We start from the raw sequence: 60,948 nt of genomic DNA, 5'->3' as shown, positions 1-60,948 counted from the left end.
TCCTCTGCTCTAACATATTCTCACTCCCTCTCTTTGGCTGCAATTGGTGTTGCAGTTTTTTTCCCCTTCTCAATAGTGTTGACATGGAGGCACTTGGACCTGTTGCTTCTACTGGACACAGGGGAAGCTTCCAGCAGCCTCTCACAGAAGCCACCCCTGCAGTCCCCTCCTGCCACCAAAGCCTTGCCATGCATACCCAATACTTACTTATTCTTCTGTTTCTCTTCTTTAGTTGTACTCTTCTGCTTAGCCATGTGTTTCAGCCCTTTTCGTAATATTTGTAAAAACAAATAGGGCATTGCATCACCTCAGTGAAACCCAGCAGCAGCTTTGCTGCTGTTGCTGCTCAGAAGGGGTGAGAGTAACTTTCCTTAGGCTGGGAGGAGGCAGGTTGCAAAGAACACAATGACTTTTAGACCCAAGTGAGTTATTCAGAACAGTGCTGAAGTGAACAAGGGGAAATGGGAGTGAAAATGAGAACTCCCTAAATATAAACTCCACTTCCTACAAAAACAGTGACCAGACAACTTTTTCCTTTATACAGGGGAAAGCATTATAAAGCTTTAAAACATTTAAACAATTTATAAAGCTTCTTATCCATAACTTTGTGAGACTTGAACTCAAAACATAGGGTTGACTGCACTAATTATGGCACTTAGTCCTCTTCCTTAAAAAAGGATGGACACAGGGACAGGAAGTTTGCAGAAGTTGAAACACAAGATATAATTAGTGGAACTAGCTGTGCCTGGTCTGGCATGCAGAACAGCTTTGTTCTGGATGTGTATTTTGTCTTCATGTGGCTCAAAATGCAGCTTCCCTTAGTTTCTGTAAAGGTCAGTTAGACCAACTGGTAGAGTGGGGCTTCTGCTCAGCAGGGGCAGTTCCAGTGTTTCCATTCACCCTCTAAGTGATTTTGTAATGTGTCTTATGGTAATAAAAGGAGCCAAAGATTGGAATGAATCCTGCTTCCAAGTTCAAGAAGAGACTTGGATTCTGCCTCCTTTCCTCCTGATAGCCCAGCAGGAGCTCCATAGTATTTTAGGTTTCTTTATGTGAGATTTTGTATAAACAGAGAAAGCCATAAATCCGAAATATTTAAATCCTCACAATACCAAGTAAATACAGCTTTGCAAATGAGGGAGTCACTTTGTAAAAGAGCTGGCCACAGAAACTGCAGGAACTTCACTGCTGGTGGCCATGTCTAGATAAGGGATTACAGAAAATCTGAATCACTGAACAGGCTGACAGGTAGATCAATACAAATATACATACATTGGTCCTGGTTCTTTTAATGTAGACTGAAATCTTCCAGGAGCCAGCTGTGGAATAAAAACATATTTTATATATTTAATAACAATATTATTATTAATAATAATATATTAATAATTGTTTATATATATATATATATATAGGGACTCAGACACACTCAGTCTGACAATATTGTGTCACTTTTGTTCCATCTGGAACTAGGAAGGAGGTATGAGGAAACAGGATGCTCCTCCCAGCAGGCCTCTAAGTTTTTGAAATGAATTGTGAAAGACCAAATAAAAGGAAGAGGAGAGAATCAACCACTTTTTCCTCCTGTTAACCCCTTTAGGCTGCCCTGAAAATAATCTGGTTGGTACTGATTAATTCTCACATCAGGAACCATTCCACTTCAGAAAGAGAGTATGAAGGAGTCTCCATTAAGCCTGCAAGCAGTTCCATTTAACTGACTGGGAGCACTCACACCCGCTGTGTTTCTATGCTATAAATCCTTGAAACCTATTCCACTGGTGACAGATGGCCTGGTTCAGGATTAATGAAACAAAATATCTGTGCCACTGCATCAAACAGCTGAAGAAGCTGGCATCAGATCCCCAGAGAAAATGTGCAGACTACTCTTTTCATTCTGAAAATCTTTCCTGGGGCGAGGGGCAAGAGAGATCTGGCCATTAGTCTGGGAATTCCTGGCAGTGAATAGTCTTCCTGTAGCAGTCTTGTGCAGCAAGCTCCCTTCTCCCTGGACGTGTGGACAAATGGCCATTGTCTCTGGGACTGGCTGGAGCAACAAGGGGCAAGCTTGCTCCAAAGACTGGCATCCCAGGGCACCCAGGATCTGGTGTAACACCAGCCAGGTGCCTGGCTGGTTTGTGTAGGATGTGCTCTGTAGGGTGCATGTGGGTGTTTTTCAGGGTTCCCCAGGCAGGAATGCTGTGACAGTGGGGTGCTGAGCAGGTCCAGAAGAAATTATGCTGGAAGGTGTAACAGTTGCAGAAAGCTCCTCACCACAGAGGGGCCTCATATTTTGTGCTGGAACAGTGACAGAAACAGAAAATCGGCAAGGAGACATTGTATCTGCACAGTAAAAATACCCAGTAAATTAATATTTTTAATTGCTGTTACACACAAGAAAGAAATGAGAAAAAAATTACATTCCAAACAAAGAATTAAAATAGTAAAATCAGCATAAAAATGTGTTAAGAAAAGATCCCGGATCAAGTGGCTGTACTGTATGTGGTGACCTTTACAATCACAGTAAAGAAAGTAAGTGCTAGAGACTTTTAGACATGGCAAAGTGCTTGACTCCCCAGAGGAGAGCAGCTGCTTCAGTCACATCTTTCAGTGCACTCTGCCTGGAATGTGTGGGAGAGAGGCTGGAGCAAGAGACTCACACGGGTCCAAGACATAGAGATTAGTGTTCAGGACAGACCAGCCACTCTGCATTCTCAGGCAGGCAGAACTGCCACTTGCCCAGTGGCATTTGCTTTTTCCTTCCTTGTTTTTTTTTTTGTGGGGTTTTTTTGTTGGGTTTTTTTTTGTGGTTTTGGGGTTTTGTTCTTGTTTTTGTTGTTGCTTTCTGGTTTTTGAGTTTTACTTAACAAAGCTTCAGGTTCTGCTGGCCTGACCCTGCCAGCACCATAGGCTTGGAGCAAGCCTCCCCAGCTGCATTAGGAGCAAAGCTTGGTCCAGCAGGGTCTAGATAAATGTGTTTGTAGTGATTCAGCACCATCGCCCAACAGGCTGGTTTTGGTTTCTTGCTTTTCTTCTGTCAGGAAAAGGTGTCTTTGACTTCGTTATGCCCTGTCTTCAGACCAATTCAAATTGGCCCAATCATGTTCCCACTGAAGTCTTGGTGGCTCAAGCCCTGCATCCTGTGCTTCAGCCTCACTTTTGAGCCATCACACTTCTTCAGTAGCCCACCCGACAGCAGCACAGTGTCACCACCAAAACAATACAAGCCACAGAAGTTTTGGCATTCCTGCCAACTGGCCACCTTTTTTTTCATTTGTAGTCTGTCTAGAGTTGTATATTTTTATTCTTTACAGTAAGAGCAAAAATAAAATAACGTTAAGAAAATTTTCTCCAAACTAAGAAAATTAAAACCTATCACATATTTTAAAGAAACCATAAAAATTTGCATTGTGTTTGCTTCTGAGTTCATATTAAGATTTTACTGCAGCTGCTTCAAAATTATGGTCCATTTCACATGTCCACAGCTCACATTCCTTGGTCTGTAATTCCTTGCCTTCATTAGTGTTTGTACAGCAGCTAGTGCTACAAAAACTAGGTAATTTCTAGCTGTGGTCCAGATTTAGATCAGTGAACAGTGGCATTTTTATCCTAGTTGAGAACATGGTGATGGCTGAGAGCTGTATTTCTAGATCAACTTTTGTTCTGGGCCATAGGACTGGTGGTACAAGCACTTCCTTTGCTACAAAACCCACTGTTTCCTTGATTCAGTGAAAAGAAAGGAATTCAAGAAGGATGTGCCAACCTTATTGATTCCATCAAGGCTTTCTCTCTCTGCTGATTTTAAAGTCAGTAAAACTTACAATCAGAGAAATTAAATATCCCTTTGAAAGCTGTCTCATGAAACCCAGCTGACCTTCTGCAGACTGAAGGTTGAACAGAATTACTTCATTTTCTGCTCCAGCTTTTTCAAAAGCCACAGCAGACAGTGTGAGGTACTCTGTTTTGGCTGGATTATTTGTACTCCAGCTAACAGTGAGGGACAAGACCATGCTACAAAAGTGGATGCAAGGTTCACATCTAAGAATTTGGTCAAGGCTTTTAAAAGAATTAAAAATCATTTTCAAAACTGAAATTAGAGAGTTCAGATTCTTAAGCTAAACCTCTCTCAGAGTTCAAGTGGAGCTGAGCCCATCCTGTTAACCAGCATGAATAAATATTTTGCATTTTTTTCTATATGATGCAAACTGAAAAGGCAGTCACACATTCTGTCCTTTAAAAGAAGTTCTGCAGATACCTAATAGTAATTTTAACATTAAAGTTGAGTAATAGTTGTGACTTACATAGCATTTGACATCTTCAAAGTGCTGTATGAGCATCAATCCTCACGATATCCTTGTGAGGTATGTAAGGGCTAATATCTCCATTTTAGAATGGGTTGAGGGCCTGGTCCCCTGCTGGGATAATTTGGCATTGCACTGGCCCTCATACACCAGATGTGGACCTGGCCCCTGAAAATTTAAGTGACTCACCCAAGGCCACAAAAGGAGAGAGCATGGATAAAAAGCAGGAGAATTATCCAGGAGGATTTCTGTCATGAGAAGTCAGCAACTCCCCATCCTCTTCCAAGAACACAGTTATGATGACTCTGCTTAAAAGACCCCCATCTGTATTCAGAAACCAAGCAAAGAGGCACCTACAGTTGCTGTTTGCTTAGATCTGCTTCTTCCAGAACAGCTCCCAAAAATACCACGATTGCAAGATGAAAATGCAGGTATTAGTGTCAAACTACAGGGCTGAAAAACTTTGAAGAGCCACTAAAAACTGCTAAGTTCCTCCAGAATTTTATAAACTTGTGTAAAAATATATAAATTACCTCCACTAATGATAACATGAAACCTTCAGCAATCTACTCAAAAGCCATGTTAGAGTAATTCTTAAACCAGTCGTCTTAAAGAGGCCTCAATTGGGAGGAGCAGGAAGCCAGGTATTCAGCACAGAGTAAGAGTAAAGCTTAAAAGTTAAAATCCTCTGGCTTTGTTCTCCTTGACATGCCTTTTCTACATGAGCATCACACTGTGACACAGCCCAGAAGCATTTACTAGCGCTTAAAAATGAGTTGCAATTAGCACTGCTTCTTTGACTGACCCTGGGAATTCTGTGCAAGGAGGATCTGCCTACAGAAAGAGGCTGAAGTAAACGTGCTGTATCTTTTATATATCTAATTAAAGAGCCAAAGGACCTCCAAGAGGGTGGTAACTGCAGAAAGTAACCAAACCACACATGTAAGCTCAAGTGCCCATAGACACAGATTGCAGAAGGATGTTTGGATACAGCAGTGTGAAAAGAAAGCCTCTGTACTTAGCAACAAAAAGGAGCTGCTGCCGCTGCTGCTGCTGGGGCTAGGAACACTATACCACCTGGAAGGCTTCATGCCCTCTGTCATGTTCCTGGGCCAAAGTTTGGGTGCTTCTCAAGGACTGTACTCCTGAAAAGGAGAAGAATGGATTGAACCTCAGTTTTACTGAGTGCAAAGAGGCAAGAGGAGGGTCCACAAAGGCAGCCCCACAGACAGTACCACCATTTGTCACATATGAACTCCACTCCTTTTTTTTTTTCTCTATTTCAAAGTGAAGATTTCCCTCACTGGGATTGAGGGAACAGTTTTAATCCCAAGAAAAGTTATTTAACAGTCTGCCAGCAACTGCTTAGGGCTTCTTAGGATTTAGGCATCTCAAAATTGTGTCAGATCACAATCCACAGCAGCTGGTCTCTTCCCAGGAGGAAAGAGCCTCCAGGAAAATTCAAGTCATTCAAGTAACATGGATTAGAAAAAGGAATGCAGAACCAGAGAGAGATTTTGAAGATTAAGAGCCTTTGCCAGCAAACCTCCAAGCCAACCAGGACTCTCCTTTGTATGCTGAGGGCTCTGCCTCATGTTCCCAGGAAGGCTGAAGCTGTCGCAGCCCTGGGATGGAGCCAGTGTGACTGGCCAATGTGTCCCAGCCAGGTCACTCCAGGTGACCTGTTCCAGGACATCAAAGGAAAAACAGCCCACTTGGGCTGCACAAGTTTCTGCTGTCCCACCCAGGGACCTCTGCCACCAGAAACTGCACCTCTGATGGCCAGTGGAGAGGCCTCCTAATAACACATAAGGACTTTTTTCTGCAAGTATCCAGTGGCTGATGGAAGAGCAGGACAGCAAGGCAAGCCAAGAAGAAAAAGCACACAGAAAAGCAACTCATGTATTTCCAGGCAGTTCAAGACTACTCATTTCTAGAGAAGAAAAAAAGAGAATCAAAACTCAAGAATAAAGCTAATAAAGCTTACTTTATCACACAAGCATTTCCCTCAAAGCAAAGGGAAGCTCAGGATGTGGGGGAGCTCCTCTGAAGAACTGCCAGCTAAGAACTGAGTGTGCTGGACTGACCCATGCCAAAGAGCTGGGACTCAAAGACTGCAGTGTGCTGTTCGCTCACATGCTGGGAGGATGGTGGGGTCCACCTCAAATGCTAAGACTTCCTCTTAGCTGGGTCACTGTTGCAGGAGGAGATTTGCAAACAGCCAAGCTGAGTAACAGCAGGTGACATCTGCAGAGTGCTACACTGCAGGGTTCACTCTGTGGCCAGGAGATAAGCAATGCTGATGAATGAAAATGGTTTATGGCTCCAAATTCCCTTAGCTGTTTACTCCAGGCAGGCCCCGATGTGCCAGTGAATGAATACTGACAGTATTACATAACAGCATTAAAGGGAAGGGATTACACAGGGCTGTGCTACCTACAGTGCTTTCCCTCTCCATAATGCAGCTGACCTTTCTGATCCCTGTCTGAAACACAGCAGATGCCCCCACGGGGTCAGGATGGTTAACCCAGATTCCTGTAATACTGGCTGCATTTGCACTGATGCAAAAGTCATGGGGAGGCAATGCCTATTCTCTGCCAGGCACACCAGGTGAGGCTGGAGAGGAGCAGGAGACCCACTCAGCACCTCTCAGCACAAGGGAGAAGTTAGCAGGGTTCTATGGGAGTCCATGTGAGTTTGAGAAGGAAGTGGCAGGGGCGTTGAACATGAAGGACAGTGCTTTTCAGGAAGCTCTGCTCAAAAGGGGCTTTCTGAAAAAAAAAAAAAAAAAAAAAAGTGGTGCAAAGAGGATCATTTTCCACCAGCTGGCAAAACATGGCAATCTGCATCCAAAATGAGGGCCTTGATCACAGGAAATGCTCATACAAAGATTCAAGATACTGCAGGCAGCAGTACTAAAAGTACTACTGAAATGCTACTAAAACTCAATGGGTACATGGAATATTACTCGTTAGGACATCGGAGAAAAAAGGCATAAAGATTAGATGCCTGTCTGCCATACTAAGGGTAATCAGGGCATACACTAAGTAAGACAATGAGTAAGTTCTGCTTTAAAAATCAAAGCTCCTCGTGTGCCCATTACAATTCATTGGTGGCTGCAGGCACCACGTAACTGCACGCACATGGCAAGGGAGAACACGCTGGCCTGGCTACTGAGATGTCCCTGAAATCCAGTAAACTCCTGCTCTCTACAGTTCTGCCACATGCAGCAATGCTGACTCGTACCTAGAGACCTGCCCTGGAGCAGTGATCACTGCAATCAAAGCACACAGCACTGCCAGCACACCTCTTGCTCTGTATCCTCAGCCTGGGGTTCTGCTCTCATGCTGGTTCTGCTGGGTACTGCCCCACATGCTGCCATTGACTCCAGAGCTCAGCTCCCAGCTGGATATGCTGTTTTTACTCTCCCTCCAAGCTTCCTTTCAGCAGAGGAATAGCTCCAGTTTGCATACTGAGTTTGTAATGCACAAAAAGAGACAAACGTCAGTTAAATTAATTTTTACCTAGGACTTTAGCAGAGATCTGTGCCTGTCTGCCTACAGTCGAGGACAGGCCTTTTAGCACAGTGCATGGCCAAACCTCCTTTCCACCAGCCCTCCTCTTCCCAGACATTCAGCATCCATTTCAAGACTAATAAGTAAAATGCAGTAGTACAGCACTTCCAGGGAAGAAAAGTTGAATGAGTAACTACTGCAGGGACAGTCTAAGCTTTCTGATGTGGACTCCACACTGAAGTAAGCTGTATTCAGAGAAAGCCAATGAAAAAAAAATGTAATTCCCAAAGGTAATGCTTCAAAGAAGCAAAATCAACATCACCAGTGTGCCTAGAGAAATGGAGATCTCTCTCAGGGGTGAATGCAGCTACAGCACCTGAGATATAACCCATGTGTTCACAGACTATGGCACTCCACCTAGCTCCTCTTCCTGAAGTCCTCTTCATCTCTGGTCTCTACGGCCGACAGCGCAATCAGCATTTGGGCCGCGTAGTAGGTGGCCATGATGATGAAGCGCGAGTAGGGCACGGGGAAGCAGAACTTGTTGAGCGCGATGGTGAGGTCCGACACCATGAAGAGCATGGCGCCCACGCAGGCCGACAGCTTGGTCCATGTCCACAGGTCATTGCACAGCTGCACGCCCGCCACCGCCCGCCAGCCCATGAAGCCGATCAGGGCGATGTAGACGGCCACCAGGTAGGTGAACGGACCCGAGAGGTAGGAGTAGAGGAAGGCATAGCAGGAACTGGAAACAACGCCCATCAGCAAGCCGGCTTTGAGGTCCAAAGGCTTCATCCCAAAGGCTGAGGAGTACAGGATGTGTGTGATGGCGAACATCAGCAGACCTGGAGAGAGGAATTGACACAGAAAGTGGGACCTTTCATCAGTGACTGGCAGTCAGTAGCAGAAGAAAACATTCCTTGCAGGGCTACCTACCGGTAACACTACCAGTGATAACCATACTGACCGCTTGGGTCCATTTTATTACAAAAATCTCTACATGGGAGATAGCACCAAGCCCCCAACCTAAAAAAAAAACCCAGCACAATTAGAGCTGCAGCCAAGTACAGCTCTGCTGTGACAAAAGCCTTTCTGCTGAGTAACCAGGTGGAACTAAGCTGCTGGAGGAACTGATCTTGTTTTTCAGGTAGGTCCTCTTCCCCTGCTTTGGGCAGAAGGTTGGGAGCAAGGCAGACCAAAGACCTCTAAATATCCATAGTATTTTGTTCATAGGTCATGTGTGGAACAGGAAGACTGGAACCACAGCAATGTAGGAACAAAACATGACAAAAGACACTAATCCCTCTGAACCCACGAAGCTTGCCCATATTTAGTCACAAACCCAAAGACACTTGAGGACTAAATCTGGCTGCTTCTCCATCTCTGCCCATAGCTGGGAGGAACCTAAGCTGGAAAGAAGCAGCTGGCATATTTCAGGGACTGCACCAATGTGATCTGCCAACAATTTTATGGCTATCTACAAGATTCAGATGAACCTTACCAGGCATCAGTCAGGGAAAATAAAATGCTGGCTTCCCTTTGAAGTGCAACACCCCTGAGAAATGCCAGATGTGGGTGTTAGAAGGTGCTGCCCATATGTTATTCCCTTGCCACTAATCCATTTGACAAAAATATGTCCCAATGTGTTGGTACAGCTGCTGTCTCCAAGCTGTCATGACAACTGTAGACAATGGCCCAAAACCAGAGCCCAGCTCCTTGGGTCTTCTGGGTTCCCAGACCCACACATGGTGCAGCTGCAGGCTCTCCAGCTTTATCCTGGCAGGGTTATTAGAGGAGCTGGAAGTTTTCATGTAACTCTAAAGCATGAAATGAAGAACGGAGTGTTCCAGCAGGACATTTGTTCACATGTAACACGTGATGCGCTGGTGTAAAGGACAGTCACAAAAACCTACAGCTGGCAGACGTTGCTTCATCCTACTACTCTTGTGTTGAGCCAGCTCAAAGAAGTAGAAGTGTCTCCCTGCCTTTGGGGAGGACCAGATCAGACACCCACTGGAGCTCAGCCATGGTGGCATGAGCAAGAAATTCACAGAAGGGAGGGGGGCTGGTGGAATCTGTTTTGCAGGGTGACACTAGAGAAAATGGACATCATGAAGGGGAAAGAAGAGAAGCACAAAAGAGAACAACAAGAACCTGTTGTTTCACAGAGCTATTGCACCTCATGCACAGAACAATGAAGAAACTGAGAAGGGATTTAGGACAAGAGCTTTTTATAGGGTTATAGTGAAGGAAAGGTTAGCGCCCAGGGAGGCAAGGAGAAAGAGGGTATGTTGCCCAAGCAGTGAGGAATGTTTTTTCCTTCAGTGGCATTATAAGGAGCATTCTACAACAGGGAACTGAAGAATGTCCTTCATGCAGGCATCTGGCAGTGAGGAGGAGGAGGAGAGAACAGGATGGAGCAGGCAAAGAGCCTGGAAATGCAGGAGGAGTTTCGTGATATGTGGTGAAGCTGGTGACAAACAAGAGAGTCAGCTCCCAGGTTTACTCATTCAACACCCACAAATCAAAGCCAGGAACTGGGGAAATCTGTGATGGCTGCACAGGGAACAGGATGCACTTCTCTTGCATTTCTCAGCCTTCAGCTTGGTCCTCTCAACCACATCAGGGAGATCAGCCCTTTTCTCCCACTTTCTTCCTCTGGGTTTCCTCAGGCTGGCAATAAGGCCTTTTTTTGCTAGTCCCCGTCTTCTTCACCAAATGCATAAATTATTTATAAGTGCCTGCTATCAAAGCAGGTGAGTATTTAATAATATTTAATAATAATTTAATAATTTTATTCATTATTATTAATTATATTTGTGGTGGTATATTATATCATTATATTAATTAATCATTTAATAATATTCTTTATTAACACTGTAAAGTATCTTCTACATGCAGTAAGCCAGTAGTCAGAAAATAATGTGTTATTAGTGGACTGAAACAGCAAAAATGAAAAAAAGTCAAGTGTACCAGGAGTAGGTTCCCAGGCTCTCACTTCCCTATAAAGTAACGAACAAACGTCCTTTTATAAACTCATTGTCTCAAAAGCTTTTCAAATGAGCCCAGTTTCCAACACTTTTCAGTCCAAAAACTGCAGAAATTGAACAGAATGTACATTCTTATCCAGTATTTCCTCTTCTCTCCTGAAATTTCAAATTCCCACAACTGATGACATCAGAAATACTGTCAGTTGTAAGCAACAGCAACCTATTATATATTATATATTATATTTTCTCCTATTTAAAACAGAGTTTTAAATAGGAGAAAATATATTTTGCAGGCAAAGTGAAGAAAGAAGTGCAGCACTGCACTTTATCTACTTATATCTGAAATGCAAATATTAACACTACCCTACAGAAGGTAGTAGCTCAGTGGGCTGAGATTTTCAAAATGCTCCCACAGAGCCTTTCTTCTCCTTAGGAAGAAAAAATGTGCCTAAACCCAAAAAGCAAAACTTCTCAGTTTTGAGACTAGGTTTGAAAACCTGACTTATTTGTATATTAAAGCACATCAACCAGATGCTGAATTGCTGTGAATGGTTAACCTTCCTCTAGCACTAACTTGGAGAGGAAACTCGGAGATGTACCAGCTACACGGGAATGGAGAAGCACGGAACAGTCCGTACATGGAAATGGTCATGGGGAGAACTGGGCCTTGAATGTTTTCCAAGCCATAGCTCAAGGAGCAACTCCAGGAGGCAAAACCAGTTGGGCTGAGGCAACTGAGCCAGGTACTCCTGTTGGGAGGAGGCCATTGCTGGGAATGTCAGCACTCAACACAGAAAGGATGGCACCTCAAGAAAGCTGGAGCTCCTCAGCAACATGCCCAAGGTTCAGCCAGATAGATCAAATCCTCAGGGCCTAATCCAAACCCCACCAAAAGCAGTACACATTTTTACATGAACTTTTAATGGGATGGGGATAAGCCCATGGGAAGCAGGATTAAAACCAGATTCAGAGCATTTGGCCTTTCATATCTGGCACTGCACACACTTCCTTCTTGTAAAGAAATAGTTTGTGGGAATCCCAGAATAAAATTAAATGCTAACCTCATGAGAGAGGGGAAAAAATAAACCTTTGACTTTCAGAGCTGACTACAGCACAAGTCATGAAAGTTCCCTCATCACATTTTCTAGTGGGACAGTCACAGCAGCCAGTTAATGGTGGGTGTTATGTGAGATCCCTGTGCTGGTTAAATTAACTTCAGAAACCCCACCAGTCAGTTCAGTGAAGGACTCAACTGCTGCTGATTTCTTGTGACAGTCCAAGGCCAGGGAGGGAGTTGCTGCAGGCAGGTTCAACGTGGCTTTAAATGACAATTCTGAATCATTATGTTCCAGTCTGCAAACTAGCAAAATAAACCAAGCTCATTTTGCTCTGAGAGATGTGGATATTTCTGTAGAGAATGTCTTCTCTAACATGACCACTGCAGAAAGGTTTGTCCTTGATTTACCATCATTAAAATGTTTCGCAAAACAGATTATTATGTCTTGTACAACAGGCTGCATGATTCACACTGATAAACCTGCAAGTAGGACAAGATTGCTGCTGCTTTGGTTTCTGTCATCCACTTCATGCCTCCCCCAGGCTATGGGCTTGTCTATCAAAACATAAATGTCCTCTCCACCTGTTCTCCACTGAGGACCTTTGCATAGTATGTTCCATCCCCAGTCCTCACAGCAAAGGGCTGACAGATCTCCCTGCAGAGAATCAGGAGGTAAATACTTCCCATAGCTTCATGGGAACTGACAAGTGCCACAAGCATTTCCTTCTCTTCCCGAGGGATGCTGGCATGCCACCTTCCCAACTCCATCCAGCCCAGATGCTGTGACACATGCCAGGAAACCCAACCTGACCCAATTACCTCCCTAACCTCAAGAGAAGCTCAAGACTCATCCATTATGTGATTCCTCAAACCATGATGGATTTTAGTCAAGGGATGAGTGCTTCCCAGCGCCTGGGGCTTAAGCTGTACATGAATAAACAAAACATGTGTCCCAGCAACTCATTACTAAATAAAGAGGGTAACAGCTGGGCACTGTAGCCTCCATTTAGGACTGACACTGTACTTACCATGAATGAAGTAGCCCTGCTCCTGCCAGATGAGAAAGGCGTCTCCCACTGCCGAGAATATGAGTCCCGCTAGGATGCGGCTGGCACTCCGGTGTGACACTAAGAAGTTTATCCCATGAGCCAGAAGGAAAACCCACAGGCAAAAGATGGGCAGGCATTTAATGAGGGCACTGAACCAAGAGGGGCTAGAAGTTGGCAGCCAGAGGACAAAATAGACACAAGTGGCTTTAAAGAAGGGGACCAGTTTGGGGCCTTCACTCTTCACCTAAAGAAAACAAACATTAAAAAACGAGAAATTAATAGGATCATCAGAAGCATCAGTGGAATAAACTTCATAACAGAACTGGCCCCTTCCCTTTGAAAGTTGTTTTTCCATATACTGTCAGCTGCCTGGGCCAGTATTCCTGCCCCAAGAAATGCTGGTTGAACTTGACCATGATGCTCTGCCTGGACCTTTGTGACCCTCTCTGCTGAAAACACTTCTCAGTTGGCAGGATGAGCTCTGGGTGGTGGATTTGGAGGAAGTTTTTAGAACCTTTTCTCTTTATTTGTTCCACTGAAAATATTTAAGCCATTAGTCAAACTCCTCTGGTGCTCATTGTCACCTATCTTGTGTTTAGGCTAACCCCTTTTATATACACATTTCCAGGAGTTGTGAAAATAGAGCATCACCAGATATATCCCAGCAGCAAACAAACCAGTAAAGGCACAAATCTCTCCCATTTTCACAAATCCTCCTGCTTAGCCAGTTGCAGATCACCCTGAGGATACAACCTCTCTCCTAAGCTATTCTTTCCCCTGCCCTGTAGCCTCATGCCTGGAGCTTGCTGTTGGCATCACGAGCATCAAAGCCCAACACATCAACCTCCCAGGTGAGGATGTCACTTCCTCGGCTGACTAATACCAACATCAACCTTGTGTGGCTTTGTTCTAGCATTACACTAATAATACAGTACCCACATTGCAGGAAATGTTTTGACTCAGAGCTCTGCTGCGTAAATAGAGACACAAAAATGCAGCACGAGCACTTGGCTACTTCTAACAAAACCACAGCAGGGGCAGGGCACAGAGCTACGGGCTCCACAAGCTGGGTCTGCTCTTGACAAACAGCTGAGACCCCTCTGCACAGTGATATATATTGTGTTCACCTGCCCTCCTTTCTGCATTTCAGTGCAGGTGGGGAAAACTCCACGTGGGAAACAAAGCTATGATTTTATTTTCTCCTGGAGAAGTGCTGAGGGAGAAAACAAGGAGCAAAGGAAAAGACTGTAACTGCTTCCATGCCTGCCTGAGCTGTGTCCTAGAGTCTTAGAGGAGGCCTGTTTCCTCTTGCACCTAAGGCAGTGCAACCCCCAGAGCTCTCCTGAAAGCAAGGGTTCACCCTCATTTTTCTCATTTCTTTGGTCAAGCAAGATCCATTTGCTATGTATCATAAAAACTTCCCACTACTCGTGGCCAAAGCACACAGAGGCCTCCTGCACCGGAGGAAATTAGAAGGCATCCAAAAAATCCAGAAAATTTAGAGGCATCCAAACTGATTTCACACTGTTAAGTCCAACTTGTCTGTTTTGGTTTTTTGTCCCAAATAACTTGACCCTTTTTCTGCTTCCTGCATCATGGGACATTGTAATGACCAGTGTGCATCTTCCTTTGATGCAGGGTGTCTTGGTGCAGATACCTAGAACACGTGAAGATTGCACAGGAAATATTCCATGCTTACAGTGCTTAGGTGATAAAGCCTAATCTCATAAAAATTCCAGAGCTTTTACAAGCAAATGGAGTCAGGTGGAGTTGGAATACAGAGGCAGATGCAGTGGAGAGCATCTTCACATGCAGTATCTAAAAAGGGAATGCAATCTCTGAAGCAGTGAGGCTATAAATAAAGGGCATCCCAAGAAGACAGTGCCTTGAAAATTTTTCTCACATCTGATGGAAATTTCCCCAGCATATCAGCAGTTTCTTGGCAGTAAGGTATTTCATCATACATTATTCATAGGCTATTGCCAACACAATTTTTAAACACTCCATTAAACAACCAGGCTACACAATTCCCTAACAAAAGGACATCAGCAAGCCGTTAACTTTCTTGTATTACATGGGGAGCCGTCGTGAGTCCTCTACTTAGGCTGTCTAAATTAATCACCATTTACCACTCCTTGTCTGCATTCCCTGGGAAAATTTTGGCAGCAAATAGCAAATGAACTTGAAATAAAAGTCATAAAAACCCATGTAGTCTCCTCACAATACAGGGGTTGCCTGGGAACTATCAAGTATTGTAGGGGAAAGTGTGCATAGAAGCATACAGGAGAGTATTTGGGTTGGTAAACATGGTTATTTAATACCTCATATTAACAGAAAAACACCTGCTAGGAGCAGTTACAATTACCATCACAGCTTGCCCACCTCTCCTGTGTGCACACATGATGAGACAGGTTTTAATTACACTTGTCATTTCCCCAGGAACTTTCCCTTACTGAAGCTAGGCTACAAACTTGTGCAGAATGATTATGTTTGCTTGGTAAGCTTAAAATTACCTTTTCTCACTATCTGAATGAGAATTTTGCAAGCCCAGACAGCTTTATTTTTTTATTCTATTATTTTAGAATAACGATTTGTATTATTTCCATCTTAATAATAATTGAGGATTTTTTCATACATAAAAGTTACAACACTCTCATGTAAGAGTGATCTCATACTTCTAGAAGACCTACAGGCTTCTCATCATTGACACTTTATTTCTTAACCCTTTTTCTCCACATATACTTCAGATGAGTTATTTCCAACCATGCCCACCACTGAATGCTGCAGATCAGTGAAGCCCCTTTTATTACTCTAACCAAAATTGGAAACACTTTTGAAAAGTCCTCCAAGAAAAACTGAGGCAACCAGAGAGTGAGGGTGGGGATTATCCTCTGTTTGGTCATGTGGCTGAGGCTTGGAAAGAAGTGATGGGGCAATTTGCCACCTGAAGGACAAGTCAAGACTGGTATTGGAAAACCATGTACAAACATGACTGGAAGCTGTGGATTGAGGAAAGCCAAGCATACAATCCATGATGGAACTTTCTGTACCACAGAGAAGGGGAACATTATTTCTTGTCTGCGTGGATAAATTGGATTAAACCACCCATTTGTCCCTGTGTCTCAGAGGCAGAATGTGAGATGGGGCTGCACCATGGGGCTGGAAGAAGAAGCACTTGGTGGAGGTGACAAGATCCTTTTTTCTAGTGTGTGTGATTATCACAGCTTTAAGCTGGGATTTGGCATTTCATTACAAATTCTACTGCATTTTTCTTTCCAAATCTTTCTCACGCCACTGCTAATTTACTCTGTGCTGAAATGCAGTACAGAAAATATCTTGAATGTAAAAACAAGGCAGTATTTCCAAGATTTGGATTTCTAAACTGAGAATAATTTAGAGCTTTTTCTCAATGGTTATGGCTATTAAGTTACTTAGAGTCTCTAAAAATTAAAGTGCTGTAAAGCCACTATCTCTGTATTTGCAGAATTACAGTAGAAGTATTACTTATTAAATTATCTGTATCCAATCAAATCCAATGAAACCCTCCAAGACTCTGGCAGATTAGGAGGAAGTTGTGTCTTGGCTCTCACCAAGAGACTTTGTACCAGATAATCTCCAGAGGTCTCTTCCAATCTCAACCATTATGTGATTCTGCAGTCTTCAAACAGAACATGGTACTGGCACATGCAGCTCTCTGGAGGCTTGGGGCTTGGATATCCACCTCCCTAGCTGTTCACAGGTTTACAGGATCCCTTCTTGTTTTCTCTGTACTCATTCTGCTCCAGATTGAAATACTGCTGTATACAGCCTGTTCTGACTGCTGCAGGTGCATAACCAAGCCAAAAGATTTACACCTGGCTCCTCTTCTCCAGAATAAGCCCCATCCACAGAGGAACAGCTGCATTCATAAGACAGTGCCCTGATTCTCTTTAACATTTAGGAGCCAATTGTCTGTGTCTATATCACAAGTGGGAAAGCAAATCCAGCTGCCACAGGGAGGGAGACATCTTCCTCCTGAGGTAGAGAAGAACATCAGAAGCTTGTTGCATTGAACTGCTAAAGTTGGACAGATTTTACTGTTCCTAAGCTTTGCACTGGTCCTAGGTAACCATGTGGAGTATCAACTAATTCTCTTCTCTCTGCAAAGCCCCCTTCATCAGTCTGCAATGAAAGTGAGTATACAGACACCAGCTGAGTGCCAACCTGCTGTGGGGATATGGTTCACACCCACTGGATGTGAAAGTGCTGCTTTCCAGAAAAAATGCTGTAAAAAAATACCCCAGCTATTCCACTGAGCAGCATTTGAGCACAACTGTGTGCAGTGGCCAAAAAAAGCTGGGCTGTTGTCCTCCACCCAGCCCTCCCATTGGCCTTGTACCATTTTGTGTCTGAGCTGCTCCTCCTGGCTTTTGGCATCCAGCATTGTGGATCCTGCCTTGGTTCTTCCCTACTGTGACAATAGCTCTCAGCCCCCGTTGTGTGCCAGTAAATATTGATTTGGCTTTGTTGCCATTTTTGCTGCAACTGCAAGCCCATGGCCCTTGCTTCTCATTGCCTAGAACATGTGGTTCTCTGTAAGGCTATCCAGCTCTGCTCTCCTGCAGGAACAAACATACTCCTGGGGGACAACCGAATGTCTATTGGCATTTGTCAGGGAAGGAACTGGCTTGTACATGTCCCAGCTTACTCCTAATAAATAAAATTTTGAAAATAAGTGCTTGTTATGGAGGGTGGTAAAGAGTCACTGAACCAGCCAGTCAACCTGCCTGAAATACTGTGTTGGTGCAACATATCTTTGCAATTAATAGAAGGGTTTATGTTTGTGTTGGAGATGCCAAGGGCCAAGCATCTAAGGCAGATGGCACCTGAACAGGCTCCATGTGCTGCAGGAAATTCAGGATGATAAATAAACCCTCCTCCCCACAAGTGGAGACAAGACTGTAGAGGCTACATCTAAAACGGATTTGTAAAATAGCAAATAAATCACCCAGAAGATGTACATGTTTTGCATGTGGGAGAATTTGATTATCCTGCCGTCATGCTTATGCCATGCAATGAGTTTTGCCAGGTCTTTACTGCAGCTTCTGGCACTCCCCAGCATAACCCAGGGCCTCAGTTTCTCCCACAAGGGTAATGCAGTGAAACTCAGCTCATGCTCAGCTGTCCAGTCAGACCTGTTTGCAAGGGTCAAAAAATCATGGATTTGTCTGACAGGAGCCTCTGTTGTTCAGCACAAGCCAAAAGTAACAGGGCTCTTCCTGAACACTTCCAGCCGCAAAAAGGACCATCCTCACAGCTCAGACGTGAATGTCCAAAGCAGCTCTTCCACACCCAGGGTCTCTTAAACTCCTGCAAAACAGCACTGATCTGTTGGCTTCCATCACTCCTCCCTCTACCCCAGCAGTCTGGGTACTCTCTTCCCCACCTCAGTTAAGCAAAGTAAGGTCCAGCTGTACTTCCAAGCTTTGCTCCACAACAGACTAACAGAGGCTTGAGAGCTAGAAGTATTTGACTTCTTTTTCTTAAGACCAAGCTGAGGCTATCTGCCAGAAAAATACAATTAAAAAATTGGCACGGGCCCTCACAGTTCTTGGGTGGTGAACTCAGCTATATTGCTGTACAAATTCTTGGCACCAGAAAAGTCACCCTTTGGTGGAGGCACAGAGGAGCAGGCAGTGGGTGAGGATCAATCGAACTTGCATCTAACAAGGGCCCCTGTGCATGGCTGGGCTGCTCCAGACAGTTGCATGCAGGAAAAGGAACCACAACAAAACTTATTTTCACCACCAAGTCAAAATGATACGCAATATTAACACTCAACCGAACCTACAGATTAGTCACAGAGGGGATGAAAACCTGCCAGCACCGAGGGTGCTTCCAGATGAGTGACTCTCGGATGCAGAGAGAAGGGAGGAAATTTGCAGCACAAGGTTCCCTGCAGATGCCTGGCAGCAGGGCAATGTTTGCCAGCCTCTCGCAGGTGGGATGGCAGCTCGAGCCCCTGCAGGGAGGCAGCACGCCCGGGCACCACGGGGCACAGCACAGCCACCCAGCTGAGCAACAGCAGCTGAGCGTCAAAAATGGGCTGGTTTGTGTCAGGAGAGCTGGGAAGCACTCCTTCAGAGGTTCCTCATGCTGTGGCAGTGGCAGGGACTCGAGACTGCAGACACCACTTTTGCAGTGTAAGTAAAACAGCAGCCCCATCTTGTCGTCAGGTGCTTAAGGAAGAAGAATGTAAAACACGCTGGGTGCTGAGCAGTCACACTGATCACGCTCCCAGGGCTGCTGACGAGGCCAGGCTGGCTCAGCAGCCACTGTGACCTGGGAGCTCTTGGACATCGCAGCTCTCTGCTGCTACACCTGTGAGATAAAAACCATGCATCTGCAGACACACGGTATGTAAAAGAGTCACAAATGGGAAACTGGAGTCTTGCCTTCAAAAGACTCCTTGTCGGAGGCTCTAGAAATGTCAGGAAACAGTCCCTTAGCAGCCTAAAGTAGATGGAGGAGGTTCTGGAGCCAAGGAAATAAACCCACTGCATCAGGGCACTGCTTGTGCTACATATTGCAAGAGGAGCCCACTCCTTTTACTTCCTACTTCTACCTTTTAAACCGTGTCATTGCCCAAAGCTGTCTTGAGAATCTGGACCAGGGTGTTGCCAGCAGTTAAGGAAGTTACAGTATCGATAAAAGTTATCTCCTGTACTGAATAGAAGATGAAATCTTGTTAGATTGGCTGATGAGCTATGCAATGGTGTCTCTGGAACCTTCCTGCACCACCCAGAACCTACTGCAATTAGGCCAGGCAAAGGCAGGTATGCAACACCCACCAATACCTTACAGAGTCACTGAGGTACCTGCCCTTGGCTTTCTGGGACTGCAGGGAAGTCTTCAAAGTGGTGAAGCCTTTCTTTAGCAGATGTTAACTCATAAAGAATTACAGACTAATACATTTCATCTGAGTCATGAAGACTCAGCCTGGAAGTACATTTTTGAAGAGTTTGTTTCTGGCAGGTGATTTTGCTTTTTTCCATTACCAATCATCTCTCCTGCCTACCAGACTGGCACAGGACCACAAGCAGGGCTGTTTTAAAAACCTCTTCTTAACCTGCAGCAGTAATGATTGACTCCACATCTCTAGCAATGCTATAACTGTCAGCAGCTTTGGAGAGTATGGTCAATAATGTGCCACTGCCAAGCACTAACAATATTAAACTAGTCAAGAATTCAAGAGTCTCTTCAGGCCTGCAGGGGCTGTCATAGACTAGGGTTTTCAGGGTAGTTCAATGGTTCTCAGAAATGAAAGCAAAAATATAGTATTTGCCTGAAAGCATCTTATCTCAGAGAAAAGATTGCTTTTCCCTCCTGGGATTCCGGATCTTCCTTTTTTGTGTAGCAGAAAGCAAGCCTCTCCAAACATTTCCTTTGCTGTAACACTCACAAAAGAATCGCTTGCAGATGCTTAAAAACCTGAAGTACAATGGGCCTGTCTTTTTATTTTGCTCATCAGAGCTACAGCACTGCCCCAGCAAGGGCACGCACCATTCTCCTGAGTGAGGTCAGGTGGGGCCATATCCCTACTGCTACCCTGGACATCAGGAGGAGGCTGTGAAACCACAGGGAATTTCAGGATCCAGGTAGCCAGCACCCTGAAATGCACAGTTGGTACCTATCCCAGGCAATTCCCCTCAGGATGGGAAGGGGCAATTATTTGGCCTGTCACACTAGAATCCAGACAAAAAATTTCTACTGCCTATAGAAAAGTCTCCACAGCTTATCCAGGGGAAGGCTTCCAGACTACAAGCACTTGCTCTCAGGAGACTCACTGTTATTTATATCACACTTTTCTGTGCAAGGCAGTGCAGACTTCTGTTACCCAGGAAGAAGCAGTTTTAGGTAAACCCAGTGTGCAAGCTGCAAGGCACAAAGCCACAGCAAAAAGCAGCACCCCCTTGCAAGGTCTATTGCTACAGACAAGAGCCACCCACTGACATCTGCCCCCAGATCTGTGTGGCAAAACTGGGCCTCTCTCCAATCCCTGGTCCAGACCCAAAATAAAATACCCCAGGGAGAGCTGTCAGTTCTTTCCTTGTCAGCACCAAGAGCAGGCTGAATCTCCAGGTAATAACAGAGAGGGATCTGCATAGGGACTGCTTTGTTCCCAGGGCTGAAATCCATCTTCTGCCTGCACTCTCCCATCTCCAGCACTATTTGCACCCCACAACCCACTGCAACATTTCTGTGCTTGCTGGAGCGCCCCAGCCACTCTGCCATTTCACTGTGGCAGCAGGGACACACGGAAGAATGTGTACTCGGGGAAAATGGGCACTTGGCAAGCTCTACCCTGCCCCACGCTGCTTTGCCACCAGGGGCTGGTATTTGTGAGGGAAGGAAGGCCCTTCCATTCAGAAGCAACCTCTTCAGCAGAGAAATGTCGTTTTACCTACAATCTGTGGGGAATAATGTGGGTCTAAATGAAGGGTGTTGCAGGCACTGGTGCTGTCACAGCCCATTGCAGGAACAGCTAAAGAGCCACTAGTGCAGCCCAGAAGGCAGGTGGCACACGACAGGCTGTACCAGCCCTACCAGCCATTGCCAAAGTCATGCCAAGGGTGAAACCACCTCAGGCATTCAAAAGGCACTTTTGCAGCTCACCTTTCTAGCACACACAACAGATTGGTGCACACTTAGCAGAGGTGAGGCTTTTGCAAAAGGAACAGGAAGGAAGAACTGAAACAGGAGAGGAAGGTGGCTGCCAGTGTCTGGGAAAGCTCTCAGCTCTGCACAAGAGACTTTTGGTGTATGAATCCTCACAAGGGGCTGCAACAATACCAGCAAAGGCAAATAGGGCTGTGCTGGGAAGCCCAGGAGGGACTATTTGGAAGCTGAATGAAAAGCTTTACTCTACCTGTGTATCATGTCCTGCAGGTTGAAAGCTTGTGAAATAAAGACATTAAAGAAAATCGGAAGGGAAAAAAAGCAATGAATCCCAATAAAGATGTGTATTTAGAGAGATGCTGCTCTGATACCTTACAAAAAAGCAGCAGCCCTCCTCGTGTTATCATGGGATCAATATGCTTAAGAGACAGGAGGGTGGTAAGGTCAAAGGATGACAGCAGAGCCACAGATTTTATTTCCAATATCTATTCTTGTGTCAAGATGTTGTGACCTGGAAAAGTAAGTATCAGACACAACTTACCTGAAGACAAGTTGGATCATCCCAGACAGTCTCAACAGACATGGAGTGGGCAGGTGCAAACACTAAGCTGCACAAACACTAACACACACTTCCAGGACTCACACTGATACACCAAGGCTTTTACTAGAAAAACCCCTGCTGTACTCAGGCTGCATAAACAAATACAGACCACACACACAAATGAGTGTGCAGCTGCTTACCAGGATTATGCCTTTATATTGAGGGTGCAAATCCAGAGATGCAACCAAGAAAAGTGGAAACTTCAATTAAATTATCAGTTAAGTGATAACCTTGTCATCACACCCCTCTTATATATGAGGGTTGCAGAGAAAAGCTTACCTCCTGCAATGGAGCAAAAGTCAGCACTACCCATATGCTATCCATAGCCTAAGCAAATCAAAGACACAGGCAAATAGGGATACAGTAGCCAAGCCATGGCCTCTGCCCAGTTCTGCTGAAGCCATGGGAGACACGTAAATCTGAGCATCTGTCTGGTGTGCCTAGAATGTGCTGAAAAATGAGCAGCTGGCTTAAGGTCAACCTTCCCTCAGTCTCAAGCAATGACTCAATCAGAGGCTACTTTTGACCAGCAGAAAGGCACTCATTTTGATACATAACAGGAAATTTAATGCCTGATGCCATATCTGCCTCCAAAGCTGGTATCTGGTGAGAAGCAGAACATGAAACATTACCATTCGTTCAAATTTGACAAAAGTCTCAAGGCCAATTCGGTAACAAGGGTTGTCTCATCTTTTCTTAGCCTTGGCAAGAACATGTTTTGCAGTAATCTACAGGAATTAATTTCTGGGAGAAGACTAGCCTGCTGGTAGAAACAATGCATTTCCACAGGATTGCAGCACAGTGAATCAAAAGAACCACCATCCTCACTAACGGGCAGACTTGCAATACAAGAGACAGCCTTGCCACACTGACTTAACGCAAGAATAGACATGAGTTGCATTTATTCAGAGTGAAACTGCATCTGTGCAACTCTTGAGTCAGAGGCTGTGGTGTGAGCCCCTGGGCTGTGCTGATGTCTGAAATCCTTCCCAGCCCAGCACACCTGAAATCTTCAGGAAAGCTCTTGCCCAGCCCATCTACTGCCTTTCAGCTCTGGTGGTGTGTAAACTAGACACAGTGTTCTGTGCTATGTCACCTGGATACTTGTTCACGTCCAGCATTATATGGAGGGATGCTCTAGACTGGCACATTTGTCACACAGAAGCCTGTCATTAGCTGAAATTCTATTTAGATTATGGCAGTACAAGAAGTGACTATAGGAAGGGCACAAGTGGGCTAGAAGAAGGAATAACCATCACCCTTATTTTGTGTATGCTGCAGTAAGCAAAATCTACATCTCTACTGTAATGACAAGTCTACTGGGCATTGTGTGACATGAAGGACAGTAGAAAATTAAGTGGTGATATAATAACCACTTGGGCCTCCAGGAGGGATGGGAGTTATGTAACTAATAATCCTTTTGCTGTTCAAGAGTTTCCACATGCTAGCAGAAGATGGGTTCCTCATGCCATCTTTTTCTAAGAGTCTAATTTCACTGGAGTTATTATTTCCTCAGCACTATGAAGTTACCCACAGAGAAGATAACTTTGGCTCTTCTGCTGCACACAGTGTATTTTGGATAGAGATACTTGGGCAGGAAAAGAGAATGAAAGAAATGCATCTCTGTCCTTCCAGAGGAATTACGTGTAAGTACAGACCTCTGAACTGGACCCACAATCTTAACACTCAAAGCACACTTTGAACGACAGACACATGTGCCTTGAGTGACACACTTGGGTTAATGAAGCCTTTAATCCAGAGCACTGCCTGCAGCAGTGATCAGCACTGCCTGCTTAATGCTCCCTCCCTGGCACTGGGAAGAGCGTGAGAGAAGCCCGCACTTTGCAGGCTGCGCTAGCCCACCCTCCCCTAGCAACAGCTACAGCAAAGAATGTCAATGTCACAGCAAGAATGCGCAAGTTCAGTCTGAAAAAATAAATCGTGGCATGTAACACTATGCCTGGGCTTTAGCTGGCACAAATCAGCACAGCTTTTTGCTCACTGAGACCAAAGTTTATAGGCTTCTCCCAAAAGGTGGGACTGACATAAATGTTACTAAGATCCAGCTAAGCTTTGCTAAGGTGATGAGTCCCACCCTTTCTTCAGTGAGCTCAGATGTTTAGAAATATTTTCTATCATTCACTTACATTGGCTTGTTTTTTACAGTAGAGACGTATTTCCACAATTGTCTATGCATTATATAAATGTGCATGTCTACAAGTTTCCTGCATAATAAAATCCCAATTTATGATGCATTTAAGTAATGGGGGAAATTACAATGAAAGCAACAACGCTGTATTATAAACGGAGAACAATTAAAATTAACCAGAAGAGTTACTTCTAACTTAGACGGTTGCTAACATTTCATTCATTAATGGAGAAACAATACATCCTCTCTTTAAGAAGCAAAGGCTGAAATAGTTCCAGTGTGATCTGGCTTTCTTGTTTTCAGCAGAAGTTTGAGGATTATGGAGCACCATTTCTAATAATAAACCTTTAAAACTATGCTTAGATCTACTACTGCTACAATTTCCCATAGTGCAGTCTCTAAACAACATGATTTACATCAGGTTTCCATACCCATCTGGATCAGTGGGTTTGGACCCACAGTGTGGGTTCAGAAACATGCATGATATCCACCCAGTCCTCCAGCCCTATTCCCAACCTATCCTTTCCCAACTCAGCTATCTCTGTTTAAAGATGCAAATACACCAGAGGACGAAAGGGAAGGGATGGGGATTGTTAAGATATGGATTCTGGGCAATGATCTGGCCCAAAGAGTGTTTCACCTGTCTCTCACATGTATGGCTGTGCTAAGTTGAGTACAAGTTGGGTGTGGAGGGAATGGTTGAGGGATGAGAGCCCCTAGTTCATTTTGCTCTAAAAGACACACTGATACCTATATATACCTGATATCTATATACCTGATATCTATATACCTGATACCTATATACCTGATACCTATAATTTCCCCCCAAAGAGATCTACCCTCAGCTAATTAATATCTGTATTTCCCATGCCCCATTTTCCTTGAAGTGCTGTGAAGCCCTACACTGTTTAGTCCTAACTTTAGGGACAAAACAGGGTCCCTTTGGGCAAGGAGCGTTATGTAAATGTCAGAATGACTGCATGTCTCTGGGCTCATCTCCTGCACACTTGTGGCTCCTGCAGTCATAGTGCCTGCTGGGCAGAAAGGTCCTTAGGGCAAGAGCTATCTCCCACAAGCTCACACTAAAAACTGCTTAAACAACAGTGTTGGTGTTGGGGGAGCTGGACAAAAATCATTAACGAGTGCTCTTTTATTAAGGTGGGACCAGTGCTAACTGAACAAAAATGGAATTAAACCTCACATATCCATGAAGCAAACGTGCTATTTATCAATACTGTGCTCCAACTGCAGGCTCTCAGCCCACATGGCTTTATGCAGAAAAAATAGCTCTTAATCAGAGCAGTATGAAGAATAACAATTTTGAAGCAGGATGCTCCTGCTTGCCTAGCAGAGTACGCAGTGAAAGCTTCCCTCCAAGGTGACTTTTAACCAGAATGAGAATCACTCACCAGATGGAACAGGAAGGCAGACAAATGCATCTTCCCTGCCACAGCCCACCACCATGCAAGTCTAGACTAACATCAGCAGGACTCCAGAGCTTTATCCCAACTGAGGACCTGGCACAATATGTTAAAAGGTACTTTGGCACCAGACTTGTTTATTTGTGGGCATACTCCCCACTCAGCACATATGAATTGTGCAGCATCAGACACCACAGTTTGACAAGCTCTGCACACTGCTGTGGTCTCTCCATGTGCACCAAGGAGACATTCCAAACCCTCCAGGCAATGATGCACACCTGGCAGCCGGCACAAACAAGCAGTCCAAGCTTGATCCTCTCCATGGACCATGCCTCCTTGCGTGATTCCTTCTCACTATCGGTTGTACAGCACACTTGGAGATCATGGGTTTTAACTCTTGTTAAAAGAGTGTCCTTAAGGAAGGAAAGAGGGGGAGAAGCAGGAGAGCAGATTCTGTGTAAGCAGCCAGGGCCACCTGCTGCAGTACTGTACAAAGGCCATCACTTTGAGAGCGGCAAGAAAAATCCTGTCACTCTCATATGAGCACTCCTAGTGTTCTCCCCATTGAAGCTGGTGCTGCAGTGTGCTGGAAGAGGATATACACTACAGACAAATCAATTCCCATGGCTAATTTGATTATGCCTCAGGTGCTGCCCCTCCAGAGAATCTCCCTATCGTGCCATGGTAGCGATATCCATGCTGGGTCCAAAGACCCAGTCTATCTATGCAGCAAAGACAGTGCAGTACAGAGACCAGGGCTGAGCCCTAAGGCGCGCACCCAGCTGTGGCCAGACCGACGGCCACTGCCCTTCCCTTCAGCAGGAGACTTGCTGGAGGGAGCCCACCAGCTGTAGAGCCATCCTGCTCCTCACCCCCAGCTGTGCAAGGGCCACACCACACTTCTGGGCAGCACAGGCTGCCACACAACACCAATCCCAGCCGCCCTTCCCAGCATGGGGCAGCACGGTGCCCTCCGTCAGAGGAACAGCAACGTGACAACCAGTGACAGAGATGTGCGAAAAATTGCCCCTCACAACACTGAAGGCTTGCAGCTCTTTTTTTTGTGAGCTGCGTGGAGGATCAGTCACCCTCCTCTCCCACCTTCCACAGCAATGGCAAACAGCTAGAGCTCTGGTCACAGCTCCCAGTCTTATTGTCCCTCCAGCTCCCCATAGCTTCACACCTGCATTAGTTGCATTTGGAGAAATAAATTGTTCACATGTCAGGGATACAGCCAGAGCAGAAATGTGCTTTGCACTTGCAAAAGGGCAAATGAGAAAGTAAGGGTTTTTTCATTTTCCTCCCCAGTTTACCTTTCTAAAGCCTTCCTGTCTGAAATCCGTACACCCTTCCCAACACCTATTCATGCTTTAGTCATTTGCCTCAAAACTCAGTTGAAATAACACTCTGCAAGACCACCCTGATGCACTATCGCAATAGCCAAGTACTGCCTTCTGCAAACTGTCAGTTTCTGAGCCATTCCAGCACTGTCTCAACATGAGATTTTACTTCCAAGATACACATAGACAATTCACTATAACCAAAAGCATGACTGAAGGACAAATTTAGTTTATGGCACAGAAGCACAAAGATACCAAACTTCTATAACTATTTTGGAAAAACACCAAAAAAACACAAAAAAAAAAAAAAAAAGAGTTTGGCGCTACAAAGTTATAATTTCCAAGCTACTTCCCTCTGTCTCTACAGATAAAAGTCATTCCCAGGCTGCTGATGAACTTACCAGGTACATGTTAATAACTGGGGGGAAATTCATCTGAACTATCAGACAATACAGCCTGCTATGCAGAACAGGCAAAGCAATTTCAGTTTTGAACACCAGCTTTGTGGGTTAAGATCAGGACAACATTTCTACCTGCCAGAGAGTATGCAACAGCCTGGCTTAACCAAAGTATTTCAAAACAAGATGAGAATGGATCAGCAGGGAACCAGGATACCAGCAGTAGGTGTTCAGTGCTGCAGCAGAGCACCAGGACACTTTCCCACCAAGAGTTATCTTTACAGCATGTGTTAAGTCTGCTGGGGTACTCCAACAAAGAAATAGAAAGGGGAATATGCAAAATGTGCAAAGCCGCATGTCTAGCAGTGCAGCTCCTCTGCTGTTCTGGCAGTTTTTTCAGCACTGAAACAGCCCCTGTTCACCTGCAGGGGCAGTTCCTCGTATTGCTGCACAAGCCACAGCTCCTTCGGTTACCAGCTTGGTTCCATCAATCCAAGAGTTCTGCTGCACGCATCACCAACTGACAGGACAGCAGTGAGTTGCTACCTTTTTGCTGGTTACATTAAGCAAGCATCGTGACTCCCCATGAGACAGGCAGGTGACACCAATCCCAATCTCACGTCGTTAGGTGGTGGAAGTGCCAGACTAGCTTGCAGACGAGAGGTTTCAGCGAGAGGTCACCCAACCTATGGGAAGGTCTGCCCCACACGGGGATCAAAACACGCCTCAGCCCAAACCAGAACCTGGACAGCAAAGCCACCTCCGGATGGCAAGGCAGAGGTGCCTGCGAGGGCAAGGAAGGCTGCGGGGACAGGAGGATGCTGCCGGGCACTGCCGCGACGCGAGCCCCGGGCAGCTGGGCAGCGCCGCTCTGAGCAGAGGCAGTGCACGTAGAGCAGATGTACCGGAGATGTTTTTGCAAACACACACAAGAGGAGGACGCAGCGGAGAGCCGCCCGGGCAGGCGCACCGCTGGAGCAACAGCTGCCGGGGGAGGCAGGGGTGAGCATCCCGGGGGGCCGCCAGTGATCGCGTTCCCGGCGGTGGGAGGAGAGGAGCGCCCGCCGCGCTCGGGGACAGCGCCCGGGGAGCGGGTGGGAGGGCACCGGCCGGGAGCGGGGACACGGCCGGGAGCGGGGACACACACGGCCGGGAGCCCGTGGGAAGGGGCGCGGGCCCCGCTGCCCGCCCGCCGCGCGGCCCGCACTCACCACGGTGACGGGGGACACCATGTCGGCGGCGGCGGGGCGCGCTGTTGCTGTGGCCGCTGTCGCTGTCGCCGCGGTGGCCGCTGCCCAGCGCGCTGCCCTGCCCGCCTGCCGGGGCGCTTTTTTAGGCGGCGCTGACGTCACTGGAGAGGGGCCCCGCGGCGAATGCGCTGCGGGGAGAAGGAGGGGGCGGCCCCGGACCGGCCCCGGGCGGGCGGCGCCGATCCCGGGCCCGCTGCCGGGAGGGTGAGCGCCTCGCTCGGCCCCGGCCCCGGCGGCGTCAGCGGCGCCTCCGCCTCCTGGCCGGGCGCCCTTCGCAGCCGGCAGCGGCCGGGCCGTGCCGCTGCCCCTCCCCGGGGGCGGCCGCAGCGGGGCGGCGGCGGGGCCGTGCCGAGCCCCGGGAGGGCCGGGGCCGCTCCGCGCCGACGCTGTCCCGGGCCTCGGCGGTCCCTCGAGCAGCGCTGCCAGAGCCCGCTCCCCGGGGGCTCCGGCCCGGCAGCGCCCCGCGGGTGCGGAGCCCCGGGCGGCACGGCGTCCTTCGGTGCCGAGCTTCAGCGGCGCTGGCACCGGCGGTACCGGGCGCTGGGCAGCGCACCCCTTAGCCCTCGCTCTCTCCCTGGCCCATCCCGTCTCGGCTCCGCGCCCCGCACACCTGGTCCCCTGCCTGCTCGCACACCCCAGCTCCGGCTTCTCTCCTCAGCTTCCTGTGGCTTCCCGCCTGCTGCTCTTGCTCCTGCCCTCTCTTTCACATCCCTGTTTCTTGCACAGTCCCCTGCGGCCTGCCACTCTTTCTCCTGCAAGGACTCCTCCTTGAGTCTCCACCACCCCATATTTTTTTCTTTTCGGGGGCTTCTCTTGTTTCACAATTTCCCCCTTAACACTTCCCATCATCTCCATCTTAATAGGTCCTTAGCAAACCCTTTCCCTTGCGGCGCTGGCTGTACTTTCCAGCCGTGGTCCCGCTGCCAGTGCCTGGTAATGGCCACTGTCCCAGGACTGGGTCCCTCCCAGCTTACATCCCCATCCTCATCCTTCTGCCAAGGTCAATCAGAGGCTGCAAAAATATTGGTGTTGGCACAAAGACAAGGCAAGGAATATTTAATGTGGGATTCGAGTGATGGGATGTATCAGCTCAGACTTTAGTTAAAGTGACCCTGGGACTACCTTTCATTTGTTTTTACTTGAGGATTAATACATAAAGATGCAGAAAGCCACTTTATCAGTAAAACTCACAAGTTTTACTTAATGACAAAACAAACAGGTAGTTAAATAGTTGATGATTAAGTAATTCGCTATTTGCAGTCTGAGCAAAAGTCGTGTTCAGTATTTATCACATTGAGAGAACACTTTCTTCTATAAAGTAAAAAAAAAAAATAAAAAAAAAAATAAGTGCAATTCTTTTGCAGCCTTTGTGCAATAGATTGGTATCACGCTTCTGAGGACAAAATATGTATGAACAGCAGTCCTGAGGTCCCACATGGGCAGCACAGTTCCTGCCACTAGAGATGTGTAAATAGAGAGGGGAGTGTTTAGCCCACCACCATCTGATGGCACCAGGACAGTGCAACCTTTGCATCATTTAGCCATCCAAGAGGGATTTCTGCTCCAAAAAAAGACCCTGCAACTAACTCTCCACTGTCAGATCATAGAGGCATTGCAGTGAAACCAATTGAGGTAAACCTCAATCAAATGAAAGCAGATTTTTCTCTGCAAAGCAAAGATCTGTGTGGCCACAGCCAGGGGATTGGGTGCTGGTCTTACAATTTCAGTTAAAATAGTTCAAAATAGGGTAGTAACAATTTTATTAAGTAAGAAGAGGATAAGCTTTGCCATTTGGGGGAAAGCTAGGTGAACTAAAGAAGGGGAATAAATTTCTAACCTTTTCATAATAAATACTTTGCCCTTCTGAAATCAAGGTCCCTAGCAAAAGCAGCACGAGCACAGAGGTATTTTGATGTTCAGTGATGCAGTTCATTTGCTGCTGTACCGGATTTTCAGAAGGACCAATGAACTCACAGAACTTGGGCTCCTAATCGCTTTTGGAAATCCTTCTGGGACCTTGATTATGTCTTAGCTTTTCAATATCTTAAAAAAAAAAAAAAATCTGCTCCTTGGTCCTCAGCCAAATGTTCATCTGCTTATCCCAGCCTCTGTGATGATCCAGGCCTGTGCAGTGGGCAGGGGCATATTTGCATTTAGTATTGTCTCTGCTGCACCAAAAGTGTGAGAGGATTTTGGCAAGAATGCAGCTTTAGATTAGTTCTTTTTTCTAATGCAGTTTCTGTCTCCAGTGGCTGCCAGCTGAAGCTTCACATGGTCTCACATATAAGATATTTCTCTGTGTCATTGATGCAAACATTCAAAATACATTTAACAGCTCAGGCTAGGTTTTCATACAATGCTATTTTCTCAGAGAAGCCTATCAGAAGTGAAGGGGAAACTGTGTGCAGGTCCTGACTTCCCCACCTCAAACATGCACTGGGAAACTCAATCTCATTTGGTTTGCTTGGGAAGGGGTTGACCTTATGGGATTTCCAGACAGTTCCTTCCACAGAGCTTTTAAAAATAGAGACTCAGAAGCTTAAATGGCAAATATGGTACTTGCAATAATGTATTATGTAGTATTATGTTTATGTAATAAAGAAATGGCTCATATGACAAAGATTTAAGAAACTGAATATAAGTTGGAAAAATTTTGTTGTTTATTTAATATTAGATTACTTTTATGTTCTTTCAAAGACTTGCAAAATTATTCATGGATTATGTCCATATTTCTACTACAAAAATAAGTGTTTCATCAATGGTAAGTAGTTCCATGTAAGCGAAACACACCTCAGAATATAAATTAGAAATTTGGATAGAACAGAAATGACTTGCATATCATTTTACATTTTATCTAAATAACAGAAATATTTTATGTTTAGTCTAAGTTGGGAGTACCTTGGAATACAAACTAGGAATGTGGATGTTGCAGAAAGATTTTACATTCTATTTAAATGCAAGCTCTGATAGAAAGGATCCTGGCTCAAATCCATCCCCACTGTAGAAACACCAAGCATCAGATGAAGAAAAGAAAAGGGGTACAAGGCTGATGTCATCATAACACAGTCAAATTTGTCTTGGTCTGTGCATGCCATGCTTTTGGTGGGGTTTTTCTGTTGGTAGTGTTGCAGTCTCCTGTCCTGACTAGTGCAGGCGAAAGGGATCTCATGTGGCTCATCACAACATTTTCTTCTCTATCAAGTGCAGAAATTTAACAAAAAATAGAAACCAGTTCTAATTTGGGGTATGTGTGGTATTTTTAACTCGCTATCAGTAGGCAAACATAGAGCAGTAATTACATGAGCATAAATTTATGGGGGTTGGGTATAGCAACAAAAAGCATTAAGTACTTCTGTGCATGTTTGTGCCTGAAAATACTGCTGGGCCATGTTTGTGGTGTGGAGCAGGGAGGGGGGAAAGACAGCAAGAGAAATCTGTTTATTACACAGGGAGGAGGTTTTCCTACCTCCAGCAATGGCTGGAAAAGCTGCAAAATGTTTCTCACATGCAGGAATAAAGGGTTGCATCTCCTCTCACTCTGACAGAACAGGCTTTGCCAGTGGGTCATGGAGCCACCTGCTTTGTTTTACACTTTCAGATTTACTATTAATACAAAAGGGACTGGGAATTAAACTACTCAAGATCCAGAAACAAGCATACCATTAAGGGCTGGAAAGGTTTTATTTGAATTTATCTCTGTGAGCTCCTGAGCCATTTTCTTGCTGGCTGCTCCAAGCACAGCATCCCAGTTCCCAGAGCAGCAGCGTCTTCAGGATCCATCCAGTGTGGCTTTCTATTTTGTCATATCCAACTTTTCTAGGCTTGTTTGTAGTTTGTGTACTGCCCGTTGCACAAGTTACTGATGCTTTTCATGTCAGGTAACCTGGTGCTTCCTTCTGCACATAAGGAGATAACAGGGCTGTTTTCTTTCTGTACAGATTTATTTCCTGATTCCTGAAGAAATGCAGAAAGTGCAATTGCTTCCTTCACGATGACAATTTCCATATTGACTATGAAGTATTAAATTTAGACAGGAAAATTAACTTCTCAGTGAAATGAAGGGGGGACACTGCAAATTCATGTCTCCTGAGAGCACTTTTTCAGGCTATTTACTGAACCAGAAAGGCAGCATATCATCTATTTATAGGCTATATGTTTGAAAGTTTTCTTCTCAGGCATTAAACCACTTTGTTGTTTGGGCTTAATAAATGCTCTGTGTGTGTCCATGTTTATGGAAAAGTTAGTATTTCTGGGGATGAGCATGTCTATAGCTAAGGAGGATCCAGAGTGCAGGTCCATTTTGGGATGTTCCTTGTCTTTATTGGTTTATACCCAAATCACCATCAAAACAAGTACACTAAACTCTTATAAAAAAAAAACATTAATAGGGAAGGAAAAATAGTCCCCATTAAAAAAAAAAATCCATTCATCATGGAAGTAAATCACAAAATCTAAAATGTTTACAGTTTATCATAGAACCATAGAATGACTTAGGTTGGGAGGATTTAAAGATCCAGCCCAAAACCCCTGCCATGGGCAGGGAACTTACCCCTATATGAGGTTGCTCAAAGCCCCATCTTTCCTGACTTCAAACACTTCCATCACAGGGCATCCACAATTTCTCTGGACCTGTTCATAACCATTCAAATATTTTTTAAAAAAATCCTCTGTATATTCAATTTAAGTCCACCCTCTTTTGGTTTCAAATTACTGCCCTTTCTCTTATCACTGCAGGCCACAGTAAGAAGTCTTTCTCCATATTTCTTATAAACTAAAGGGCAGCAGTAAGGTCTCAATGAAGCCTTCTCTTCTCCAGGATGAAGAACCCCAACTCTCTCAGCCTTTCTTCACAGGAGAGGTGCTCAAGACTGAGTTCCACCAGGGCAGGATTGCTGCAGTCTGAGCTATCACCAGTTTTCTCATCTCTAATGGGTTCATCCCTGTTGATAAGCAACAGGATTGGTAATGCTTCTCCTCTAGTCAAGATGTTTGTGACCTGGATTAAGAAATCATCCTCAACACCCTCTAAGAGTCTCCTGGATTCTTTACAGCTTACTGTGCTGCTTTTCCAAGAGATAACAAGGAGTGCTCCAGCAGGACCAGAGCATGGGAGCACAGTGTTTCCTGTAGTCAAAGTAAGAAAACTTCATCAACAGCTTACCTTGCGCTGGTGGTCTGCAGGAAGAGCAAACACGAGTTTTCCTTTGTTGGTTTGCCCCTAGATTTTACTTATAAGCCCTCAACATGTTGATCACTGGTTTTCAAAGGCAGTTCTATGCATTCAATCTTTATTTTCACATGTAGGGCAAATGCCCTGTCCTCTGTCCTTGCCTGTCCCTTCTGGACAGTCTCTAGGCATCAGCTGCAGAGTCCTGGTGTGGTTACAGTTTCTCACTCAGGTGTCCCATAGCCCATGTTAGAAACCCAACAAAGGGAGCTCTGATTTATGTAGTGACCAATCCCCTCGTGAGTTAGTGATATCTACAAGCAGGATGTAGTAATAGCTGAAGTATTAAAACATGCAGGAAAAGAGGTAAAGGCTTGTCCTGGGAATCATCATCAGATGATTTGTAGGAAAAACCATGACGCAATTAGATGGTTAGGTTACAAAACAGAATGTAGGTAGGGCAAATGCTCTTATGTCTATTTTCATTAAAGCAGTCTAGCTGAGCCTGAGAAAAAACTACTCATGGTGGGAGAGAGGCTTTAAAGAAAAAGAAGGAGAGGATCCCAACTTAGCCAAAAGCTGCTTGCTGGATGAGACTAACTTATGGTGGCACTTTACGTTTTGGTGGGCTTAGTTCCACCGTGAATGCGTCTTGTTGCATGGGATGAAGGCCAGCCGGAAGATGGAAGGGGAACAAGGAATTGGCCTGGAAAGGGTGGATGGTGGTCATTAGAGCCATGGTAACCTAATGCTGTTCATGTTATGTTTTCAAAAGGGACTGGTGGCTTTCAGACCATGGTCTAGGTACCCTAAATATCTAATTTTCAGAAGTTCTGCTCTGTTCCAGGATGCTTTCCAGTGTCCCATCATAAATGGCAGTATCCAAAGTTTACAAGTTTTGTCTGTGGGCAACAGGCATTTTCTGGGTTACTCTAAAATGAGTCTGGGTGACTAATGAGTTCAGATAAAGTTTTTTTACCACTGTGTTTATTTAAAGTCAATCACTGTTACATTTCCCAGAGGAAAACGCTGCCAGCACCGTCAGCAAGCAATACATTGATTTTAAATCAGGAAGACTGCCATTGATCTCAGCAGCTATTTATTGCACATGTTCCCAGCAGCCGCTTTCTAATGGAATTTTAACAATTTAGTGGGGTCACTTGAAGGTCTTGAGGAAGCAAGGGAAAAAATTTTCTCCTGCAGGAAGTACCTCCCTAAAACAGTGTCTTCACTTGCAAGCACAAGACAGTCAGAGGGGTGCACTTCTCAAGTTTTGGTGAATCCTGATGACTGATTTTCAAGACATACATTCTGATTTTATTCAGCTTGTCCTGGCAATATAGACACAGTTTCACCTCTGCATGATGAATTCCTTGAGCTGCTGGTTGCTGGAAGCTGGGAAATGCAAAGCAAATATGTCTGACCTCCTGGCCTCTTCTGGGGTGTCACTGGCAGTCTTAGGATAGACAAGCCCTTAGCTTGATGCAGTACATCTACCCTCACATTGAAAATACTGGCATAAAAGTGGTCCAAATATGCCTTTCTTTTTCTTTCCTGCAGAACCTGGCCTTTTCATTTGAGTTAAAGTCTTGCACCAGAAGGATGATTTCTTGTTTGGGTATGCCATTTCCAATGGTTTAAAAGGAAGCAACATGCAAAACATTCTTCTCTCACAAAAAGTATGTTAGTTGCCATTTTCACTCTTGTCTTCTTGCATGTGATCTCAGCTCCAAAAGTGTCGCATGGATACGCAGGCAAAAATAGGAGGAGTAGGAAGGGAATAATGATTGTTAAATGTTTGAGAAAAATTATAGTTTATCATAAAACTGAAAGGGATAATAGTGCTTGGTTTGGGGTGGGAAGAGGTGGCTGGTGTGTGCTTTGAGTCAGGCTGGTGCCCAGCCTTCAGTGCCAGGGTTCTGTTCTGGAACTGCCACACGCGCAATGGTTCCTGCCGGGGCCGTTACATCCCTGTGTCCCTTGGGCAGGCACCTTCACCCTGCCTGGAGGCTGGGTCTGCACTCTGGAGAGCACACAGGCCACAGACACCCTCACTGAAGCCCACAGTTCCCCACAGTCCCAGCCATTCCTGAGGAAAGGCATTAAGTCCAGACCTGTTGAAAGGCTTCCTGAGATTTGTACAAATAGCACAACCACGCTTTTCTCTGCCTCCTACACACACATAATGCACGTTACCTAAAAGCCACAGGTAACACAAGCACTTGACAGGTGCCTGTAACTTTACCTGAGACTTAACTTGTAAGAGTGCTGTGTTTGTGTTTCTTTGCATACTGCAACATAATCCAGCAGATAACGAAGGATGAGGGCAAAGGAGCTCAGTGAGGAAGTGGTGCTGTCCATCACCTCCACCATCTGGCACTGAGCCCAGCAGGGAGGATGTTCTCTCTGGCATGCTTCTTCTGTGTTGTGGTGAGGACCAGGACAACAATATGATTGTGTGAGAGCTCCTAGGTCCTTTAGGGAGGTCTGGATTATAGCATGAATGGAAGCACCCCTTATGACAGATAGCAAAAGGGTAGGTGAGAGGCAGCATGTCCTAATAAATAAGAATTAAATAAAACCTGGGCTTCCAGCTGAGCTCCTGTGCTGATTCAATGGATTATCGTGAGCACATTTCATGCTTTCTGCACCATTTTGCAAAAGGAAACAATGGGTGAAAGCTATCTTCAAATCTAGCTTTCCCTTTATATGAAAGGGCTAAATGCAGCCAAAGTATATTCCTTTTTTGGACAAACATCCTCTTACCTGTGATTAAGCCCTAGTGCTCAGGAGCAGCACAGCCCACAGGCAGCTAAAAGTGTGGCTGGTGGGCAGGAAGGTGTTTGAAGCAGAGCCCTGCTGTGAGCACAGCAGGGGCTGGGGAAGGCTGCTCAGGAGCTGGCCACACTGCTGAAATTCTTGCTTATACTCAGCAGAGGCTTTTTGGACCTTCACAATGGCTCTACAGTTCCCTGTCACTATGGAAACTGGTTTTTGAAAAGGCCCTAGTTTTAAAAAGTGAATTGAAACCAAAACTTGTGCTTCGTCTTCATTCCTGGCTCTGGGGTTCCCCTGGGAAAAGGCAAACCTGGAGTTAGACTGCCAGCTGGAGGCTGGCCTGCCTCCTCAAAACCCAAACTCAGGTTCCACTTCCTGAGAGCCACAGCTGAATCAGCGGCTGGTTTTTCCGCAGATACAGGCAGGAATCACAAGAGCTGTTAAGTCAGCAGGAAATAACTTGAGAGGAACAAAAACCAGTGTCAAAGTCACACAGAGTGGTCTATCCCTCCTGCATTACATGGCCCACTGGGGACAGCCACAGGGTGTGCAATAAAATTGTGTATGGCTCAGACAGGTTCTCCTGAGAGCATTAAACACTTAAGAGACATTCTCTAATTTGTTTTGTTGTCTACAGTCTTGCCAAAGTTTAGATACAGGAGCCCAGGAGACGTCATTGGAACCTAAAAGGCCTTTGCAGAGATTCAGTGAGGATAGACACTTGTCGCCTTGCTGTTCCTCCTTCTTTCCTTGAATTCATGATTGTGCCCATGTAAGTCTCTGTGGAGCTCTGCTGTACTAAAAAGAAAAACCTGGGGGATGGAGAAGTCCAGGAGCAGGGCGATGAGTAGCCTGAGGCAGAGAAATGAAGGAGAGAAGTTTTTGAGTGAACTTTGGCACTAAAGGAAATCCTCACTTAACTACATTTCTGGGATAAGTTCTGGAAGCCCTACGTAGGACATGCCCTCTTGCAGCCCTTATGGACACCTAATTAGCAGGTGCCTGGGTCCAGGATATGAATCAGAGTAAATAATTTCTGTATAAAATTGGCAGAAGGAAGTGAAGGGTCCCCCAGGGAAGACCAGAAAGCCAAGTAATTAGGAAGAACTGGAAAGACAAGGCACAGAGTTTCCTTCTTTCTGAGATTTCAGCACTCAAACCAAACTCTCTTTTCATGTCCTGAAACAAAACATTCATGTTTGAGACAATGAAATGGAAGAGCAGAATGTTACAACCGCATCCAGATCTGACCCAGTGAAACCAGTAGAAGCAAGCAGCCAGATCTGATTTTTCCAACAAATTTACTGCTAGTCTGTTATCATCTGGTCGTGCTGGGTTCCTTGGATCTTTCAAGCTTTTACACCATCCCTTCCCATTTGCTGTGCCAGCATCTTGTCATGAAGCCCACAGCTCTGCTAAGAACCTACAAAAACCCAGGGAAAGCCATGAGTGAGTCCACATGGGAAGGTGCCATCACAATGAGGAGATGCCTGCTCATGTGCAGAATTATGGTGCAGACCCTGCTCTGGAGCACAGGGACAATCCCCAGCCCTAATGTCACAGGCTGTCCCTTGTCCAAGACCAACACACTGTCTCCATGGCAGGCAGGGACCTGTATGATACAGCCAGGGGCTGCTGGAGAGGACAAAATCAGAAAGGACCTTGTGAGCCCCAGGTGCCCTTGGATGAAGGCATAAGCCAGCAGCTAGCAGCCCATGTAAGGGAGCTTTGCACACCCCTTCCACTTGCATTTATTTCTGGTCTGTTTTGCTTTCTTTCCCCTAGGGTTTTCTCTTCTCCTGGGCTGCCAGGCCCTGGGCACTTTGCCAGCAGTGCAGTTCAGCACTGCTGGTCATGCCATGCCGCAGCCTGGGAACTCCTGCTCCCAGCATGATGACCTCCATCTCCTCCAGCCAGAGGTGGCAGTTTTCAGCAGGTGAGTGCAGACAGACATGCACCCATCCAGCCATCTGGAGTGACGTTCATTGCTCATTCTGATCAGAAGGATGCTCAGAAAAGAGAAGTGAGGCAGGATCCATATTTGATTCCTTTCAGACACTACCAGTCTGCCAACACACCAGGAAAGGAGAGACTGGAGAGGTGCTTAGGATATTTATTAGAATTTCTCCCTTACCTGGAATAGCAGTTTTTTCAATCTATGAATGTCCTGGGTGCTGCAGTACAAAAGCTTGGGAGGAGCTCCTTGGTCAGCCACGCTGCCCCTGTGCTTTACCTGTTTTAAGCTGCCAATCTGGAAAGCATAGCCTTCGATTTGGGACAGCATTTCTTCACCATAAATGCCTGTGATAGCAGGCCCAAAGACAAGGATTTTTCCCTGACAGACATAGCCTTTTTAACATTTCATTGTGCTACAAAGCCATTAGACTTCAAAGCACTTTCCAGTTTGTGGCTCCCACATCTACGCAGGAAGGACAAGTGCTACAAATAGAGGGCATGAGTGCCCTGATGGGAAGGGGAGATGTTGGTTCTGGCAGCTGTCCTTTCCACCTGCACCAGAGCTTTAGCACAGGTGCCAAGAGCAGAGAGAGAAGGCAAGAGGAGGTTTTAGGTTGAGCAGCAGGCTGTTGGGCTGCATCCTGACCCACTTCATGCTCCCACGGCAGCAGGCAGAGGAAGGACAGCAAGGTCACGTCTGCTCCATAAAGACTTTGTTTTAGGAATGTGGGAGTGTGAGGTAATTCAATCATTATTTTTTGTTCTTCAAGTATGGAAATATTTTAAAGTCATTTGGAATTCCAGCCTCTCAAGAGCTACCCCTTAAAAAACGTCCAAGCTTCAAACATTTGTCTGTGGGCGAAATACAAGGGAATGTTAAGATCAGAATTAGGCAAAGCTGACATTAACTGATCTCTTTGGAAAACAATTTCAGGCTCTGAGAAACATAAAAATCTGGTTTCTTGTGGCTCCCTTCTTGGGATGACTGACTACCTTACCAGAGGATTTCTATTTAGCAAGCACTTTTCATTTTAGGAAGGAATACAACAGTTGTACCTTGCACAATCTGTGTGATCTCCATCATCCTTCTGCTCATCCTGTGCCTCACCTTCTGCAAGACAGAGGTGGTTACACTGGCTTTTTTCATTTAGACTACTGAAGATTTTTAGTGAAAGAAGGAAAATTATTTTACAAAGGAAGATCTGGATGGTGCCTACAAATTTCTATCCCTATTACTAACCAACTGTAGGAGGCAAGTAATTTAAATATCCCTATTTTGGCAGTTGAGAGTTAGGCAGCATTTGGGAATTGAAGTCTAATACAATTACTCAGAAAGCAAGTTAGACTGCATTCCAAAGTCACTCTTATTGATAAAGTAAATAACGTGTCCTTGCAGTTATCATCTATATTCTTGCTCAACATGGAGCTAAGAGGGCTGTTTCCTAGTCTCTCTTCCATGGAGCAAAAACAAATGCAAACAGAAGATAATGAAGATCAGCCTACCCTTTAGGAGGAGTCCAAAGTGCTCCCTTGCCCTGTTATCAATACTGTCATATGAGATAAATAGTTTTAAGTTTTTCCTGTTTGGCACAGAAGTTCTCTTTGTCACCAGAGTTCATGTAGCCTCTGGAGGGAGAGTCAGCAAGTGGCCAGAGCATAACACACATAAATCCAGCATAAATAACTGAATCTACATTTAGATCAATGGATGAATTACAAATTTCTGAGAAACTTAGAGATTTGAGACATCTTAATTTCTAAAAATAAGGTTTGATTTAAAAAAAAAAAAAGCTTTTGGTTTTTAAAGCTTCTGGAGGGTTAACATTCATTTGTTTCCAGCAGGTGGAAACAGTCAGGAGATGACAATGTGGTTTTGCTGAGATCAGCTCAGATGTCTGTCTAGAACTGCTGACTTCAGGGTCTGATGCCTAGTGCCTGTTTTTCACCTCATGATAACTCATGTGTGTTCATGATAACTCATGTGTGTTCATGATGCTGCTTAAAAAAAATGCAACTCTTCTAGCACTTGAACTAACTTCATAGTTATATGAGAGCATGGTATGTTTTCCAGCAGGGACAGTGGACAAAGTGCTTTGTTTTGAGTAATTAGTGGGAACAAAGATTCACTTCAAGTTGAGCCGGAATTTTTATATTTTTACCCCCTTGGTCACAGATGTCTGCTTTCAAGCAGGATTGGGTAAACTGGGAAGCAAATGTCCCTTCAGCTCAAGCCTTTCCTCCAAGGCTGGGTATTGAAGTGCACCTCATAATGCTGAAAAGTGGAGTGGCAAAAGGATTAGGAAACTTTGAGGTCTATGAGACATGTGCACATGATCTCTTCCAGTGTCTTCTTATCAGGGAGACACTGGAAAGTCTCATTCATGCTGTCTGTGGCAGAGTCTGGATTTACTGCTGTGCAAGCAAACAGCACCAGGGTTGATAGAAACAGCCTAGAGTCAGCCCTTCCTTTTGGATCAATATTCTGCCTGTATCTTTATCAGGCAGACAGGATTAAAGAATATTGCACAGGTACATGTGCTGTTGTGCCTCAGCAAAACTGTGAGCAGGGAGAACAGACACTAAACTTGCAGTTAATGTTACCTGGATTTAAGCCTCAGTTCTGCCACAAGCTGCCCATTTGCCTCTGTCCATTTGTCTCTTGCTGGGTGTTTGAGTGAGGCACAGGGCAACCTGTGCTGTGGTTGGCATTTGTAAGTACTGCTGTAACAAATGTAGTGTATACCTCTACTTCCCAGTGTTGTGCCTAGGAGAGTTTGCATTTCTGCATTAGTATCTGATGGAACAAGCTGAAATAGCAATAGGAACACAGAGTAAAACAGGTGTTCTGCATTTCAAGCCCTTGACCTGCACCTATTAAAACATTTGCAGCAGGTTTGATCACCAGCCTGCTCAAGTTAATGATAGACTGTGCATTCACCTCCATGGGTTTCAGATCAAGCCCAGTGAAAGTAACTACAGAAACAATTGGTGGGAAAGAAATTAAGAAAAGAAAATCATAGTACTGGAGGATGCAAAAGAGAGTAGTGGTAACAATGCTTAATCACTCAGAACTGCTTAAAGGCTCTTAGAGGAAAATTATTAAGAGTGTTTTGTAATTATTGTGAATATGCAGGATGACAGGAAAATTAGATTTCATATATAAAATAGATTACAGTGGACCACTACACACTGACTTCTGAGTAAGTGCCTATAATAGACTTTACAGTAATAAACTGACCAAGAAAATGACCAGCCTGTTGATTAGAATAAGTGAAGCTGAAAAGACAGGCCAGCCTTGCTAAGGTAAAGGCTACAGGAACCAATGCAACTGCTCTGGTCTAAGGCAGTGACTCCAGAAGATACAATATTTGGCAGCAATATCAGAGATATTTTCCTCCCCAGGTCCTGGGCTTTCTCCATTTTCCCCTTGCTCCTGCCTGCCCTCCTGCCAGCACAGACCTTGGTACAGCCTTTCCATGAATCACATGGGGAAATGGAGCCTTTCAAACAGCCACACACACAGACGAGCAAACATACTTTGCTGGGTTACTTTTTAACCCAAACCACCCCCAGATCTGGCTCGGAGCATTGGTTTTGGAGCACAGGTGTTGACACCAGCACCGGGATAGCACAAGGTGAGGAGTGACAGGATGAATGGGGCAAACACAGACGAGAGGCTGGTGGGCAGCCCTGAGGCATCAGCCAACAGCATTTCAAGTCAGCTTCTCCTTTGCCAAGGGATCCACAAAGCTCTCACATGATCTAAAGATCACCAGGAATACCCATATTTGGGTTTCCATTTGTTTGTTTTAGTGCAGTCAAATGGTGTTTTTACAGTAACCATTTGCTTTAAAAAAAATTGTTTAACCTTTTAGGAAGTAATGGAGTGTTGATTACTCATTCACTGAAATTCAGGAGCCTGAATGTAAATTCTCCTCACACTCCCATTCCTAGCACGTCATTATTCCAATTAGGAGAGTGTTTAAGATATTTAAATAATCTCCCATTCAGCTACATGTGTTAGTAAATGAATTCATTCAGTACAATAATGCACTTGTGCCTTTTCTCTGAGATGGCAAAAGAGAGGGGTTGGAACTGTTTTTTAAAGCAGTAACTGAAAAGTAAAGGCTGTTGGACAGACTGGGCACAAGAAAAGATGAAGTCAGATAGTGAACGTGGGAAAAAGCCTCTCTGCATGCACAGACAGCAAAGAACAAAAGGAACAGAGCAACCTTAAGATGAGATACTGCATGCTTCACCAGCTAGAGAAGTGTGTTGGTTTGGGTTGACCCTCTTTCCAACTGGCCAAGAAAACAGAGCACGAGTGGACTGATGTTCTTCTGACTTGCACTGATGCAAATCATGAGCAGCTATGCTCAAGCAATTAATTTCAGCACAAGTACATTGACATAACAATGATTTAAGCGAAAAAAGGGTTCAAGCATAAAATAAGAGGTGCAAAGCCTGGCAGTCAGCCCTCAAAGTTTGTAACAGCTGTAAGATTTTTGTGGGGCTGACCTGAAAAACCTCCAAGTCCCATCAACAACTACTCACAACACAGATGCTGGAACATTTTACTATACAGCCAAAAAATCAGCAGCAGAGGAGGCCTGTGTTTAGCCACAGAGAAAAAAAAAAGACATTTTTACAGTTGTTTATGTTTATTTGGTCCATAAATGTCCATAAATGAGAGATGATTCTTTTCTGGCCAGTCAGTGGATCCAATTAATTTGTTTTTCAGTTTCATATTTGTGACTCTAAGTTCAGAGGTTGACTTAGGGTCATGATACACAGCAACCACAGCTGCTAAAAATAGACCACAGAAACGTAAAACACACAGCAGCCTTTAATCACCACATTCCCCTGTACCTCAGCTCTTTGAAGTCCCTGTACTTTGTCACATTCCTGTATTTGGAGGCATGGAAACCTGCTGTGGTTGTGAATTACCATGTCCAGAGCAACCTGGGGAGGGAGATGAGATGAAGCACCTCCAAGAATCGTCCTGAGCTGCTGGACACATGGCTGAACTCTGATCTCTCCCATAGGGATGTGTGGGGAAATATTTTCCCTCAGGAAAGCTAGGATTTCAGTCTTTTCAGTGTGGCATGGCATTGATTTCAGCTGCAAACAGTTAGTAAAATAGCAGTCTGGAAAGTCAAGGGGGAAAAGAACAAAAAGGATGTGACAGGAATCAAAACGATGCAATTTTGATTGATTTTTTTTCTTGCAAAGTCACAAGCTTAAAATAAATCCTACAAAACAAAGTAAAAATTCTCTCCTTTCCAAGACCAGGGAAATAGCCATTTTTATCCCTAAAATTTTCTGATGATCAAGTATAAAACAACACTGGAGAAAATCTATTGACTCAGTGATGGTGGAAGTAACCTCACCTAAGCCCTTGAACCCAGGGCTGTGTTGTACAGGGTTTGTCTTGCCTTGCTAGGTCAAGAGAGCTCGAGGTGGGGTCTGCAATGGGCACCCTGGGCAGAGGGCACTGCCCTGGCAGCAGCTCCATGAGCAACCAGGGACCTTTCCAGTTGGGCTGGCAGTGGCAGGGACAGTGTTTTCCTGACTCCCTCCTTGCTCTCCTCTGGATAACTGAGCTGAAGAGGAGGCCTGGAAGAGACAGGAGAGTTGGGCCAAGGGGGACAGAACAGCTCCAAGAGGTAGAGATAAGGCTGAAGAAGTAAGGGAAGGGCTAAAGTAGTGGCAGTGGAGGTGTTTAATCTTGGACATGTGTCAAAGTAGACACAGGAGAGGCAAAAGCAAGGTCCGTAAATGACCTGGTGCTTCAGGAGCTACTTTCTAATACTGTAACTACAAACAGTTTCCTGACTGGCAGGTCTGGGTGACATTACCCCCCATAGTGTCCCAATTTAAACTCTTCTTCTTGGCATGTTCTTTTTCCCAAACCAGGGAAAGGAGGGAAGCTTTCATACAAAAAGGGTTTGGATTCAGCAAGGAAAGCAACATTTAAAGGCTGGAAGGATGCCATGCAGCAGGGAGGGGATGTAACAGAGTCCTCTGCCATTAATGATCTTCTCTGAGATTTTTCAAGTGATGTTGAGCCAAAGTTACTTGTCCAAGTAGCTTCATCATTAAAACCAACAGCAGTGCAGAAGGTAGCCTGTGTTTTTGCTCTCTGATAGTCCCCATCTTCCTCATCACTGGGGGGAGGCAGATGTTTTTTGGCTGCTGTAGGAGAGGCCAACCAGGCAATGCTCTCTGACAGCTCAACAGTGCTGCAGAGAAAGGCCAGACTCTGCAGCTCCATTGTGAACAATGCAGTGTCTGTCAAGATCCACCACCTCAGGGCTTTAGGGTTTTTTTAGCTGCTTGTACTTAGGGCACAATTTTGTATTTAGGGCCTCCAGTTTTGTGTTGATGGCACAAATATGGCATTTATGCAATACTCCAGGTGATCAGCCGAAGTCCGGTCTTTAGCACCTCTTTTCTGGCACTTTTCCTTTCTCACTCTTCATCTGGCTCTGACCTGGGTCTGCCAGTGCTCTGGTAATACCACAGGATCTCAGAGCAGCTGCTGACAGGTGGATGGAGATCCCTTACAAGTGGGGAAATGTAGCTCTATCTAGAACTGATTTATGTATCATAATGTCCCAGCCTTGCTAGACAGTCCTTTGTTCCCATCTGTGTCTCCAGTGACTGTCACCTAATCTGTTCCTGCTGTATCACTTCCTGCATGCAGGGGTATTGGCAGCAGGTGTGTTTGTAAGACCACATTGTGTGATGTGTTTGTGCTCTGGATTAGTTTAATGGAACTACAGCATATCCTGCAAGACAGTTTCCCAGCTTGGTAAATCATGTTTAAACAGTGAAAAACAAACACGCTTTCTTATTGCTCCAATCTTTTTACATCTGGTTGCTTAGCATTGTTCCTATCATGTGTCCACTTTGCAGCACATCAACATGATTGCCAAACAAACTGGCTAAAAATCAATTTAACAGAGATCAGAGGGAAATAAAAAACAAAAAACAAACCCAAATGAGATATAACAGCCACTGATGGGATACACAGATATATCAATTTGGCAGCCAGTCAAACTTCTTAGAGCCATAGGCTGTGATCATTAAATGTCAGAGTTGTGAATTTTCCCTAGGCTTTTTCAGCAAAAGCTTGAACATGGCCCAGATTGATTTTAAGTGATTTTCTTCCCCAAATTTCAGGTAAAAAGATGAATGAGAAGAGACAACAATAGCAAGTCCATACCACACTTTTAGCTCCAGAAAAAAATTTCTTTGTCAGGTAAAGCCAGGTGGTAATATTTACCTTTTATTCCAAATAAAAATAAATATTTTCCATAAGTACTTACACGTATTTCTCAAGCCAAGTCTCCCATGTGCTACAGACTTGAACTTCAATGCCACTACAACTAGTACCAAGTTTTTATTCTATAATGTTAGTCTATACAGCAGTGTAAGACCTCAAATCTTTTTCTCTAGAAGAAAAATTGATAGGACTTCTAGGTGGATTTTGGTGTTGTTTTTTTTTTACATGGAAGATTCAAGAAGCAGCAAACCTTCTTTAACAATAAAGCTTGGAAAGAAAGATGGTGCTGTTACCTGAGTGTGGTTTTTTTAAAATGACAGCAGCTCACAGCTGTCAGGAGGTGACATAAAATTGAAGATAACTAGGGTGAGGTAGAGAAAACTGAATTCTTCTAGAAACCAGCAAAGAGCAACAGCTCCCTTCCCCTGAGCAGTGCAGGAGATGGCATGGCCAGACCCAGAGAGCTCCCCAGCCCTGTGAGGATCTTCTGCTCTGCACAGCAGGAGTTTGTCACTGGTTTAGATTCAAAAAGCATAACTTAGAAGACCCAGTGGCTTGCTGTTTTGTGTGGACTTTGGGAAAACTTTGAGACAAGAGTTTATACTGAGCAGGCATCAGGAAGGTCATCTTTCTGCACCTGACAGGGTTTCAGTCAGGTATTGTTCAGGTAATTCTGCAGAAATTGAGGAGGTCTCCCACTATAAACTAGTTACCCAGTGTGGTCTAGGTTATGAAACACACACCTGGCCAAGAGCTTTGCCTCACTAAGGACCTTGGAATATGACCTTTAATTCTGAACATGTTGATTGTATAAACAAGCCGTCACAATTTGTCTGCACTGTGCTCATCACCAAATCCATTCAAGAAAGGACCCGGGGGTGAGGAGCAGGCAGGGGCCATTCTGACAAGACCCAGGTCTGGTGATTTCTCTGAGGGTAAGACCTTCTTATCCTGCCACACAGGTGGATGGGGAGCTTCACAGCCAGGGCCCCAAGCACTTTGTAGGTGCCTCTGTAGGACAGTCTTCACCTGGAATTTTCATGTGTATGATCATTTGGAAAAATGTCCAAGAGTGACTCCTTCTCCTGAGTAAGAAAGAAATATTGTTGCTTCAGGCATGCAGTGTTACTATTGCATTATGTAAGAACTGCCATCAGTGTTTGGATTAATGCTGCTGACTGTATCATATTTCAAAACACACCAGCAGCTCTGTGGCCTTTGCTCCTGGGCTCAGATTGTGTGGATCCAAACAGAGGCGGGGAGAGAGGGCACCTGCAGCCTGACTGCGGTGTGAGCTACTGACCAACTACACTGGGAGCTGCTTTAAGAGTGAAAATCCATGTCAGACACTGCATTTCTCCATTACTTGACCCAGAAGGGATAAGTTCCTTTGCCCCACTGCTCGGCACCTTCAGGAGCACTTTAGTAGAAAGCTGCATTTATTTGTTTAAGTGCTGAGTAGTATTTGTGATGAATAGGAGAGTCTGTTACCTCAGCTGCTCCTTACCAGGAGGGAGGGTATGCATTCCCCACCTTTAGCATGCTAATTCTCAGGAAAGAGTTAAAATTGTAACTGCAGCTTCAAAATCTGCAGCTCTTTGCACCTTGTTGTTGGGTCAGCAGTTTGCTTGATAAAGGAGCCCTGACCTCCTCACCTACAGAGGAAAGTCCAAAGATCTTCAGAAGGTTTTGGGGTTGTTTACCAAAAAGCAGAAGTCCAGAAAACCATACAGGGAAGCAGCCTGGGAATACAGGTGAAAATAGCTGACATAACATGGTGGAGGCTTCCAGCTTCCAAGAGGGAGTACGAATCTTGACTCATAACTTTTCAATGTCCCTCAGCCATTTGAAACACCCCCATCATCCCAAAGGATGTCTTTGGGTGACACAAACTGGGTCTTACCGGATTCAGTGCCACAGTTACACTGCTTCCTGTAATCCCTTTGATGCTGAAAAGAACGACTTCTCTATTGTCTTTACTTTTAAAACTTGGATTTCCTGTGTGGGGGAAGTCCTCACATTAAAAGCAAGCAGAGAAAATGCTTTAAAGAAGGAGGTGAATGTGCTCAGATTGTGAAGCAGCTGATCTAAAGGCAGCAAGACCCTTAGGAAACCTTGGGCCACAATAGTTGACATTTCAGGCAGGAAGTTATAGTTTATTTAACTAACTAAATTGAAAACTGCCAGGGAATTTATACAAGTAAAACAGAATTAGTAAGGGCATTTAGCTAAGACACACGTGAAGACTAAAACTCCTATGGCTGTGGGAAAGAGAGATTTTACATCTGTAAGTGGAAATGGCCTCTGATATTTGATTCATCTAAAAGATCAGGTGGGCCAGGGATGCCATGAGGGAGTTCCTGATTGCTTCTCCACACAGCTTTTTGCAGTGGCTGCTGCTTCTCCACACTGTTTCCCTTCAAGCCACAGACGCCTTGAAGTTTCTGCGATAAAATAGCACAATCTCACAACTAGGCTATTCTGCTTCTAAATATGCATGTTCTTTCAAACGCACTTTTGAATCACTTTTCTGAGTTTAAAATTACCTTTTTGATCAATAATGGTGCTTCTTTTCAGAGGTTTTCTTCACTTTTAGCAATTTGGAGTAAACTGTGATTTTTCACTTCCTGTGGCAGTGAATGATATCGAGGAGTTTGACTTTCCTAGAGGATCTGGCTACAGACACCAAGGTGACAGAACAAAATCTGTCTAAGTCAGACAACTTTAGTAACAGCAACGGAAATTGAGAGAATAGCACAGTGTAAAAGCATTCATTATTCATCAGTTAATACCCCAGGGAGAAAATCTGTGAGCAGTTTTTGGGTTTTGCAAACCAAGTCTGACTTTGCCAGGGCCTGGCAAATATCCCAAAGGTGAAGTGCTTGATCTATGATCTCCTTTATCTTTGCTCAGCAGAGACATTCCTTATGGCCCACGTTTCTCTCCTGTGTGTCCCTTTCCCTCCTCCCTCAGGCTCTACTGCAGGCCAAGGAAGTGTTCTGGGCCTGGAATGCATTGTCTCAGCTGCACCTCAGCCCTTCTGACAGGGAAAAAGGCAGGTAGGCATCGTCCTGCAAAGCAGTGACCTTAACCTCCTCCTCCAGCACACTGGGAGAGCAGAGTTCAATGAACAAGTCTGGCTACACTGCTGAAAGCCGTGGCCTCAGGGGAACAAACTTGTTGTTAGGTTTGTTTTTTTGCTGGATGGTTCCTGGTCAGCTTTATTGTGCAGTTCTACAAATCCTGATGCCAGCACTAAAAAGCCAGAGATACAGGCTGAGCAGAGGTTTCTTCTCCCAGCAGCTGTGATGGTTTAGGCCATCCATAAATGTTTGTGGGATGCCTGCTCCAAGAAAAGCTTGGCATAGCCATGTCAAATGTAAAACCCTCTTGAAGTGATTTTTCAGTCTCCTGCAATTCTGCACAAATCCTGGCATGGGCATGCCATGTATTCCTCTGCTCAATTCCTCTGTGCTGCAGCTCTTTAAACATTCACAGAGCACTGTCTGGAGTAGAGTGCTTCAAAAGGGAGTGAGTCTGCAACTCCAAATCATCTCCTGCTGAGCATCACCAAATCATTGCAACCTTGGACAATCAATCAACTGGTTTTGTGTTATTTAAGATGTCCCAAAGGTTACACTTCAAAATCTGAAATGTATGGATTGGAAAAGCTGGTAATTTATTGTGCTCAAGCTGTTTAGAAGGACTGCAGAGACCTTGCTTGAAAAGATGGCTTTCAAGAGAGGGAATTCAACCAAATTCCACACTAGCTTGCTCCTCAGCTACAGTGCACAAAAAGACTTCAGAATATTTAGAATTGATTTAAGCTAACAAGTCAAGGAAATAGGTGTTAATACTTAAACTCCTGCTTGATGCTTTATTTGTAATTCATCCAGTCGTTAATGAGCCAGATTCTTGACTAGTATATATGGGCATAAATCCGCTTATGCCATGCAAGAATGTTGATTTATGCTTGCTGCAAATCTGACCTTTCGCTCAGGGCTTCCTGGTAAGTTCCAATCCTCTTTGCACTGTTCATTTAGTGGAATGGAATTAGATTTACCAAGGTATGCTCTGACAAAATGGATTGCTTTTCCCTTAAATTTTTGTGCCAGGGATAAAATGGTGGTCTATTTCAATGTAGTACTCTTAATACGATAGGTTTTCTGGAGGAAAGTTAGAAATTATAATGTCATTCATTACAATGCCCCATATTTTTTTTATTTCTCAAAGCTATACCAAATTAGTACAATATACTGCACACATTACAACCTCCTTTTAGGAAATCTGAGATGTATCTGCAGAATAAAGGTTAAATAAGTTTAGCTAGCAATAAATTGCATAAAAGTTTAAATATATGAAGCCAAATTATTTGCTGAGAGTGTATTGGAATGAAAATACCCTTGTATTTGTTTAACTGAAGCTATTTTGCCCCAAATGACCTTACGTTCTTTATTTCTAAATTCACAATCCCTGCACAGAGACTCAGCACACTGCACAAAGCCGGACTTACCAGGAGATGATAATCAGGAATCTATTTTGTTGGTTTAAACATAATGCTCTTGGTCTCTGACTATGCTAACTGCATGGTAAATACAGCTCAGGCCTGCAGAGAACCTTGCTGAGAAAATTGTGTGTGAAGCACTCAATATGGGCACAGAGCTCATGTAGGAGGCAGCAGCCTGTTTGCTAAAATCTGCTTCCCACAGGTAGCATCTTACACTGCTGCTTTCAGTATGCACCAGCTTCTGGTGACCTTCCTGATGATGACTAAAGCAGTTTGCATTGAATTGTTTGCAACCCGGCCAGGTAAAGAGTCCTCCTGGGGTGACAGCAGAGCCATAGGGATTTGACATACAAACATTCAGCTTGGTATGAATGGGGTGTGAATGGCGGTGTAAAAATGTGAAATCGACAAGAAACTGAAGGGGCAAAGGAATGGCATGTGGAGCTTCTGAAAGCACCAGGAGTTGGAAAACCAAGAGCTGCCTTCTGGGTGGATTGCAGACCTATGCTGGAGGCAGTTTTTCCCCAGTCCTGACTCCTACATCCATAAGGGAGCTAGCATGTGAGCCCTGGGCTTATGCCGCAGCTTTGTCCTCAGCCCTATCTCCTGGGTGGACCGTGAACCTAAGATGCAGCTTTATGTCAAGCCTTGTCTCTGATGCCTTTGTTCTCCTGCTACTCCTGAATGTCCCCTGGACCTCATTCATTAACTTTGCCTGGTTTGGGACAGCTGGGGACCCTGTTGTCAGTATCCAGCTCTGTGTGCCATATTCAGGAGCTGGACACAGTCGCTGAAGGCACTGCCTGTGCTGAGACTCCCTTGGCTCCTGACTTGCACCACAGAGGCTGCACAGCCACAACCATCTGCATCCTCATACACGTGAAAAAAGGAGTGAAAACAGCCTGTGAGAGAAAGTTAGGTGTGAAATCGGATTAAAATAAAATAAACTTCACCTTATATCTGGTTTTGCCAAACATGAGCAAAGAAAACACTCAGGATAACTGATTTGCAAGGGAGTTGCGTGGTTTTTTGTGCCCTTGATTCTGGAGCTCATTCCCTTATAATACACAAAAGAGATTGGATTTGTCAATCTTGGAGGGTCCAGGGTATTTGGTGATAAGGGCTTGAGTTTCTTCAAGGCAGGGGGAAGAAGAGATGAAGAGGTGCAATAAGTAAAGGAATACAATTTCAAGAAACAGCTCATTTTGTGTTGCTTTCATTTGGCAGCTTTCTATATTTTTATTTGCATGTGTAATACAGTAGAGATCTGTAAAAACATCTAGGAACATAAATTTCAGAAATTACATAGCCCTTCCCCAAAAATAAAGTAGATCTTTAAATCAGCCTCTCAATTGGGAAATAAATCCAAATAATTCTCTGTGCATTTGAAGAGATATTTTGGCTTCCGAGCAATATGAGAAAATGTACAATCCATTTGATCTGCTTCAGATGCCACAACCATCTGCAACTGCATGTGGCAAACACACATTTCTCAGCTTCACAGGCATGTATGATTATGAAGAGCTTCGAACAAAATAGATAAACCTTTGAGATGCTCTTTTTGTTGTTTACATATCTCTCGGCAGCATTCTGTGGGAAGCTCTCCTCCTGGAAGGCTGCGGGGGAGGGCTCTGCTGAGCCTTTCAGCGCCGTTCGGAAGTGGCTGAGAAGCAGCCAACGTGAACAGCCACGGCTGGCACCAGCAGCGGGTCACAGATGCTGCTCTGAACACGCCTTTGTGCCACATCCCGGCGCGGTGCGGGCTCGGCTGCCGCTGTACCAGGGACGCGACCGCCACCTGCTGTCCCCGGCCCGGCCCGGCCCGGCCAGGGAGCGCTGAGGAGGGGCAGCAGCCCACCCTGCCCTGCCCGGCAGCCGCTCCCGCGGGACGGAGCCTTCATCTCCCGGCTGCGCCTGCATTCCCAGCCTTGCTTTCGGTTCTTATCTCTGAGTTACTGCTCTGCCAGTTACATGAGCTGGCGTGTGGATGAGCAGCCTGCACGGCATCCTTATGGGAATGCTGGCTGCCATGTGAGACGGGGACAGAGGGGGACACCTTGCCGGAGCAGCTGCACAGCCAGCCTGTATGCTTATCTCTCTATGGACATGTGGCACTCACAGCTGCTCAACAGCGCTGACTGTGGCTTTCGTGCTCTCTTGATATCCATTTCTCGGGGATTACATTCCAGCTGGTCTCTTAGCTGGGAGCTCGGATGAAACGTGGACAGGGGGATAGGTTCAGCGTAGTTTCCAGGGCAGAGAGCTCGCCCGCACTGAATGATGGACCTGTTGGAAACGGCTTCTGAACTGAGGCCGTTCTCTCTCAGTTTCTGTTTGCTCATCTGGGATTTTCTTCCCCATGTCTCATGTTTTAATCTAAAATCAACCTCATCCTGTCACAGAGGAAAGCCCTTACTGCTCTGCAGTCTGTCTTACATGTGTTGTTTGCTTTCTCATTAACTCTATAATATCTGGGCGCATGACTGCTATTCGATGTTTAAATACCGTGTTGTCCACATTTACTGCAATGGTGATTTTTTTTCATTGCCTTCTCTTTAGCATCTTTGGAAAGGGGGTTACTCTCATAAAACAATATGAATACATATCACAGAGGGGTTACTTTTGTCTATTTCCAATACACTTATCTTTTAGGATTTTTGACAACAGGAACTTTAAAGATACTTTTGTTAACCTAAATATTGAATAAGCTAAACGACTAATTGGTTTGTGGGTTTTGTGGGTTTTTTGTTTTGTTTTGTTTTGTTTTGTTTTGTTTTGTTTTGTTTTGTTTTGTCTGGGGGGGTTGGTTTGTTTGTTTGGTGGTGGGTTTTGTTGTTGTTGTTGTTGTTTGGTTGTTGTTTGGTTGTATCGTGGTGGGGTTTTATTTGTTTGTTTTTCTATTCTTAATCTTCTTTCTTCTCTGATTGGGAGAATACTTTGCAACTACAGCTCTTCTACCAGCTGATGTTATTCAGTATCATTATCCTCGCTTTCTGCCAGATCAACTTTTTTCGTTCATGTGGGGATTTTTTCATGAAGAAGTCAGTACTTTCATCAGTAGAGTCCTGATTTGATGGGTGGTCCACAGGGCCTGTTTCTTCACTCACATTATACAGTTTATCCTTGGGGTATGCTGGGTGCTCACAGGCAGTCGGTGTGACACAGGTAACTGCTTGGTAGGGTGCAATCATGATTGTTCACACTTATCCCTGGACTAAAAAGTTTCATTGCCTTTGTTTAAAGCATAAAGCTGAGAATTGTCTTAAAAGAACCCAAAACAGTTACTTTAAATCACTTTTAATGACTAGGGAAGTTTGTTTCTTGACAGTTTGCTTCTGTCCCCAGTGCACAGCAATGTAAGAGTGATATTTTGTGATTGTTCTGGATTTGAAATACATATGTTTTGGATGACAATAATTTTTGATCACATACAGAGAAATTCAAGTTCTCTCTTGCTTGCATTCCAGTGTTAGGAAGCTGTACCTGTTTTGTGACCTGCTGAGTCATTAAACAATGAGGTGCTGGAGTTAAACCTGTCCCTCTACTGACACATTTAAGTACCTAGGAAAGAAATTGCCATCACAGAGATTACATTGCCTAGAATAAATTATGTCAAGGAGGCTCATTTCCAGCTCTTGGTTTTAGAAGGGCTCCTAACACTGTCTCACATGGCCATTCATCTCACAAGCAAGTCCAAAAAACTGCGAATGGATGAGTACAAAACTGTCTGTAAACTGGACTGAAATATTTAACATGAATTCTTAACTTGGTTGGACACATCAAGCAGAATTCTGCAGGAGTATCGCAAATGTGATATTTTCATTAAATAATTTAGATGGCAGAGCAGATTCTTGCCAGCCCCACTGGCTGGGAGGGGCAGAAAGTGTTAGAGGACAGGGCTAGGGTCTCAACACACTTGGCAAATTACAGTAGAGGGAAAGGAAGTAATTCAAAGGATGTGTTTTCACTCTCTTCAGAACTACCAACATCACAAATGCAGGTTGTGGACATACTGGTCTGATAGCATCACTGTCGTGGTGGTTAGCATGGATCACAAACCAAACAGGAATCAGACATGCCACTACAGAAAGGACAAATAGCACAGAGAGCTACATAAAAAGGAATAGTGTTTCCCAGGCAAATGAAGCCATGTCATGCTTGGGCTAGAAAACCTTCAGCTGGGGTATTGTATCCTGCTTGGGATAGAATAGAGGATTAGAGGTTTTATGAGAAAGCATTGGAGGAAATGGAATGGCTTGTCCCAGAGAAAGGGGAGACATAGTAGGAAAGCCCTAAATATGTGTGCTGTATGTCTATGGGAGAGGACAATAAAGTCTTCTCATCAGCTGAAAAGGCTCAGTGGGCAACAGAGATCTGGGTTAGATGTTAGAAACAGCTTTCTCAAGGTGCAGATGAAAAAAGAGTGAGAGAAAAATATAGGGAATGACAGCCTTGGTTTCTGGATTTAAAATGCAGATGGAACAAGTGTCTGTCAGAAATTACCTAATGGAATTGATCCCGCTTTTTGGGTGGGAGGAAGAAGGCAATTTCTGTCCTTGTTTTTCTGATATTCTTGTTTGGAGCCATAATTTACATATCTAAGTTAGATGTCTAAGTTATACATTGTCAAGGCCAGCTAATTACCATCCCAATGCTCTTCCTTTCTATTTCTGTTTAATATATCATAAGGAAAAAAGTCTTAGTGATTAATAATTCAAATCATAAGCAGCCATAAAGTAGGCTGGAACTATGCTATACAAACTTGATTTGTTCAAATTCATGTTTTCCAAGTCCTAAACTTCTTTAGAGCATATATGGCAGCCCTGCTACCATCTAACCAGCTGATGATCTGGAGACCTGCCTGGTGGACATCGGGATGATTCAGCTCAGTTAATAAATGTCATATTGGAACACTCATTTAACTCTACAGCAGAAAGGATGCTACGTGAAAAGGGGAAAGGGGAACTCACACAAATATTACTCATTCACTCATTCAGAAAATGCTAAAACTCAGGCTCTGAACAGCCTTTGATATTTGACCTCTGCAGATGGCCTGTAATTAAGACTCTAATCCTTTAAACACTTTAATACACTTCACTTCAAGTTAATAGGATTAGTCACATGCCTGAAGTGTGCATGGCTGGGGCTGAGCTATTGTTGAGTACAGCTGATTAAAAACTTGCAGACACTTTCTGGTGGAACATTGTCTGATATTGTCTAAGTCTTTTCCAAACAGTTCTAGTCACAAGTAATATCCAAAAGAGATGGTATTTAAGAAAAATAAAACTTAGCTACATTCTTGCTTAAAAATGTACACACAAAAAGAACAAATCTGTCTGAACTTTTTCAGCAGCACAAATCAGAGGTTTGGGAGGAGAGATGGGAGATCTGAGAGGTGTTGTATTGGATTTCTGGAAGATGTTAGTTTAAATTCTCAGACTTAAAATTCTTTCAAAGCTAGGGTGATATTAAACATGCACAGAATCAGACAGATACGAGAGCTACAAAAAGGGGAAGAAACATTTTCTATCCTGGTTTGTATTTTAAAGAAACATCAGTTTGACTTAAAGGCACAAAATTGTTTCTTCTCTTGCTGCTGACAGGCTAGCTGTGCTTGGAAGTGCTGGGAAGCCTGGTCTGGATCAGTTCATCACATTGTAAACATGCGCAGAGGTTGTGAAGAGTGAAGATAATTTGAGAAGCAACTGAAGGCACAGGGAGGACAGAGGCACAGGCACACAGCAGATAGGTTCCCATTTCTTGCAGGATGTCTGCCAGAAGAAGAGGCTGGGCCACATCAAGGCACTGTGCTGACATGGAAGTTGTGCTAGATCTGGGTTTAAGTGCCATGGGGGCAGTCTGGGAATCCCAGCACAGCTCAGTGTGGCTCGCTACTGTCCCATAAAATGCCTGCAGAACACATTTACACAGTGCTATCATTTCTCCCACTGGAGAAACACGGAGGTAAATCTCTGCTGAGGGACATGATGTCACAGTATTGTCATTTACAGGAAAAGGCAATAACTGTGGTTAAGGGTTTCCAAAGAGTGACATGCAACAGACTGCAGCTGCAATGCCATTCCCTGTCCTGCTTGTAACTCCTCTTGCAGATGCAGGGAGAGATTTCTCCTCCACTCATCTGGAGCATCGCAGTCAGCAGAATGAAGTCTGCATTTAGCCAAGTGTTCCTGCCAACGCTAACATGGACCAAAGTGAGCATGCACAAAAGTTGAAGAGCAATAATTGCTCTGCCCGTACTGTTGTCATACAGGAACCTGAGTCATACTAAAAGACTCTCAAGGACGGGCACAGTGGAGATACCAGAAATTCCAGTTGGAGCAGGGAAATTCTGAAGAAAACACCACAGCAGCAATGAGGTAGCAGATAAGACTGCCAGAAAATAGCATCACAACTTTATAGACAGTAGCACAGAGGGAAATATAATGCCAAAAATGGGAAGAAAATTGATGAACTACTAACTGCCTGTGAAGAGAACCACACTAGGAAGTCTTAAAATCAAGATAATCATAATACAAAGAGGGCAGGAACCAGAAGAGGTGATCAGGTCTGAGTCAGAAGTAAAAAGTCAGTAAATGGAGATGAGAATAAAAAGGGGAAAAGAGAGAAGGATTAAGTTCTTACAGGATAAGGGGTTAAATCAGGACTGTCCCAGGAAGAAGCAGTGGTAGGTCAGCAGGACTGTCCACCCTGCACAGTGATGCCATGCAGAGATACCACAGCAAGCATTATGGGAACAACTTGGATCTGCTGTAGTTCAAGAACTATAAAGGCCCTGCAAATTAGCTGGTGCAGTGCCTGGCTCAGATAAATTATCCTGTCCCTCCCACTAGCTAAGGCCTCACTAGGCCTTTTTACACTAGGCTACAATGTGACTTATAGCTATGCCCAGGAGGGAATATCAGATATGACAAAAAAACGAGGACACTGGAGAGGCAAAGGGAAACTGGAAAAAGCAGGAAGGAACTGGAGGAACTGAAAGTGAAGAGCTGTTAAGTACTAGCAATGTTAAAGAATTTATGCTACAGAAGGATTAAATGAAGGAAAAACGCTTCCTTTCAGTGCCCATGTTTCTATGAGAAGCAGTGTGGAGTAGAGGAATTTTTGTCAGATGGATCTCAGATAACAGATCCAGGAAATGAGCTGGTAACCAATGCAATGGAAGATTCTTCAGTCAGCTGGTGTTCTTGCACAATATTCTGGCTTGTCTGACTTAGAAAAATATTTAAACATACACACACAACACAGCATATTGTTTGGTCAGCATTGATCCTGGGAGCCCTGTTTATCAGGCAGCATTCCTGCAGCTGGGAGCGCACTGCTGAAGTAACTGCGACAACCCTACAAGCCAAGCACCAACTTTGAAGCCTCGATAAGGCAAGAGAGATTGCTGAGGAAACTTAATCCATATTCCTCCTTTGTTACAGGATTTCTGCCTAGCTGATGTCCACTCAGGGACAAGCTGGCAGCTGGGAATGCAAGAGGGACAGGGGCAGGTGTCAGGGTGTGCTTGGAGCTATTGGCCATTAGCCCCAAAGGCTTTTTCCTTTCAAAACCCCACAATTCTCACTATCACTGAAAAATGAAGAGTTATTAGAAAAAGAAGAAAGTAGGAGTTTTTGATGTTTTATTGACACAACCCCATACCGAGGTTGGGGGTGGCAATCACAAAATCATAGAATTGACTGGGTTGGAAGGGACCTTAGAGATGATCTAGTTCTGACCTCGTTGTGGGCAGTGACACCTTTCACTCGACCAGGTTGTGTCAAGCCCCATCCAACCTGGCCCTGGCCACTTCCTGGGATGGGGAACCCAGTTTCTCTGGGCAAGCGCTCCCGGCGCCTCACCACCCCCACAGCCAAGAACTTCTTTGTGACTCCTAATGTAAACCTGCTCCCTGTCAGTTTGAAGCCATCACCCCTTGTCCCGTCCCTCCATGCCCTCGCAAACAGCCTCTCCCCAAGGCGTTTCAGGGGCAAAGCCGAGGTGGGCGGAGGGACAATCCCCAGCATCGTCGCCAGCTGTGAGCGGGGGGCGGTGGCGGGGCCGGGCCGGGCCGGGCGGGACTCTCCCGGTGGTCTCATAAGGCCGCCCCGCCAGACGGCTCTGGGCTCTGCTGTCCTGCGGGGCTCCCGAGACGCATCTCCCAGTTCCCTCCCCTTTTCCAGCCCCGTTTCCCGTGGCGAGGCTCCGCCACAGGGGAAGTGACGCCAGCGTCAGGCGAAGTTATATAAAGGGTAGGCGGCAGCGGGCGGAAGCGAGCGGGGCCGAGCGGGCGGCGGGCGGGGGGCAGCGGGCGGTGCGAGCGGGGCGGCTGCCGCAGCCCCCCGTGTTCCGGCCCGGCCATGGATTTCCGCAACATTCTCGTGATGGCCTCGGAGCAGCAGGGGCTGAACGCGGTGCCGGTGAGTTCGGGGGCTGCCGGGGGGCGCGAGGCCGGGGCACGGTGGCGGCCGGGCCCGGGGAGGGCCCCGAGGCCGTGGAAGCCCTGCCCGCCTCTGCCTCGGTCCCCGCCCGAGCTGCGCCCACCGCCGGGCTCTGTCGGGCTTATCGCCTCGCCGGCCGGGACTGCTCGCTCCTGGGGGCTGGAGAAGTGTCTGTGTGCGGGAAGGGGGCGAGCGGGGCCCCTTCGGTCAACAGGTGCCGGCACCCCCGGCCTGGGAGCGGGCAGGCGCGGCGTGCGCCTCCCGGTCTGGCAGCGCCGAGAGCCCGGCAGCAGAGCCGTGGTGTGGGGGAAGGCAGCGGCTGAAAGCTGGCTAAGTCCTTTTGTTTGCTCTTAAAACGTAAGTCTGCCACGTCTCAAGTGTGAGTCGGAGACAAAGTGACAAGTTTTGGGTAAATGGGCTGCGTTGTCTGAGGGCTCTGTGTGCGCCGCGAAGGAATAGCGTGTAACCTCTGTGGGGTTCATTGGTGGAAATCATTTGCTGTGTTCTTAGTGTTGTGCTGAGGTCTGTACTTCAGCGGTTTGTGTTTTAGTTCAAGCGATCAGTAACGTGGATTCCGTGTGAAATAACCCACTGACTTGCCTGGACGAAGTCTGTCAGGAGGAAGGGCACGTGGCTTCTTCATACATTAATATCCTGGGTTTCATTCCTCTGGGAGGACTCAAATTATAAGTCGTGCATGCTTATTTGGATAAAAAACATTTTCTCCTTGGTAGCCACCAGCTAGGACGACTCTTTCTGTTTGCTCTTCAACAGAGTGCCAGAATTCTGTTTCTATGATTAGTTTGCTTAAACCCAGTGTAAATGAGAGACAGTTGTTTATAGCAAAAACTGTGGGAGAACCAGAAAAAAAACATATTCTTAATTGTACAGTGTCTTCATTTTGGTGGTGTTAGAACTAGTAAGTATCTCAGTGATCATTAGTAAAACTTTGATAATGTTCACTAGTAGTGTGACCAGTTGATAATAGGTATTAACCATATGGTAGATGGGAAATTAATCAGATTCCATTATAGGTTAAAATCTTATAAAATCTACTTTTTTATATTTAGGCACATTTAATTTGTCTCTGATCCTAGATAGGAATCTGGTTCATAACACAAATAATATAATAACAAATACGGAAATACTTTAGGATATTTAAGTGCCCATTTGATCAGTCTGAAGCTGTTACACTAAGTTGTCACTGGGTTATTATAACTTTTATTTTAGATGTTTAAAGCTTCTTTACAGTCTCTTTTTTTTCCCCAGGCAGCTTTACTGTGTGTGCCACTATTTTTTTTGTCACAAGTAGTTTTAAGCCATGATGATGAATTGGTAAATTATCTGTCATATTCTCCATTGCTAATGTGATGGTGGAGGGAGGGGCTCCTATTTGTTTTGCAATGGATGAAGGTTTAGCTACTCTTTTTAGAAAAGTCAGCATTAGGATTTGCTAATTCGTGATTAACTCATGGAGTGAGAGTGCAATTGAATCCATAGTTGAAACAGTTTGGTTTAGCACATTAGTGGTGCAGCTTTTAACTCTGAAGTTGGCCCCAATCTCTGAGCAAAAGCAGAGCTGCACTTGGCACTGCTTGAAGCTATTTGCAGCTACTGGGCTTTAAAAGAGCCCATGGAGATTTTACAATTACTGGACATCTAAACAACTCCACTGTGTTAAAGCTAGTACATTAAATGTGTTTATAGAAGAAGAATATAATTATTTTTACATACTTCTATTTGAAACACCATATAAACTAATTACACATTTACTGGCATATAAAATTACCAGGTTTCCAGAAATGTTAGTTCCTGTATTAATGAGCATATCCTCTGAATTTCTCTGAGAAGTTTGTTTTAAACTTTACAGTGCACCTAACTAAATATTCCATGTCCTTTGTAATGCAAAACAGTGACATGAACAAGTAGTGTGTAGTCAAAGTATATATAAAAATATATCTACACGCTATACAAGTAGTGTTCAAAGTGGAAACTATATAAAAACTCTAAGAAGTAATGTGGCCTTCTATTGTAAAAGAGGGGCCTGGATAAAGCAGATATTACATCATGTCCCTGTAAAAACGA

The 60,948-nt window shown here is 44.9% G+C and overlaps 2 protein-coding genes across 3 annotated transcripts in view; one reads left to right on the top strand and one right to left on the bottom strand.

Annotated features, from left to right (window-relative positions):
* Positions 1–2,334: 2,334 nt before the first annotated feature.
* On the bottom strand, positions 2,335–28,788 carry TMEM86A (transmembrane protein 86A). The gene is made up of 3 exons (XM_015630463.2): positions 28,685–28,788; positions 12,886–13,150; positions 2,335–8,655 (listed from the first exon to the last, which is right to left on the bottom strand). The coding sequence occupies exons 1-3, from the start codon at positions 28,703–28,705 to the stop codon at positions 8,228–8,230; spliced, it is 714 nt and encodes a 237-aa protein (XP_015485949.1). The 5' UTR covers positions 28,706–28,788; the 3' UTR covers positions 2,335–8,227.
* A 29,804-nt stretch (positions 28,789–58,592) lies between these two features.
* SPTY2D1 (SPT2 chromatin protein domain containing 1) overlaps positions 58,593–60,948 on the top strand; it is a 17,711-nt gene continuing 15,355 nt past the window's right edge. Inside the window, exon 1 of one of the 2 annotated variants that reach the window (XM_033515011.1) lies at positions 58,593–58,674. Coding sequence is in view for 1 of the 2 variants with exons in the window: in XM_015631901.2 (XP_015487387.1) it covers positions 58,783–58,842 (60 nt within the window). In the remaining variant the exon portion in view is untranslated. Of the gene's footprint in view, positions 58,675–58,707; positions 58,843–60,948 lie in introns of those variants that run through there. The other variant, XM_015631901.2, reaches the window with a different exon arrangement.

The sequence above is a fragment of the Parus major genome, chromosome 5 (assembly GCF_001522545.3).
Source record: "Parus major isolate Abel chromosome 5, Parus_major1.1, whole genome shotgun sequence".
Taxonomy (NCBI): domain Eukaryota; kingdom Metazoa; phylum Chordata; class Aves; order Passeriformes; family Paridae; genus Parus; species Parus major.
This window is presented reverse-complemented; position numbering and strand designations above follow the sequence as displayed.

Coding starts and splice junctions, on each gene's coding strand:
- TMEM86A (XM_015630463.2), bottom strand. CDS start 28,705: ATGGTGTCCCCCGTCACCGTG. Junction 13,151..28,684: donor TGGTGTCCCCCGTCACCGTG/GTGAGTGCGGGC, acceptor TGTTTTCTTTAG/GTGAAGAGTGAAGGCCCCAA. Junction 8,656..12,885: donor GCAGGGCTACTTCATTCATG/GTAAGTACAGTG, acceptor TCCTCTCTCCAG/GTCTGCTGATGTTCGCCATC.